Source organism: Tasmannia lanceolata, unplaced genomic scaffold (genome assembly GCF_043159265.1).
Source record: "Tasmannia lanceolata isolate RefF3 unplaced genomic scaffold, GAP_Taslan_0.1 ptg000004l, whole genome shotgun sequence".
NCBI lineage: Eukaryota > Viridiplantae > Streptophyta > Magnoliopsida > Canellales > Winteraceae > Tasmannia > Tasmannia lanceolata.
Genome location: NW_027518681.1, coordinates 5,154,082 through 5,224,898, shown reverse-complemented (window position 1 = coordinate 5,224,898; position 70,817 = coordinate 5,154,082). Strand labels below are relative to the sequence as shown.

Genomic DNA, 70,817 nt, shown 5'->3' with positions numbered 1-70,817 from the left:
ATTCTAGCAAAAAGAAGTAAATGAAGGTTGGCTTTGTCAATAGAAAATAGAGAGTTAATGGCTTTGGAAAGTGGCAATGAGTATGGAAAAGTGGAGACATGATTGCTTAGGAAAGTGGTGGTGGAATTAGAGTTTCTAAATAGAGTTTGAATTTGAAATAGGAGGCAAGTGGGAAGTTTTAAGAAAAGATGGAGCAAACATATGTGACTCATGTGCAAGCTAGGTCAAACAAAACTATAGAAAGAGTAAAAGTAACAAAGCAAAACTCTATTTCTTTAGTCCCACATCGGTTGGGAGAAAAGTTGGAGGTGATTGAAGAGGCCATAAAAAAGTCTCCCCTCCTCTTGTTTTCTACACAAGACCTCAAGTGAGTAAGGCATGGCCTACAAGGCTAGCCTAGGGTAATATATATATATATATATATATATATATATATATATAAGATAAGATAAGAACCGTTGGGAACCAACGGTCTAAAACAAGTTTAAATTTTTGGTCCAAGTTTAAATTTTTTGTCCAACGGTCACTTCTACTGTTGGAAAGGCGTGCCTTACCTTAAGAAACTCTTGGGGTGTCTCATGTCTTTTATAATATTATAACAGACGACAAAGACCAGTGGGGAAAAATAACTTCTGTTCTTCCCTGAATTAACAGTCCCCTCTATTATGTTTTCTACAATTTCTGTTTTTTCTCAAGGGCATACTGGTTGCTTTGAATTTGGGGTGCAGCCCTTATTCTTAGTGTAGACATTGTATCCTCGGGACATATTTCATGGTAGCCACCTGCATAAGTGGGGAAATTAAAGTCTTTAAGAGAAAGCCTTTTGCATGCCTTGCCTACTTTATCTTCTTTCTTTTTATTGCTTATTATTTGATTCTTCCAAATCTGTTTCTTCATTCTAAATTTTGCCATCACAACCCACAAGCAAACCACTAAGGTTCCGGCCCACAGATGCTAGGCCTATCCAGGGAGGAGTCAGCATGTCACGGGGCCAACTCCTCCTAAGAAGTTTGGCCAACCAACCCTCTCAACCATGAGTGCCCACCAAAAGTTCTATTGTAGACTACCCCTGAAGAATTCACTAGACATTGATGGCTCAAAATGCTAACTGCGTCCCCGTGACATGGAGTGTTCTTTGAAGACTGGGTTGCCCTCAACTGTTTTCCCATGACACTAGGGTTGCAACTTTAGTCGGGTGCGGGTCGGGTTTTCCGGAACCCACCCTACTTATGAAATTATACTGGGTCGGGTAGAGTTTTTCTTTATGAGAAAACCCAAGATTGATAAATCTGATTTTATTGGAGATAGTTTTTCACGTTACAAACGTGACCGGCACCTTAATGAAAGCAAATATGTCAATATATTAAAAATAGCACTACTAGGTAAACGGGATTCCGTTCTTGGAAAAAAAAGAGGGCATTCCTCACTAACTAAATAGAAAATTAACCTGCTAAAATACTACTAGATAAGAAGAACAAAGCCTTGTAGAAGATAAGACTACCCCAGAGACCTTCAAACTTTCAATACTAAGTGATACAACAAAATATCTAAAAAATCTAACAAACAAACGAACGAGTGGCCGACCGCCAAGTACCGTTTGGGCGCACCACCATGTTATTTGATCCGACATGTTTTCAATTAAAAGGCCAATAAAAAGACTCCTAAAATAAGAGTCCAATCAAGAAGATTACATTACGTAGTCAACTTGAGTTTTACAAACTATTTATTGGTTTGAAAGAGAGGAGGGACTTTCCTCTTTCCGTCATTTCATATTTATTTTGATAGCAGTAAGTACTGGCAGCACTTAAACTTCAATTCGTGTCCATCAACATCATTACTGAAAAGAAAAACCTGTGTTACATGAATGAAGTGCTTATAAATACTCCATCTCAACACTACTTGTCTCATAATCACAACTCAGTTAAGATAAGCTCTTCATCTACTCTTCCCTGTAGGCCCCAGCTTCTTGTTCCTCTTCGCAGCATCTTAGAAAAATTTAAACATGGCCAATCACCTTACAACCGTTTCAAGCACTCCAACATTGAAGCTGACTATCACCCGGCGATCAGCAAATTACCAACAAAGCTTCGCAGATTATGATTTCATCCAATCACTAAAGAGTGACTATAAGGTGATCAATGGAATTCGTAATGTTTTACCCATAGTTTCAAAATCCCGGCCCCAGCATCATTAATTAATTATTAACTCGTTCAAGTTGGCTCCTTTTTACCTTGGCTGTGTTCTTGTTCTCCTCCTCAATTTGTTCTATAAATTCAATCAAATTAAACTGCTTTTGACTCTCTCGAGTACTCGACTGTATAAACCAAGTACTCAGGCCACATTAATTGGTTACTCAGCCGCATCACGCCAAGTCAACTAAACTTTGCTTTGGCTGCGTTTTGAGTTGTATCTGTGTTTTGAAACATTGATTTTCCCATCTTTAGCAATGTGGATTGTACTAACTTGTTGGGTGTTTGTAGGGTGAGATGTACGAGAGGCACTTCAAAAAGCAATAAGTACACACCGACCCTTGATGAGTATCTTAACAATGGGGTGATTTCGATAGCAGGATCGGTCATACAAGGACATGCTTATTTTTCACTGAAACCAAAGATAACTAAGGAAGCACTAGATTGCATAGAAAGCTATCCAAATGTTGTACGTTGGACCGCGATGATTGTTCGTCTTTGGGATGATTTGGGGACTTCGACGGTACATCTTACTTAGCAATCTTGTTTCCTCTACCATCCTAACTTCTGGATGTTACACTACTTGTCTAAAATCATTGGCTTCATTGTGTGTACATATATATTTGTTTTCTTTTTCCAGGCGAAGCTACAGAGAGGTGATGTTCCCAAATCTATTCAATGTTACATGTATGAAACAGGCGCTTCAGAGGCAGTTGCTCACGAACATATAAGAGGCTTAATTAGTGATACATGGAAGAAGATGAATAAAGATTCAATCTGTTGTTCTCTATTTCCTGAACCTTTTCTCCGTTCCACATTGGGTGGGGCACAGATTGCCCAACACTATTACATAGACAGTGATGGATTTGGTGATCCAAACAACCAAACCAAGGAGCGAATCATGCTATTGTTGGTTGAACCCATTTCGAATCATGTTATTGTTGGTTGAACCCATTTAGGTTAAGGAATAATATACCCAATTTCGGTTCTCAGGATGTATTCAAATGTATCCATTTATATAAGGAGGTATGGACATAAGATTAGTATGTAGTCATGTTAGCCCCTTCCATTGGGGTTGATTATAAATAAAATTTATTTAAAAGAGGTGCTTTTCAGTTATTTGATATCAAAATTTCTCTCCAAATATTGCCAAAATATGTATCCCATACAATTTTCAGATTGAGGGGAAGAAAAAGCTCTTTGTAATGTTTCATTTTCTCCTTATCTGAAAAGGTCCTTTTTATGATAACTTTACCAACACGAAATGAAAGTTAATTTTTTGACTCGAATAAAGCTAATTTTTGGGACATCACCTTAGCCTTGGCTTTTTCACATGGTTTATGGAGCATGGCTCCTTCACATTCCATATTGGAGTTTTTCTCCAAAGTTGTGGTATGAATTTTTCAAACCCCCATGAGATGATTTAGTCGCTCCTTGTGAGATCGCCATCTTTTGTTACTACTCGAAGTCCTGCATCACAAACTCACCTTGTCTTTTTACTATGCGATTTTCTCTGACTAGCTCATACTTTCCAAGATTTTATGAAAAGCCATTTCACGACTAACCTTTGAGGGTTACTTTTTAACAGATTTTGCTTATTCATTTAATTCATTTGTGGTGGTTGTTCTCTCTTCTGCAAAAGTGAGCCACAAAATAGGTTTCCATGAAATTGCCTAGCAAATCTCTCTCTAGAGAGCAATGCTTTTAGAAATTAATTATAACAACCCTAAAACAATCTAATAAAATTTTTATTTCGAACAACACTACTATATATAAAGAGAGAAAGTCCATTCCATGTTCATTTGAGGATAGTTGACCCATACTTTTTTTGACCTGATCCTTCACCGATACAATCCCAACTTTTCCGACGTCTTCCATTTTTTTTTGGGTCGATTCTTCTTTTTCCTTCTCCTGTCTCATCTTTTCTTCCTCTTCTTCTTCCTCTTTTTCTTCCTCAGACTATTCATTTTCTTCTTCTTTCTCCTCATCTTCTTCTTCCTCTTCCTTCCCTCCCGAGTTGCAGTGATGGTCGTCGGCGGTGGTGAAAATGAAAAACATAAAAACTAAGAGAAGAGAAAGGCTTTGTGGTCTTTTTCATCATACGATGCCACTCTTCTGTGCAAACAATATACACGGCCATCCCTTGATATTTTAGAAACGTAACACAATTCTACATAAATTGCCCAAAAAAGTAGGTAATTTTACCAAACTTTTACATAAATTTCCTTCCAGGGAACCCCTCCTCTTTTAACGTCCATTAAACCTCACCTTGACCCTCGACTCTCCCTTTTCTTTTGACCTTGACCCTCAACTCTCTTTTCTTGTGATATTTTATTTGTTTACCTCCATGACTTGAAAACATCAAAAACTCTTCCCCCGCCTCTCCCTTTTCTTTTGATTGTTTTGGCAGTTTCGCTCCCATGCACCCAAAATCCAACCGTTCCCCACAACACCAACACCAAGATATTGGCAGGGCTGGAGAGGTTGGAGTCACTTGAATTGAATGGGCCACTTGGCAATGCAGATCGTCAACTTAGGGCGGAATTATTGGTGGAACTTGAGGGGATTATTCGAAGGGAGGAGATATCTTGGAAACTGAAATCGCGCGCAACCTGGTTGAAAGCGGGAGATAAAAATTATAAGTTCTTTCACCGGATGGCAAATGCTCGGAGAAGGATCAATTCTATTAATTGTTTGATGGTTAATGGGATCCTCTTGGAGGAGAAAAGTAACATTTCCAAAGCCATTCTGGATCTCTACAGAAATCTATATTCTTCCTCTTGTAACTGGAGACCGAAGTTGGGGGTTTATCTTTTGATAGAATAAGCGAAAGCGCTCGTGAGTGGCTGGAAAAGGAATTTACCCTAGAAGAAATTGAATTGGGTTTACACTCATTGAAGAAGGATAAGGCTCCGGGGCCGTACGGATTTCCGATGGGACTCTACATTCGCTATTGGGAGCTGATAAAACAGGACGTTTGGCGGTTTTTCAACGAATTCCATCAAAGTGGCGTCTTGAACAAAGAGGTAAACACGACTTTCATTACTCTTATTATGAAGAAAGAGGGGGCAATCGAGTTAAAAGATTTCAGACCTATCAGTCTTGTTCATAGCCTATATAAACTTCTGGCTAAAGTACTAGCTCGGAGACTTCGTACAATGATGGATCAAGTAATATCAAAGTTTCAAGGGGCGTTTGTGAACAAGAGACAGATATTGGATGGGGTCCTTATTGCCAACGAGGTTCTTGATTCTATGAAAAGAAAGGGTGAAAGCGGGATATATAGCAAGAATTGCCTTGGAAAAAACCTACGATCATGTTGAGTGCGGGGTGCTTAATTACGTGCTAGAAAAAACGGGGTTTGGCTCAAAATGGATTTCTTGGATAAACTCGTGTGTTTCAACAACTTCTTTCTCTATTTTGGTAAATGGTTCCCCCTGCGGTTTCTTTAGGAGTTCTCGTGGCCTTCGGCAAGGTGACCCACTGTCTCCCTATCTCTTTATAGTGGTGGTTGAAGCTCTGAGCAAGCTATTCTTGGAGGTTGAAAGAAAAGGATTACTAATGGGTCTTACGGCAAGCAATGGTTCCTCTCCTATTTCTCATTTACAATTCGCTGACGACACGTTGGTGCTTTTAAGGGAGGGGCAGCAGTTTATGGCCAATTTAAAGAGGCTATTCTGGTGGTTTGAAATGGCTACAGGTCTAAAATTCAATCTATCAAAGAGCGTTATTACTGGAATAAATATGACACCTGAGACAGCGATGGAGCATGCAAATATTCTGGGATACGCTGCAAGTTCATTCCCTATAACTTATTTGGGGCTGCCTTTGGGGTTTGGAGTTCCAAGAGCTGGAATGTGGGATCCTGTCATTCAAAGAATTGAGAGAAAACTGGCAACTTGGAAGAAGAAGTGCTTATCGTTTGGAGGGAGAATCATGCTTATTAAAGCAGCTTTGGCTAACATGCCGGTTTACTACATGTCCATGTTTAAAATCTCGGCAAAGGTGGCGGCTCGGATAGAAAAATTACAACGTAACTTCCTTTGGGAAGGATCTAAGGAGGGGAACAACCGATTGAAACATCTGCTAAAGTGGGAATCAATTTGTCACTCCAAAAAGAAGGGGGGCCTCGGGATTGGAAAGATAAGATTACGCAATAAATCGCTAATGGGAAAATGGTTATGGAGATTTGGAACCGAGAATGATGCTTTGTGGCATGCTATAATTGGGGACAAATATGGAAGAGGAGGTGGTGACTGGGCATGTGGGGCACCATCGGGGCGAAAAGGGTCGGGAACTTGGCGTTCTATACATTCGGTGTGGGATCATTTTAGTAAGCTCATCAGATTCAAGGTGGGAGTTGGTGACTCTGTGCGGTTTTGGTGTGATTTATGGCTTGGGGAATCGTGCTTGTGTGATTCATTTTCCACCCTATATAGTACTGCTTCAGATCGTAATGCCAAGATATCGGACTACTTAATTCAAAATACTGAGACAGACGGGATTTTCTGGGATATTCGGAGGAGAAGAAATCTTAAGGAGAATGAGATCGATAGCTTCTCGAGTCTTCTAGACTCGCTGAATTCTATTTACCTGTCTGCTTATGTGAAGGATGCCTGGATCTGGATCCCGAATTCTGAAGGTGTTTTTTCTGTGAAATCGTTTTTTGAGAAATTGGATGAGGATACTTCCCATCATAATCGCTGGTGGAATTGTTGGAGATCATACATTCCACCTCGTGTTGCAGCTTTTGCATGGGCAGTATCACATCTGTATTAACGCTTGCGACAGATTACAGGCAAAGAATGTCCATCTTGCCAGCTGGTGCATCTTGTGTCAAAAGAATGTGGAGACCTTGGACCATGTGCGATTATTATGCCCATTCTCTTCATCTGTGTGGATGGATATAATGAGATTTTGTGGAATGTCTTGGGCAACATTGAATAGCATATCAGAAACTTTGAAGAGTTGGGGAGGCGCATTCAAGGGATGTATAGGAGAATCGTTATGGTATTCTATATCCTATGCCGTGATTTGGTTCATCTGGTTGGAACGGAACAATAGAATCTTTAATGGTAAATCTAGGGCAGCTCCTCATATCTCCCTCACCATTAAGATTGCCATTATTCAGTGGGCGAAATGCAAAGGGGTTCTCCCTTATTCGGTTGATCAGACCTTACGGAAACCTCAAATTGTTTTCCGTGAAAGAAAAGTGTCAAAAACTATTGGCCCACGGTGGATCGCACCTCCTGACGGATTTTATAAGTTAAATTTTGATGGAAGCTCATTGGGAAATCCAGGCCCGGGTGGAATCGGGGGCGCACTCCGTGACGCAAATGGGGTAGTCATCATGACTTACTCAGGGCCGGTTGGGTTGTGTGATGCAAATGAGGCTGAGGCAAAATCATTACTCTTCTAGCTGAGATGGTATAAGTCTTACAATATGGGTCCTCTGATGGTAGAAGGGGACTCCACAAATGTTATTGCGTGGGCTGGGGGCAGACGTGCTGGGCCATGGAGACTAGCAAGCACTGTGGAAGAGATTATAGACCTTATTCGAGATATCCGCCCATCATTAACGCATAGGAGACGAACATCAAATTCAATGGCGGACGTCTTAGCAAAGGCAGGTGCAATCCGATCAGACACTAAAATATCTTTTAACGATATCACGGGGATTACATAAGATTATAGTCTCCCTTTTTTTGTACATTCATAAGAACAGCTTGTCCTGTGTCATTTTGTAAATTTTTACAGATGAAATGAAATAGTTACTTTCTTCTCAAAAAAAAATAAAATCAAACCCCTAGTCATCAATCAATGCAATGTGTGCAGTTGGAGACCAGAGGGGGGCAAAAAACAAGGAAAACCCCAAAAGAGAAAAAAAGGGCTAAAAAGCAAAAATCCACCCCACGATTTTCTTTTTAACGGGATTTGAAATAATGGACGTGTGGCCCGTTTTGTTTACAACGTACACAGTGCCTTGCTGTATTGCATGTGCCGTTATGGCTCCATCTCTTCTCTCCACTGCCCTCTACTAATATCACTGCCCTCTACTAATATCTAAACATAAAGACAGAAGGAGAAAGAGTCTTTTCCCCTCATAAAACCCAACAAAAACCCCTTCATAAGAGCAAAGACAAAAGTGGGTCTGTGATTTCTTAAACCCTTTTCTTCTTCTTACTGTTATTTTTCTTTTCTTCAAGCTCAACTATTTGAGAAGAAGAGAGAAAACCCATTTCAGTTCATCTCTTATCTTTCCCTTAAGAGGAGCTAAAAGGAGCTTATTGGAAAGAATGCTGGGAATGGAAGAGGAGCCTTTGGAATGCAGTAGTGGGTGTGAATCTGGTTGGACAATGTACCTAGACCAGTCATTTGGAAAACCCAGTTCTCTTTCTGCAAAGGAAACTGATTTTCAAGGCTTTGTTGAAGAAAATAGTGGTGGTTTTGGTGAAGGAAATAAAGGAGAAGAGGAAGAGGAAGAGGAGGATGATTTATCCATGGTTTCTGATGCTTCTTCTGGCCCTCCACACTTACCAAAAGATGACTTTTTTAATGAGAGTATATGCTTCTGTTCTAACTGTTCAACTAAATTGGCCAAGAAGCGTGATAAGAAGAGAAGGCTTCAAACAAAAAAACAACATCACCCATCATATCTGGATGACACTGCTAGTTCTAATGTTTTCAGCTTCCCCAAGGCAAGTGAAACAATATTTTTTTTCTTAAAAAGACAAGTAGAGAAGTACAAAGCTTTCTGCATATCAGCATATCACTTTTCTTTTCTCCCTTTTTTCCATTGCTATTGATAGACCTCTTTTCTTTCCTCTTTAACATTTTTAACAGAGAAGTTTCACTCTCACCAATAAGCAAGCTTCTATGGAGGATATTTTAGACTTCTCAATAGGCTTCTCTGCAACTCATTTGAAGGTATTTTTCTTGGATTTTGTTTTCTCTCTTCTACCCCCCTTCTATGTCCTGTTGAGATTAATCTGTTCGTTATCCATGTTATCTTACAGGGAAAATCTGCTTTGCAGAAGCAGCACAATTTTTTTCAAAAATCTCTTCCTGGGAAGCCAACATCAGAAAAACCAGTTGAGTAATTTGAGCCTCTGATTACTAAAAAAATGCAAAGGGTTCTTCTTTTTTTTTTTATCAAGACTCCTTTATTTTCCCTTCTCTTTTCTAGGTTTGCAGGGAAGAAAACAAGAACAAGATATGGTGACATTTTCTTCTATCTAATGCTTGTTCTCAGATAGGGACTAAACGTATGTAAGAGAGTCCATATCTCAAAGGGATCTTGGGCTTTTTTCTTGCCTGTCAATGCAATGGAAGCAAATGATCAAATAAACATTTTTTGTTGAATTCTGCTCTTATGAATGGTTTTGACAAAAGAGGCTTTGTGGGTTTTGTAGAATGCCTAATGAAACTTCTTCACAGAACCCATGTAGGATTGCATGTGTATCAAATTATCAATGAGATTTTTCATCAGATAACATATAGAACCTATAATTTTTTTTGGGCGTCGTTATCAATAACAGGGTGTCAAAGTCTTCAGTGTCTTCTCTATTGATTTGCAAGCAAAGGTCATAATTGTTTCCATGAGATGATATCATCAAAATCATTGAGTGTTGTGAGATGAGGCAGAACATTTCTACTGTTGAGGTTGCCAGTTGGGTAAAATCAGATTAGGGTGTAGAAGTCTCAATCGACTGAGATTTTTTCTTGCTGATGCTATATAGCATTAATGAAGAAAATTCCTCTGATTTTATGATTGCCCAAGATGCCCCTTTCTGCAGTTTCTTACTGGGTCTTTTTCACCTTTATTTTTTCTTGGGAAAAATACAGTTACACCCCCTCAACTTTCTGACATTTTCAACTCTAACCCTGACTTTTAAAAGTCACCAACTACACCCCACAAGTTTCAATATGTATAAGGTAGACCCTCTCTTTTGAAACACTATCAATGCTAATAAAGACCCAATACCCACCTCCAAACCCCATACCCGAATCCAAACACTACCAAAAACATAAGGGGCCCACATTGTTTGGATGATCCAAAGCATTCATTTGATGGGCCCTGACATAGATAGGGTGTGCTAAAAAAATCAGCTCCATAGCATCACCCTAACCCTTTGACCTGTGGACAAACCGGCAATTGAAGGGGTTTACCTAATACAAATTGAAACCTCATGGGATGTAGTTGGTGACTTTTAAAAGTCAGGATTATAGTTGTCAGAAAGTTGAGGGGGTGTATTTGTATTTTTCCCTTTTTTCTTTTCTTGACCCAAAAATATGTGGGGCATGTTTGGCAATCGTGAAAAAACTATTCCATGAAACATTAGTGGAGCCAGTTTTGACTTGTGAGAAATGTGGGGAGAGGGAGAGATTTAAAGTTGTGTATTTGTTTTCACTGTTTTTTAGGGTTTTGTCATGCTCTTTCCACCTGTGTCCTCTCAAGTTTTTCCATGTAATATTCACAATTGTACACATGAATATTCAATGAAATAATTTTTCATGGTTGCCAAATATGCTCTTGATGTGTTAAGGAAATCTGAAACTATGTGTTTCCACCATTTTCTTCAAAACTTATAGTACATTTGACTTGGGTTCTAGAAACGAAAAGAGACCCATGTTGTGAGACTTTAGACAAGGTTCTTGGCACCACTATACTTTATTTTTAGTAAAAATTTAACTTAGGTTTAGCTTAGTCAATTGGTTAGTGAATGAGAAAGTTAATGGGTTTGTGTAGTCACATCAAAACAAGTGTACAGGAAATGCCATAGTTAATGTGGAATATCTGAAGGTCTTTTAAGCCTCAGATCTTCCTGACCCAAAACAACGTGCCAATTTAATACTCATATAATCTTACACCTCAAAATGAAACCCCATTTATTTAATCATTTATGTTATTTATTCTTTTGCTTCCTTCAAGACTGTCTGGTTGAAGCCCCATTGGATTTGCTGTCCTACCCATATTTTTTTATTTAATTCCAGTCAATTCCTTGTTTGCTGAATTGAGTCTTACAAAGTTACAATGAAAGAAGAAATGAGAAGCATTTGGGAATTTGGGATTTATAAATAGCTTATGTTTGTTCTTCAATTATGCTAAGACCTCTACAGAATCTCACCCAAAGTTCAGAAAAATAAAAAACAATAGAACAGTACTTTGAGTTTTAACAAATAATATAAGTCCTGCCTTGCTCCATTCCATCATGTTGGATGAGAATCTAAAAGGTATGGAATCAACATCTTTGCTTCCAATAGCCCAAGCCCTTGAATTCTTCTAAAAAATAAAGGTGGGAGGGGTTTGCTTCTATTCTTTCCTCCCCATCTTTTTGTGTATTCCTAATTTGGTTTGTTCCCACTTACCTCGACATCATAGTCTGCTCCCATATCTAGAAATGGGCCTTTTGGCCCTTATCTTCTCTTTCATTTCCTTCTCTTTGACTATGATAATTTATATACTAATCAACAATAAAGTGTAATTTGCATATCCTTCGAACCCGTGAGCATACACATGCACATGTGGGCGTGTGACATCAAGTTCAAGGTGTGACCTTGATAGAATTGTGAGAATTTCTTGGCATGGCCATTAAAGGGAAATGATATCCCCCCCCCCCCCTCCCTATGGTTTCTGTGAAAATGATTCATTGCTTGAGGATATAAAGTTTTTCTTTGCCTTTAAAACTTAACGAATAACGTTAAAGGGGGGATTTTATCGGGGGGATACTATTCCTCCCATTAAAATGCTGCAACAATTGTTTGGGGCAAAGTTTTATAACTGTAGTCTTGGAGGAAAAGGCATTTCCCCTTTGTTTAAATTGAACATGTAAGTTTAAGAGTCTTTGAATGGGAGATGATATCTGCACTCCCTGTTTTAATGTAGGCAAACCTCTCTGTTTTAAACTTCTTTGATTGGCTTTGCAAATTGAAGCAAATCAAAGAGAGAAAAAAAAAACCATGTAAGTCTATTTTAAAAAAACACTTTAGTTCATTAGAACTTGCTAAAAATGAATGGATGTGGAAGGGCTTATAAGGACTTGGGCACCCTCCCCTTAACAGCTAGCTTTTCTGAGTGAGTTCTACCTGAGTCACAACAAGTGGTATCAGTACCGGGCCATTATAACCCTTGTGTACCCTCGAGGATGGGGAAAACCTTTTGGGGAAGATCTCGTAGTTCGCACCAAGGTTTTAAATTTTTGCCGAAATCCGAAATTTCAGATTTCAGTCAGGACCGAGTCCAAAATATTCCGAAACTGAAATTGCCAAAATTTACCAAATTTTGGTCGAGATTTTGGAATTTTCGGCAAAGTTTTAGATAAAATATTAAATTTTTATTACTTTACAAAATTTTGGCCAAAATTATAGAAATTTCAGCACAAAAAAGTGAAAAACCGACATTTCGAGCGCTTCTACCGAATTTGGGATGAAATTTCGGTTTTGTTGAGGGGGGAGATTGTTGGGGTTTCCATGCAAAAGCAAAGATCCCAGATCGTAAAAGTGAATGGATGTGGATGGGCTTATAAGGACTCACGCACCCTCCCCTTAACGGCTAGCTTTTAAGGGTGAGTTGAACCTGGGTCCCAACAATATCCATATGATATGAGCAAATAAGAGGATAATGGTAGAACCAAGCAAATCATGAGAGATTCAGATTATGTTCATTTTTAAACAATGCCTAAGCCTAAATCTAAGAAATTTTTTAGCAAAGTACACTAAATTGAATATGAGAACTATATTCCATTTATTTCTCACCCAAGAATGAAAAGAAAAAGAGATAATCATGGAATTTTAAGAGGCGGTAGAGATTAATTGTTCCACTGGTAATAAATCTCATGTTAGTTGTTCTTTTGAAGCCATTCGAGAATACCCTTCTCGGATTCAGACAGCTCTCCTTCCTTCCCCTTGAGAGACCCTTCCACAAATCCAAAGTAATCCTTGTAGTTTCGCTTATAATAACTATCAAGCCTCTTTAAAAAATGCAGACAAAAAAGAATAAAGAAAACATGGTTAGTCATTTTTATCTTTGGTTTTTAATAAAAAGAAATGTAAGAAAAATCATTCACATGTCTACCTCTTTGTCATTTTTTATTTTGTTCTCACCAGACCTCTTTAGATATTCTGATAATTTCCAGGAAAAAAAGAAGAAGTAGTAGTTAGTTTAATGAAAAGCAAAGTTATTCAATTCATTTTTGCTAAATCCGTAATTTGTTAAACTTGATTGAAATTTAAGATCATCATGTAGAAGTTTTTTAGTGCAAGGACTATCTAGGGCCTCCGGGGGGCCAACAAATGAATGGTTTAGATCATTGAAAAATGTGGGCCCCAAAAAATGAATGATGGTTTTGATCATCCAAACATGTGGGGCCCACTGTAATTTTTGCTGCTAAAAAATGAAGGGGGGGTCAATGATACCAAAACAAGAAGTTGCAAACAAGTAAGCAGCTACCATGTGTATGGTTTATGGTTATGCAGCCAAAATACTTAGAAAAATTGCAGAAAATAATTACTTTGAAGGAGAGCCAGTTTTGAGTCATTGGCTTCGGGAATTTCCACTGCTGATGCTGCTAAGAAGAAGGAAGAAAGGAGGGCTCTTCTTTTGAATTCCTTCTCCCAAATCGAGTTGATAATCAATGATCTTCTTCTTCCATGAACAGCTTGAATAGATGATGAAATCCAAAGCTTCTGAGTCTTTGTAACAGAAACCAGAGCTATCCCCATGGCTGATGGATGGTCTCTCTCTCTCTCTCTCTCTCTCTCTCTCTCAAGCAAAAGTGACCACTGGTTTCAAGGAATTTGGATGAGACAATTGATTTTCACAGGTCAAACTTTATTTATTTCCATTTTCTGGGTATTAAATTACAGAAACCCCCTTCTATCAAAGGGAATTGACACATCAGCTTTGAAATATTTGCATAAAAAATCCAAGTCATTATTAAAAAAATACGAACGGAAAAAGGATTTGCTAGGGACCATCGCAAAAAGGCATTTCGCAGATGGCTATTGCATGTGAGAACAGCTTCGTCTGACGAATTAAATTAATAAGACAAAATCTGATGAAAACCAAATCCATTTAAGTATCCATCCCAAATGGTTTTTTGATTACCCATTCCCAACCTTCGGTATTTCGTCACTGTTTAAAGTCATTAGCTACGGATAGTTTCGGTTGCTAATTGGTTTTAGTCCAATAATCAGTTTTGGACTCAAAATCTAAAACAAACAAGGGCTTAGGATTGTGGTGAGAAGCTTGAGGTTCCCTAGGTCAATTTAGAAAGTCACAAAGCTCATCACAAATAAATTTCAAGTAGAGAGATCATCTCTCCAAAAGCAAGGATAAATGTTTCCTTAAATTTGAAGACACATAATACCAATTTGATCAAGGGAAGATGACTATGAAACCAAGGATAAATCTTTCCATCAACTGCAGTCAATGTTTTTTATGTTATTAAGGCTCCGTTTCTTTCGATGTGAAAATGGATGTAAAATTTGTTTTATGCTATGAAAATGAGGATATAAAAAAATTCAAGTCCATTTTTACATCGAATGAAACAGAGCCTAATATTCTGAATATTGTTCTTAATTAAAACATATAAAGATCATATTGATCTTGTTGGCGGCCAAAACCTACCGCCAATCTACCACCGGCAAACACAAGGAAATACCCAAGATCTTGCACTAACAAGATGGAGAAAATATATGCTAACAAACCACAACCACAAAATGGTGCAACTCACATGCAACCACAAGAAGACAAGATAATATCTGGTTCGCCACAATAGGCTACTCCACGGACAGGGCAACAAAAATCCACTATTTAGAACCAATAGTACAATGTTACATCCACCTGTAAAATCCCTCTCTCCAACTTTCTACATAGCCACAAAATAACCTCCAAGTCTCTACACCGAGTACATGAAAAAACCCTCATTCGAGAAGTCGTTGGAAAATCCTCCAACACAATGCTTGTGCTACAATAGACAAAATCCAATGGAGAAGAAGATGGAAGAAGAATACACCTCGAGTAAACAAGAAGATAAGGAAAACCCTTTTTGCTTCACTACAGAAAGCCTTCCAAGAGCCCAAAAGAAAACCCCTCTTTTTGCCATAAACCTTCTCTTCAAGAAAAACATTACTTTTGCTTCACCACAAAAGCCCTCCTAAAGCCCCAAAAGAAAAGCTCTCTTGCCTTGCCCTAGCTCTCTCCTCAAGAAGAAGTACCTTGCTTTTGCTTTACCATAAAAACCCTCGTAGGGCCCCCAAGAGAAAAGCCCTCTTGTCTTGCCCTACCATTTTCTCCTCTCCTCTCTACATTTTATGTTCTTCTTTAAACCCCCTCTTTCATATGCAAACCATATATATAGAGAGAAAACACATCCCACTTAAAAGGGCTAAGTGGAACCCACTCCAAGAATGAAATAGGACCGGTGATTTTGTATCACCAACTCAATAGATCCTATGATGTTTGTTCCACAATTATGAGATCTAAAGAAAATCAAATATAGACCAAACATATGAATAAAAGCCCAACACAGATTCAAGGGACTCTGTACAGGTTAATTGAAAGATTGTGAGTCCAGAGAATAAACTTTCTTCCCTTCATTTTTGTGATGGATATGCGTCATATGAAACCATATTCAGCTACTGTAATGGTGTTTGATTCAGAGAAAAAGACCACGTATGGTTTTAGAGTAAGATATAAGTAAAGCTTATAAATTGCATATTTTCATTTTCCAGGCAATTATCATCCAAAGAGTTGAGAAACTCTTCCAGTAAATTTTTTTTCTTCCCAACTTGGTAAATCAAACAGTAAAAAATGCTTCGAAAATGCGGGAAAGGCAAAAAAAAAATTACAAGGATTTTCCTTGCAGAGTTTCTTTCCCAAAAAACCAAACAGGCCCAAAAGGAAATGGAATCAAACAACAAATAGTAACTGTAAAAGTTCTTCTATTAGGTACAGTAACAGGGGGATATCCATAGGACCAACCCCAAAATAAACCATCCAAAGCAGTAACAAGTTCTACAGCCTCTTACAATGGAGACAGAGCCTACATCGACTTACTCGAGTAAGCCCTTGTGCTTACACCAAGCAATTGCACCTATGTAAAGAAATATACAGCCTGTGGCACCACCACCAACTGTCCACAAGAACTCAGGCATACCATGTTTCTGCTCTTCGAACAAGTCGATATGGATGTTCATACCAAATATACCAGCCACCACCACGAATGCGCTCAACACAAGAGTTGCTGTTGTCAACATGACACCCATCTGTAGAAGATGATTCTGTTTGTCATCCAGCATAATATTGATGTAATCCTCTGTGTCGTCTACGTACTCCCTCAGCTTCGAGCGCCACCAAACAAGAAATCGTGCATGTAAGAACAAGAAAAAAGTGCATCTAAGAAGAAATATTTTCGACCCAGTTGGTTGAAATTTCGTTTTTCACCCTTATTTACAAAATTTCTACATAATGTCAAAAGATTTCTGCTGAAATTTTAAAAAATTCCACCAAAATGGCCATAATTTCCACCAAAATTACCAAAATGTTCACCGAAATTTTATACATTTCATTGGAAATTAAAAATAAAAATTTTATCTAGGTTGGAAAATGCAGGAAAGGCAGAAAATTTTCTGCTAGAATTTCTTTCCCAACAAACCAAACACACCCAAAAGGGAATTTATCAGACAACAAATAGTAACTGTAAAAGCTTTTATACAACGTACAGTAATAGGGGGGTATCCACAGGAACAACAAGCCCAAAGAAAACCATTCGAACTGACAACATCCACAGCAGTAACAAGTTCTAAAGCCTCTCACAATTTAGACAGAGCCTACATCGACTTACTCAAGTAAGCGCTTGTGCTTACACCAAACAATTGCAACTATGTAAAGAAATATACTGCCAGTGGCACCACCACCAACTGTCCACAAGAACTCTGGCATACCATATTTAGTGGGGTCAAACAAGTCGATACTGATGTTCATACCAAATATACCAGCCACAACCACGAATGCACTCAAGACAAGGGTTGCCATTGTCAACATGACACCCATCTGTAGAAGATGATTCTGTTTGTCATCCAGCATGATATTGATGTAATCCTCTGTGTCGTCTACGTACTCCCTCAGCTTCAAGTACCACCAATCAAGAAATAGTACATGTAAGAACAAGGAAAAAGTGCATCCAAGAAGCAATTTTTTCGAAACAGTTCGAATTTATTATTAAAAGAACAAAGCTAAAATGCAGCAGAGATTTCCCCAGATATAAAGAACCAGTATTCATTTCCCCTCGTTTGAATCGCAACTCTCAATCGGTCTAGAAAACACAAACATCACCCCATGACACCCCCCCCTCACCCCCTTCCCTCACCTTGGGCCTAGTTGCCCAAAGAGGAGTTGTCGAAGTTTAGCTTTACAGTATTATTGGTTAGTGAGACCCACTTTGGGCGTCACTTCTCCTTATGAACATTGTCCATGATGATTGTAGGGAACTTACGAACCAAATCAAAAGTATGGTACCCTCTAAATTCCTTTCCCCCACTTGCCCGAGAAATGACCATCCACTTGATTTCACGCATTAGACCACTAAAAATCTTCTTCTTCTTTTTTATGGGTATCTAACAATCTTCTTTGTCGTCAAATAACTGCAAAAGGGATCCTGCTCCACATAATCAACCTTTCTCACCAATATGTTTGCAATTCCAAGAAACAATACTTTCACTTGAAAATATCAAAAGTGCTAAAGTTTCCATGAGCCACTCTCCACCCAAAACATTGAACCTTGGGAGACACAAAAAAATCTTAGACCAATTACTAGAGAGATTTGGACCGAGAAATGGTTGCACTATTCCAACCTGTATCGAAACCTTCAAAGAGGCATGCCTCACCGCTCTACCAAGGAGAGTACTCAATTTCTTCGAAGAGAAAAAGACCATTTATGGTTGTAAAGATACAAGTAAAGCCTAGAAAGCACGGGTACTCTCCCGGGCCTCCCGTACCCGTACCCGACACGTATTGGGTGCGGGTACGTTCGGGTACGCCCTGGGTACGTCCCGGGTACGTACCCCCATAATTAGAAAAATAAAAACCCCTTTTCTTGTAGCGGGTGCGTGTCGGGTGCGTTAGGGGTGCGCACCCACGCGTACCCGACACGTCCTGCTTCTCCTACTGGTTTGTAAACCCTTCCTGCTTCCTCTCTCTCCTTCCCTGCACTTAGTATTTACATGTAAACCATTTAAGTAAATGTCTTTACTATTTTATTGTCCATTTACTTAAATGTCTTTACTATTTTATTGTCCATTTACTTAAGATTTACATGTAAATAACGGAATAACCCCCATTTGGATTTATTAAAAATAGTTTCAAGACCCAAATCTAAAAGGAAAAAAAATCAACTCTCCTGTTCTAGTACAAAATTCGCAGAATAAGGGTCGGGTCAAAATTTTAACATTCTTAACTTCCAAACGGTGGGGTATTTTTCAAATTTTAAAAATTCATAAAATCTATCATGTCCAAACATTATTAAATCCCAAAAGTCCGGTAAAAAAAATCTCATAATTTGGTCTCTAAAAATTATTTATCTTGTCAGGCACTGGTCAACACACTGGCGACAGACTTTTTTTCAAATGAATGATGTATTGATGCCTCATGTTATGAAATATGAAACTTAATCACTTATGAAATGAAGAGTAATATTAGAATTTTCCATTTTGGTGATGTTCTTGTTATTTGATTGCTCTCCAATTATTATTTTTTTAATTTTTATAAATATATAATAAAATATTAAAATATATTATTATATTCGGCGTACCCGAACGTACCCGCACCCGATTTTTTTGAAAAATCACGTACCCACGTACCCGTGTCGTGTCGTACCCGCACCCCGTACCCGTACCCGTGCTTCATAGAGTAAAGCTGATCAATTGCACATTTTCATTTTCCAGGCAATTATCATCCAGAGAGTTGAGAAACTCTTACAGTAGTTTTCTTTCTTACTAATTTGGTAAACCAAAAAGGTTAAAAAATGCTTGGAAAATGGGGGAAAGGCAGAAAATTTTACCAGGAAAATTTTCTGCTAGAATTTCTTTCCCAACAAACCAAACACGCCCAAAGGGTGCGTTTGGATACCAGGAATCAAGAATGGGTATGGAAATCAATTCCATTCCTATTCCATGGTAAAGGGAATGTGGATTCCAATTCTTGTGTTTGGTTACCCATTAACGAAGCATTTTCAGAAGAAAAAAATAACAGGTTTAGGTTCTCACGTATGAGACGAAGCATTTCCCATGGGGAGAGAGAGAGAGAGAGAGAGAGAGAGAGAGAGAGAGAGAGAGAGAGAGAGAGAGAGAGAGAGAGAGATTTTCTCCCTAAAATCATGGAGATTTTTTCTCCCTAATTTTGTCAACAAAATGAGACAAAGCATTTCGCATAGAGAGAAGAGAGTGAGCGAGAGAGAGAAAGAGATTTTCTACCTTAAATCATGGAGAGGGACAGAGAGAGAGAGAGATTTTCTCCCTTAAATCATGGAGGAGAGAGAGAGAGAGAGAGAGAGAGAGAGAGAGAGAGAGAGAGAGAGATTTTCTCCCTCAAATCATGGAGCTTTTTTCTCCCTAATTTTGTCAACAAAATTGAGTCTTTTTTGTGTAGGGAATCAGAATACCACCTACCTAGGGCGGTATCAAAATCCACCCAAGATTCCACCTAAAATTCCAGTTGGGCATTCCCTTTGCACCGAGTAAAATCACCCAAACGCAAGAATCGTGGGGATAGAATCAAACACCGATTCTTTAATTCGGATTCCATCAATCCAAACGCACCCAAAAGGGAATGGATCAGACAACAAATAGTAACTGTAAAAGCTTTTATACAACGTACAGTAATAGGGGGATATCCATAGGAACGACAAGCCCAAAATAAACCATTCGAACTGACAACATCCACAGCAGTAACAAGTTCTAAAGCCTCTCACAATTTAGACAGAGCCTACATCGACTTACTCAAGTAAGCGCTTGTGCTTATACCAAGCAATTGCAACTATGTAAAGAAATATACTGCCAGTGGCACCACCACCAACTGTCCACAAGAACTCTGGCATAAAATTTTTAGTGGGGTCGAACAACTCGATACCGATGTTCATACCAAATATACCAGTCACAACCACGAATGCACTCAAGACAAGGGTTGCCGTTGTCAACATGACACCCATCTGTAGAAGATGATTCTGTTTGTCATCCAGCATGATATTGATGTAATCCTCTGTGTCGTCTACGTACTCCCTTAGCTTCAAGAACCACCAATCAAGAAATAGTACATGTAAGAACAAGGAAAAAGTGCATCCAAGAAGCAATTTTTTCGAAACAGTTCGAATTTATTGTTAAAAGAACAAAGTTAAAATGCAGCAGAGATTTCCCCAGATATAAAGAACCAGTATTCATTTCCCCTCGTTGGAATCGCAACTCTCAATCGGTCTAGAAAACACAAACATCACCCCATGACACCCCCTCAACTTGGGCCTAGTTGCCCAAAGAGGTGTTGTCGAAGTTTAGCTTTACAGTATTATTGGTTAGTGAGCCACTTTGGGCGTTACTTCTCCTTATGAACATTGTCCTTGATGATTGTAGGGCACTTACGAACAGAATCAAAAGTATAGTACCCTCTAAATTCCTTTCTCCCACTTGCCCAAGAAATGACCATTCACTTGATTTCACGCATTAGACCACTAATAATCTTCTTTGTCGTCAAATAACTGCAAAAGGGATCCTGCTCCACAGAATCAACCTTTCTCACCAATATGTTTGCAATTCCAACACTACAAAAGAGTGATGAAGGATTGAAGGAAGACCTACGTCATGTCAAATCAACTAAGGATGTGACTCTAAACTACTCTAGGGACCTTGAAATGGGTGAAGAAGTGATTACAATTTTTCTCATCAACTTCACAAAGAATTCTATTTACCAAGAAACAACACTTTCACTTGAAGTGCTAAACTTTCCATGCGCCACTGTCCACCAAAAACATTGAACCTGGGGAGGGACATCCACCAACAAAATCCTATAACAATTACTATAGACTTTTTTTTTATCAGTAATTACTATAGACTTGGACCGAGAAATGGTTGCACTATTCCAACCTGTATTGAAACCTTCGACTGGTCTACAAAGGAGAGTACACAAAGCAGCCCCCCCCCCCCCCAACCACCACCACCACCACGACCCACCATTGCACGCAATGCGGAGAGAGAGAGAGAGAGAGAGAGAGAGAGTCCAATAAATCTTGTCTTAGACCCCTAAAACTCTTGAAAAAAGTCCAATAACTCTTCCATTAATAATAGGGAAATGATATCAGCCAAACCTTGTTTTGATATTTTTTTTCCACCACTAATGCATCTTGTCTTTTAGTATTTAGTCATTTACAGAGGTCACAAGGTTATTACAGATCCCCAAAAGCTCTCACAAGTCAATTAAGAAAGAAAAAACAAGATGGGTCCGTGCAATTATTAAAACATGATTGTGCTGATATCATTTTCCTTAACAATAATGGGAAAATGTGGAGAAAAGGTGCATCCCATGATCCAATACCTCCCCCAATTCCCAAACCACATCCCCCCCAATAAATAGTGAACAAAATCCCACACTACTGTGTTTTACACTTTATCCATATCCACTTTAAAAATACAGCTGGGGCTCTATTATAATCTCTTAATGCTCAGATCAGAAACTAGCATGTTCTTATGTTAATAATTTATACTCTTATATCTAACACATAGTATATAAATCAGGTGATATAAAATATAAGAGTATACATTCTTAAGAAACATTGTTTAAAGTACATACTGATGAACAATAATTCTGTTCAAAGTACTTATTGTAGCAAAGTACATATTGTATGCAGGTACATAGGAAATGTTATTCAGTCTCTTTGGGTCTGTTTGGTTGCACAGCATAAGCTCAGAGAGTAGTGGAATAAGTAGTCAACAAGGAGAGAAGCAGTGGGATTTGCCTGGAACTTACATCGGAGAATAGTGCTAAGCAGTGTTTGGTTGTCAACCTCGTAGAGTAGTAGTAGGGGTGTCATTACCAATATATAAAGAGAGAGAGGAGAGACAGAGAGAGAGAAAGCATCATTCACATTATTAGGGGGGGGGGGGGGGGGGGGGCACAGATGACACATCAACAGACATGCAATGATTAACTAGGACACACCCTTGGGAGTCTCCAGGGATTTCAATGTGTTAGTAGTATCCTATCTTTCATGAGAGAAGAAAAGAAGAGAAGTGAGAGAGCTGTGTTGCCCTCTCCCACACAAAAAGGATATATATAGAATTTGTATTCCCTCAACAAAAGCCCTTGATTTTGAAAGATGGCATCCCCTATGAGCTTGCAAATTCCAATGGCCATGATGTAGGCAATAATTTTATTAAGGCCACCCACTAAGCTAACGGGTTGATAGTCCCTTATCTCTCAAGCGCCATCTTTTTTGGGACTAAGCAAATTGCCAAACAACCCTCAAAGAAATCTTTGAACGTCCTCCGTAATTCACTTCTAAACTATTCAAAAATAAATATATAAATATATATGTATATAAATGTATATGTGTGTGTGAGTGAGAGAGAGAGAGAGAGAGAGAGAGAGAGAGAGAGAGAGAGAGAGAGAGTAGGGTTACACAAAAATAACAAGAATACCCCCTAAGTGGGTATGTAGTACATGAGCACTCTTAACAACCACCCTCAAGCTAGAATGTATATATCATACATTCCCAGCTTGTTACATAAGTCAGTCAACCTTGCTCTACTTAGAGATTTGGTGAACATGTCTCATATCTTATCATTTGACCTTGTGAAAACGGTGCATATCTCCCCATTTTAAATCCTCTAACGGATAAAGTGTTAGTCTACCTCAATGTGCTATGTCCTCTCATGGAAGACTGGATTCAATGTTATATGAACGGCTGCCTTGTTGTCACAATGTAATGAAGCGGGTGATGAGTAAGGCGACCCAATCTCAGACATAAATGATTTCAACCACATTAACTCGCATCCTGTATAGGCCATGGCTCTATATTCTGCCTCTGCACTCGACCTGGCTACTACATCCTGCTTCTTACTCTTGTCACAGGGGATGCTGCCCAATCTGTATCTAAATACCCCTCAATCCTCATGTGACGATGCTTTCTGAAGAACAGTCCTTTACCAGGAGCTTTCTTCAGATATCTCACAATATGGGTGACTGCTAACTAGCGAGTTGTGTGTGGCATGCTCATGAACTGATTGACAACACTGACGGCGAATGAGATGTCTGGATAAGTCACAATGAGGTAGATCAGGTTTTCAACTAGGCATCAATATCCACCCGGATCCTCTAGCAACTCCCCCCTGATCAGGAGATAGCTTCACATTTGGATCCATATGTGTCTCAGCTAGCTTCATTCCAAGAAGGCCAGTCTCTTCCAATATATCCAATGCATACCTTCTTTGGGACAGAGATAGTCCCCCACGTGAATAAGCTACCTCTATCCAAGCGTCCAAGGTCTTTGGTTCAAAACTCTTTCTGAAGGAAATCCTTCAGTCTCTTTGCACGGTGGCTCCCATTGATGATGATATTATCTACATAAACAAGTAGAAAGATACGACCATCCTTAGACAGTGAACCGAATACATAATGGTCAACAGCACACTGTGTCATACCGAATCGCACCACTGCCTCACTGAATATCCCAAACTATGTGCTAGGAGACTGCTTAAGGCCATACGTGGCCTTAACCAACCAACAGACGGTATGCCTCATCTCCCCCTGAGCAACATACCTAGGAGGGTGCTCCATATAAACTTCTTCTTGCAAATCACCACACAAGAAGGCATTCTTGACATCCAACTGGAAAACAGGCCTGGACATATTGACTGCAAGAGAAATAAAAACTGACTGATAAAATTTTAGCCACAAGGGAGAATTTATCTCTGTAATCAATACCATACATCTGTGTGTACCCCTATGCAACCAATCGTGCCTTCAATCTGTCGACTATCCCATCGGGTAGGTATTTGATTGTAAACACCCATTTACAGCCCACAGCCTGAGCACAGGGAGGAAGAGTAACCAACTGCCAATTGTGATTGGACTAAAGAGCACCCATCTCTGCATACATCCCAGCTCGCCAACTAGGATGAGCTAAGGCCTCTACAACAAAACGAGGGACAGTAACAGAGGATACAAAAGACAGAAATGAATGGTAAATGGGGGATATAAGAGCATAAGAAACGGCATCAGAAATAGAATGAATAGCAGAATGAGAACGAGTACGTGATGATATGGGAGCATCATCAGGTACAAAAGAAGAAATAGTTACCTCAGGATCATATGTGGGTCCAGCTGGCAGTGGAGGAGGTGGCGCGCATGAGGTGCTAGATGCACATGTGGGACGAACAACCTAGCGAGGACCACGGTAATAAACTTTCACCTCAGGGGGTGAAGAAGGTATGGGAGGAACTGGTAGCGGCAGCGGAAGTGGAGGGTCAGGGAAGGTGTAGCAACGGACCCAGTAAAGTAGGGGGTATCCTCAAAGATGAGGGATCTACTAACCTTTAGCTCTGATACCATGTTAGTGGTGTCCTATCTTCCATGGGAAAAGAAAAGAAGAGAAGGGATGGAGGAAGAGAAGTGAGAGAGATGTGTGTAAGTAAGTAGGGTTACACAAAAATGACAAGAATACCCCTTAAGTAGGTATGTAATACATGAACACTCTTAACACAATGCTATATTGGTAACCAAACAAGGAGTTTTGCTAGCTTGACACCTAAATGCCAAGCAAAGCCCTAAGCCAACCCGGATATTGTGCAACCAAACACATAGTAGAATTCGTTGTGGTGGTTGCAACAACCAAAAACTGTGACATGAAAGTGGCACCAAAGGCAGATGTTAGTAGAGCAAGAGCACTAGACTCTCGCCTAGGAGTGGCAGTAAAAGGTCATCGGTTTTTTCTTGTCAGATAGACAGGTATATAACCTAGTCCACCGGAAATGTGGGCAGGACAAAGACAAAGAGTTGGACAAAGGAACTGCCACATGGCTGGGGGTAGGGGGATGGACAACACCTGTATGATAATTAATAATCTCTAATTCTTTATATAAAATGTGGCTATCAATAGTTATTAGAGGCCCAGCTGTAATTCCTGAGGTACAATTGCTTTTCGAAGAATTGAGACCTTCACTTGCGATTAAAATCCCATCAAGAATTTGTATTCCCTCCACAAAAGCCCTTGATTTTGAAAGATGGCATCCCCTATGAGCTTGCAAATTCCAATGGCCATGACGTAGGCAATAATTTTATTAAGGCTGCCGACTAAGCTAATGGATTGATAGTCCCTTATCTCCCAAGCGCCATCTTTTTTGGGAATAAGCAAATTGCCAAACAACCCTCTCTCAAAGAAATTTTTGAACATCCTCCCTAATTCAATTCTAATCATTTCCCAATTCTCTTGAAAGAAACCAATAGATAACACACACACAACTCTCCGCCGACTCAGGGCCTAGTCCCTATCCATCCCAAAAAGCATCTCCTATCTCCACCTCCTCAAATAGTCTTTCAAGCCACTCAACACTCTTCGCCGAAAAGTATATCAATATTTTTTTTTTGAAAATTGACAAATATAATCATACCAGCAAATTTACAATGGGGACCAGTAGTCCCACCAGATTTACATAGTATGAATTGCCCAGGAGCATTCTCCTTGCCCCAAAGGAAACCCATTACCCCTTACATTACCCAATAACCTTAATTGTATTGAATCCAACAAAAAATGCCATATTGTGAGGCCTACCCAGTCAAGATCATGACCTGTCACGTCACACAGACTTCTCCACTACATTCTGAACTCGATTTTCAAAAATCCCGCACAAAGGCCCATAGCTATCGTGCACCTTCACCGTGCACGATAGCCAACCATCCAACAACATCGTCAGATCTCCGGCGACCTCCATCCCGTACCACCACCAATCACCACGGGCACCAGCTCCAGTCCCACCTCCATCTCCTCCACAAAAATCATCTCTGCCGAGGGAGTCTCAGCCCCCACCATCGTCATCAAGAATCCGGCAACCTCTGTTGCCACTGGCCACCATGCCCGTCCTGAAGCCACCACCCACGATCTTGATTACGATGACCACAACCTCCTACAGCCAAACCCAGCAACCCTATTGCTAACCCGGCAACCCACAGCCTCCCAAATCCTCCACGACCTCCAAATCTGATAATCCACAGCCTCCATGCCCTCGCTCCGCCTATATCCGGCCTTACCCGGCTCCGGATGCAGCAACCCACGGCCTCCGACAACCTCTGTGGTTTTCCTTGGCTCCAAATCCAGCTTCACGACCTCCACGGCCCCAGATCTAGCCACCACGAAAGAGCCATACTCCAGATCTGGCCTACACGGCTCATTTTTATCAACCATGGGAGAGACGAGAGAGAGAGAGAGGGCAAGACTCAAAAGATACATAGGAAAAAAGGGAGACGAGAGAGAGCCAGCAATGGGGAAAGACAAGAAAGAAAGGGCGAGGCTCAAAAGATACAGAAGAAGAGAGGGAGACGAGAGGGTGGGAGACACGCAAGAGAGAGAGGGAGACGAGCGAGAGAGAGAGAGAGAGAGACAGAGAGAGAGGGAAACAAGAGAGAGAGGGAGAGGGAGAGGGGGAGAGAGAGGGGGGGGGATGAGAGAAAGAGACCGCCTCCCTCCCTAGGCTACCATCGACCTAGGGAGGGAGCATTTGAAAGCCCCTTTTTTGTTGCCTTTTTTTTCACCCAGAGCGTACCCTTTTTCCTCCTCTCCCTTGAGGTTATCAAAACCCTTGAGGTTAGGTCTACTCCTCTCCCAAGTATAAGGTTCTTATAATAACCTACAATGACTTCATCAACCCCCTCTTTTCCACAAAGTTCCCATTATCTCTAAGAGAGCTAACAAGGTCCTTCCAGTGTTTTCCATCGTATGCAAAAAAAGTGATGTTCATATCCTACTCCTTTAGCCACAGTGTTTGTGTATCTTTGTTATTTCTTCTCTTGGCATTCGATGACATCAGCTTCATCACACACCTCTTCTTTCCCTTCCTTTGCCCCTTTGTTCGTCTCATTATCCCTCTACCTTCAATTCCATCATTAACTGAACCTTCCTTCCACACTAGGGGCACAACTCCAACCTGATTTTATGGTTAAAGCTCAAACACGAATTCCCAAAATGCAACCTGAGTTGCAACCCTATTTCAAACTGTGTGTGCCACTTGTATGGGTAGTTCAACGGCCATCGACAATAAGTGCATCCCCCCACCCCGCAAAAAAAAAAGCTTCTTACACACCTATTCTCTCCTTCACCATGGGTCCCAATCATCCCTCTCTGATAATGTGCCACATCATTTCCCTTGCAACGGGAATACCACCACCTTCAACCTCTTGCCCTCCCTCGTCACAACTCATTAGGTCCGGGCATTCAACTCCGAACCTTCTCAATAATTGATTCACTGGCACCCCATTTTTATTCCTCTGTAACATCCACCACATGAGTTTTCCCATGCACCAATAGCTCTATGGGTGCAGGCAGCCTCACCGTTGCCCTAGCTTAGACCCTGATCATAGAAAATTCCAGGAATCTCACCTTCTCTGTCCTCCCATCCACCTCCAACATAGTTTCAATGCATTCCACTATGTCCCCGAAGGCCTCTTTCTCCGTGGCGTGAAGGGGAAGATCATAAACCCTTAGCCAAACAGTGCGGAAGCTGATCCTCTTAGACATACTCCATCTAGACATGGATAGGAATGAGGAATCATGCTCCAAGTCAACCTCCCCCATAGCTCTAGCCGCTTCTTCCGCCTGATTCAAGTACAAAAGGATTTGGTGCCAACCCATATGAGTAAATAGATGGCCACCCCCTCATCATCCATCTATTAGTAGCCCACATCACCGCCAAGTTCATCGCCCATGAGGTTTAACCATACTGGCAGACCAACCAGCAAAGTATCTGCTCCTCACTTTGGAAGCGGTGCCATCTACCACCACCTTTACTTTACCGCTCATTGACATTAAAAATTGGATGAAACTATAGTAATCATAATACCATTTAGCGATTGCTTTTATGAAGTTCTCAACTAGAGTTCCGACAATATATAAATAGAAAAGGGAAAACCAATAAAATTATCACCAATGCAAGAAATTGCAAACATTTTAGGAAGCAATCATGTTATGAATTGGCGTATAGATTTATTAAACAGATCCCATTAGTTCTTTGATCATAGACAAGGAGCTTGTTTATCGTAACTGTAAAATTAATGCACTACCAAAATGCTATATTAGGAAGAGAGAGAAATGGCAAATGAAATCGGTTAAAACAGAAGAAAATTTCAGCTTCCTATGGCAATACAGTTTCACTATTCCAAACATCGAGGCTTTAAGTGTTTCCTAATACAGCCACTCTAATCTAGAAAAAACACTAAGATGGAGCAACGAAATACAAGGACATAGTCAAATATAAGAAACCTGAAAGAAATTATAAAAGGAGTTAAAGGCTGCATACCGTGGAGAGCTTGTTCAATGTGCCATCAATCTGCACAAAGTATGCCTCCAATAGCATTTCAAGTTCCTCCACATCAAGATGTTTGCTGCCGCTGTGTGTGCTACTTGTATGGGTATCAATATTTGGAAGAACACTTTCATAATTATTGGGACCATCGTTTGCCTCCAAGGAAATTTCAGCAGGAATCCTGAAAATTACGCAACAAACTCAGTCTGAAATTGCAAATAAATTACCCACAGATTGAAATGGACAACCATCACCAAAACATTAGATAAAGTACCTTTCATCATCCATATCAGATTGAAGAACACCATCATCCATGCCTTCTCGGTCATTCAAAGAAAGAGAAGACCCATCAAGGCGTTGTTGCATCAGCTTATCTGTCAAATACATCTCGGCCATGTCTTCATCATCATCCAGAAGGTGTTCAAGTTCATCCCTTACCTGGAAAATCAACATTGGTCAATCACTAATGGCAAACACGGTGAAAGAATCAGAAGAACAAACAGAAGATAGATTTTCTACATCAATGAAATGGCAAAAGACTAGCCAGGCATTCCGAAGTTACTTGACACAAAATTAAAATCATTGGAAGTGTTATGAAGGCAACTAAAATCAATAGCTCTTTTGAACAACAAATTGGAAAAAAATGGCACTTGATGAAAGAAAAAAGGAAGGGGATGGTACTTTTATGAATTATGGTGATTTCTACTTGAATTGTATAGAAATACTTTTATGAATTATGGTGATTTCTACTTGAACCTTATAGAATATTTAGTTTTAGTTGGGTTCTAGAAATCATTATCTAGGAAATAGATAAGAATGCTTGAAGTTTGTAAAGTTTTTATCATGAATTGAGAAGGTTTAAACTTTAAATTAAAGCAGGACTACTCTCTCTCTCTCTCTCTCTCTCTCTCTCTCTCTATATATATATATATATATATATATATATATATATATATATATATTTAAATGAGGACTAGTCTATAATTATAAACAGTTTACGACAGAAACATTGTTTTTAGAGATTTAGGTTAGCTTTCAAGAAAGTGTTGTCTGCACTAAGAGATTTAGCTGGTTTTAATGGCTGTTCTGTAGGTGAAGAGGACAATAACGATAAAGGGTGTTCCTCTCTATGAAGTATTTTGGAGGTGAAAATAGTGCAATGGCAAAAGACTAGCCAAGCATTCCGAAGTTACTTGGTGCAAAATCAAAATCATCAGAAGTGTTATGGATGCAGCTAAAATCAATAGCTCTTTTGAACCAATATTTGGGGAAAAAAATGGCACTTGATGAAAGAAAAAAAAAAGGTGATAGTACTTTAATGAATTATGGTGATTTCTACTTGAATCATATAGAAATACTTTTATGAAGTATGATGATTTCTAATGGAACCTTATAGAATATTTTAGTTTTAGTTGGGTTCTAGAAATCCTTCTTTTCGACATAGGTAAGAATGTTTGAACTTTGTAGAGTTTTTATCCTGAATTGAGAAGCTTTAAATTAAAGTAGGACTAGTCTATAATTAGAAACAGTTCCTGATAGAAATGTTGTTTTTAGAGATTTAGGTTAGTTTTCCAGAAAGTGTTTTTTGCACTTAGAGATTTAGCTGGTTTTTATGGCTGCTCTGTAGGTGCAGATGACAATAATGCTAAAGGGTGCTCCTATCTATGAAGTGTTTTGGAGGTGAAAAGATTGCATCTATAATTATACATGTTGGAAAACACAGGCTTAAGGAAATTATTGATAAATCACAAGTTTTAGCTTATGCTTTCATTTTTGTTACGTTTCTCATTGGAATTAGCACCATACATTATTGAGCTGTCCATCGTTTGTTTATTCTCTTGTGAGATTGCAAATTTGTGTGGTTAGTTTATGTTTATTTTCTACATAATATTTGCGATGAAAACAATTCAACTTCTAGACTAAATTTCCATTGCTAGAGGAAAGGTTCAATACTATAGAGAGTGGTGATGAAAATTATGAAGAATTGCTGAAGGCATTGATGATCTGGAGCATGATAAGAATTTGGAAGAGTATGTGAATTATTCAAAATTTTATGAAGAATCAAATTTTAATAAATATTACAGTCAATGGGAGGGTCTTCTTTAAAAAACTTTGACTCAGTTTAAGATGAAGACAATGAAGAATCTGTGGAGGAAAACAAAAATTATGGGGAGCTGATAAATGCGCCCCTTTAAATTCTGCAGACACCCTTATTAGTACCCTCGCACCTGCTAAAGTAGGTAGCCGGTAATGTGAAGTTAGAACTTTTATAAATGACCAAAATACCCATTGAAACAGCAGCTCTCTCTCTCTCTCTCTCTCTCTCTCTCTCTCTCTCTCTCTCTCTCACATTTTTGAAATTCAGGTCCCTACTTCTCTTTGAAACCCAAATGATTTTGATCTAATTTCAATTGGGTTTTGAATGGCTAGGTTAGGTTTTCCTATTCCCTCATGATTTTACAATTGTAACACTATGAAAGTTATGCTCGTTGATGATCGATCATATCAGAGAGTAGAGGGATTGATTTTTCTTATTTTAGTCTCATATTACTGTTTCCGTTTGCAAGGGCCTCTCGGAATGATTCCCAGGGGTTCACTATGTTCAGTTAGCATATGTGTAACAAGTTGCGGGAAAAAGTTCATTATCAATGAGGAGTTTATCTCATAAAAAATTTCCCTGCAATTACAAGGAAAGATCTGATTTCATTCTTCCTGTTCACTTGGATCTGATGAGGATGGTCATTTGGAGACTTAAGGGGCACATTTGGTATTCAAACGAACGGATCATGAGGCAGTCTCCCTCTTCTTCAGTGGGGTGCTTTTGTCCAACTAATAGCCTCATCTGGAACTGGTTATCTGCCCAAGAACTCTTTCTTGGTTAAGACCCTCTTTCTTCAATAACTCTTTTAAAATAAAGCTTCTGTGAAGACAATTTCTCCATATAAAGAACAAAGGGGAAAAAACAAGAAGAGAGGAGGGAGGGACCTTGGGCGTTGGATTTGGCCGGGAGCGCTCGTGGGGCGATGAATTTTGCTTGTTCTGAGGGAGTGGTTAGGGGTAATGGCGACTGACAAAGAGAGAGATGGGATATGGGCTGATGGGTATTTTGGTCATTTTATAAAATTCTTACTTGATCATGTAACTGCTACCTACTTTAGCAGGTGGGAAGCTCTCAAAACGGGTGTCTGCAGAATTAAAAGGGGTGCATTTATCATTTCCCAGATTATGTTGATGATTAAAGAGTCTCGCCATTAATTTTGTGGGTTAAATTCAGCATCAAGAGTTTTGGGCTGCATAAAGCAGAATTTTGAACTGACTTCTCAATGAAAATAGGGCCTTTGAATGCTATGGTCCTGTAAACATTCATTCAAAAAAATGATTTGCACTTTCGGAAAAATCCATGAAGAGAAAACTCTTCAGTACATACATGTACGATTTGTGAAGAAAGGTTATGAGCTATACATAATACTTCATTCAGGTTTACACAATTTCTTTGCTCAAAACTAGAAGACGACCCTATATTTCAGTTGAATTTTAGGAATATTTTAATTCAGTTTCAGAAGATATGGTAGTCTTTGTACCCTTGAAAATCAATGCTCCTTTGTACTCAGGTAATAGATTTTGACATAGTTTTATACAAGATGAATGAATGTTTGTCCGGTTTATTGTTATACGAAGTTCAGTGATGTTTACAAGGATATATGGTATTGATGTAAGGGTATACAGTCTCTCCAGTTAGGATTGAGATTGTTTGATCTCTTCTGATAGGATTTGGGATTGCGAGGTCTCTCTCATTCATTGATGTTTACAAGGATACATGGTACTGATGTTTACAAGGGTATACAGTCTCTCCAGTTAGGATTGAGATTGTTTGATCTCTTCTGATAGGAATTGGGATTGCAGGTTCTCTCTCAAAAAATTTAGGGGTTGTTTGGATACTTGGATTTTAGAATCCAGGTTTTAATTTGAAAGCGGTGTAAAATTCATATATTAAGTAAGAAACCTCTCCCCATCCTGGAGGATGAAACCTAGATTTTAAGTAAGAGATCCAGGTTTTAGAAATCTCTCCCCCATCCTGAGATTTCTAAAACCTGGAAATGGGACGATCTCCTCTCTCGCTCGACGGAAAGAAGGGCAAGAAATAAGGATCTCTACATACAAAATAAGGATTGCAAGTTCCCTCACTTACTGGATTGCGGTTCTGTCCCTTCTGAACGAAGTATGGAATCAGATGTTATGCGTTTGTCCATAACATTATGTGAAGTGAAGATTAGCTTCCTGTGATGCTCACTTCGAGTCTGCCATTACTGCCACTACCGACCGAGAGAACTCTACAGGGATGTGACGCACCTCCGACGAGCTTCCCAGAGGCCTTTCATAAAGAGTGACTTTGAAAGCTCGGCCCAGCACCGATCCCTGTACAGCGTCAACCTTTATTTTATTTTCTTTTTTTCTTTTTTTTTAATGGTATCCACAAGATGCATCTATCGATCTCCATATCCAATCACAAGGAGAGGGCAAAAAGCCGCAACTTTCACACATCTTGGCCACGTCACCTCCAACAAACAGCAACACGTTCTGTCTAAAAAGACCACCTCACCCAACCAAGCACCCATCTTAGAGGTCTCCCAAGACTAAGCATGAAGAGGTACACCTCTGATCTCCCACCAGATCGAGTTTGGGTTCACAGATGTTCCAGAGAACTTATTCCATCTTGATAAGGTCTCGAACGGGCATCCCTACATAGCAACAAGTACATATGCTCTTTGTTCGGGATCTTCGCATTCCTATGCAATAATCAGTGCTTCTAATGTGCTAACCAGTGAGATCTTTGTTTGGTCAGGTACCCCAGCATTAGCAAACCATAATTCTGGGGCATCTAAGTCGGTTCTTCAGGTCTTAAGCAATCCCTCCCCTAAATAAGGCGCCACAGCCCCGATATCCTACCCAGGCACTACCTCGCTAAATGATCTTCTCCCAAAGCCTGCATCACTGCTACGGACCTCCACTTTCGATTTCAAACAATTCCCGTTGTCGGAACAACCAAGACTTGGTGTGCAGGCTGATCTAGACTGTTGTCCTTCACTCCTCACTACCATTGACCTCTTTTCTTGCGGAGTTCAAGTATTTCCCGCAGTTCCTGCAAGCAATTTGCCTCTTAAAGTTTTGAAACTAGCACCTACAGAAAATCCAATCTCCCAAGGCTTTGTTCCCCTTGTCCTCTACAGCTTTCAGAAATCTATAATGCTTCCAGCTTCTAATTCATCCCACGGTTCATCTCTGTATTCTTTGGCTCCTCTATGTCCTACTCTGCTATGAAAGATCTCACCTACGATCGGAGTCTTCCCCTTTCCTCTCCTTGTTGCATAGCAAGCATCTTGGAGCCCTATCTTTGTCTCCTCTAGATCTTTCCCGATGTTGAAGTCTCTCTCTAGATAGAGCCATTCTCTCTAAACAGTCTTAAGCGTGTTCCAATAATCAAAATATAATCAACTTTCCTCGTAAGTTATTTCCGTGCTACCATCTATTTACCCCGAAAGAGGCGAAATGGCATACACTCAAGGAGGTAGTAATCAAATTACGCCGTTTCATGTTAAAATGACCAGAGTCCTCCTGTCATGGAAAATGACCTTATATACCGTATCATGTTAAAATGACCAGAGTCCTCCTGTCATGGAAAATGACCTTATATACCCTTATGACATAAATATGATCAAAATACCTCCATTCAGGATAAAATGACTAGAATATTCTCGAGTCATGGAAAATGACTAGAATACCCTTGTGTCATGGAAAATGACTAGAATACCCCTATAACATAAAAAAGATTAAAATTCGCCGTATCGGGTAAAATGAACATAATGCCCCTGCATCATGGAAATGGCTGAAATACCCCTATATGACCAGAATACCTCTGCATCATGGAAATGACCGAAATGCCCCTATATAGGGTGAAAATGACCAAAATACCTCTGAGTCATTGAAAATGACTAAAATATTGACATGAAACGACGAACATACCCACTATATAGGGTAAAAATGACTAGAATACCCCCCGAGTCATGGAAAATGACTAAATACCCCAATATCAGGTAAAAATGAACACAATACTCTGAAGTCATAAAAATGACTAAAATACCCCTATACCATAAAACATGATCAAAATATGTCATATCAGGTAAAAATAACCATGATACCTCTGCATAATGGAAAATGACCAAAATACCTAGGGTGAAAATGACCAAAATACCTGTCATAGAAAATGACTAAACTACCCTCTATGATATAAAAATGATCAAAATACCCCAATCCAGGGTAAAATAACTAGAATACCCCGGAGTCATGAAAATGACTAAAATACCCTCATGACAAAAATGATCAAAATACGACGTATGGGGTAAAAATGACCAGAATACCCCCGAGTCATGGAAAACGGCTAACATACCACTATCCAATGGGTGAAAATGACCAAAATACCACTAAGTCATGTGATATGATTAAAATACCCTTATGACATTTACCCTCTACAATATGTGGTCCTGGAACGCTAGAAATAATATTACCCCCTTCGTATTTACATGGTAAGTAGATTACATCGAAATGATTTACCCTGAAATGGATTACTCCCTTGTATTTACCCTCACTGGAACAGACCCTTAGTCTCTCTACTTCCTATTCAAAATTGAAGAGCTTCTTTGTTTTTGTTGATATCAAATTTTAAAGTTCAATCGATTATTTAAATTTTACTATTATCATTATGAGGATCATCTTGAACGGATATGATCTTAAATCTAACAGTCGAATTGAGTTCATCTCAACCATCAAATTTATAAATTGAATTGATCTCAAGATCCAACGGTTAGATTTGATTGATTTCATTGTGGATTGTTATGCTTAACCTAGATTTGAGATTTAAGAGTAGATCAAAGGCTAACTCTGACACTAATTTTAGAAAAGTTTGCTAAAACCCTAGATCGGCTAGATTAGAGTGACTTTCACATGCCCGAAAGACTAGAGAACATTTTCCCTCTTGTTCTGTATCATAGATCCATGGGAAACAAAATAAGGAAAAGAGCCCAAAATCCTCTTTCCAACTTTTTTGGCCCTTACGGAAAAAAGAAATTGCACAGTTTTTTATAGAATCTATATCGGCAAAGGAGTTAAACTAAAGCCGTCATTATCCAAATCTCTATCACTTACAGTAAAATCTTTCAATTAAACAAATTAAAACACCTAATTTATGATTGGGAGTATGTAAGGATTATTCAGAGAAATTTGGATGAGTGGTGCCTCCTCCAAGCTTTTTGAAATTAAATTTGATGGAAGTAGTAAATCTTTAAGGGCAGTGATATATTCGCCCCTTTTCTTCCTTGGGACAGACCTCTCTAGTGTATTTATGACTACCCTTTTACGCTGCAAGGGGCTGGCCCAAGGAAGAAAAAGAAGCGAATAAATCATTTCCCAATAACTGATGAAAATGGTAAGAATAAGAAAGAAAGTTTCGGAGGTCTAATCCTAGACTAGTGAGGAGCTATTATTTTATTTTATTTTGGTTTAAAACTTAAATAGTCTAGTTGGAAACTCGCTAGCAATTGAGCAGAAGTTAGAGACGATTGGTGGCCATGAAATTCTTGGCAATTTTTTTTTTCAGGTTTAATGAAGTTTGTTGATGGTCATCAATGTTAGAATTGTACTTATCATGTGTATCATATGGATGTATAGTGGACTACCCTTCATTAAGGGTAGTTCAATTTTTAAGTTATCATGTGTATGTTAAACAACATACCCATTCTATTGTTCTTAATGACGGAAAATTCTTGGAAGCTTTGTAGTTTGGTGGAAGCTCCCTTCCACAGAAGATCGCTTCGAAACCTTAGTTCTTGCTTCCAAAATTTTGAGGAAGTGCGATTCCAATATGCTTCTTTTAATTAAGAGTGTGCTTCCTTTTCTTTTTTTCCTGAATGGTGAAAAGATTTCATTAAAGGAGGGAAAAGACCAAGGAGATCAGAAACATAAAAGTAACAATGAAGAGACAAGAAAAAGAAAATACAAATGCAAGCCACACAAAAATACTAAATCAGGCATAAAGTCAAATTGTTCCAAGCTCTACTTGGAGACCCCCTCTAGCTAATTTGTCCGCCTCACCATTAGCAGACCGCCTAACATGAATGAAGGAAATAGATGCAACTCCAATTCTATCTTAGATTTCATCAAATAAAGCGGCAAATCTCCATGGTACACAATGTAATCCCCTCAACTACCTTATCACATGATGTCGCCCAAAGGAGGGGAAAAGAGAAGAAGCATAGGAAGAGAAGAAGAAGAGAAAGGGAAGAGATTAGAAGAGAAAGAGAGAAGACAGAAGAGAAGAAATTAGAGGGGAGAAATAATAGAAGAAGAGAAAAGAAGAAGGGGGATAAGGGAGAATCTTTGTTCTCAATTCATTTATTCATCATCAAAATCTGAAAACCCTAACACATGAGGGCCTTATATAGGCCACAAAAATAACTTGGAAATAAAATAACATGGAAAAATAAAGCCCTAAAAACTAAAACATGCAAATAAAAATCCTAGAAACTAAATGACATGGAAATAAAAATCCTAAAAGTTATAATTGGCAAAATATGCCACTTATTGGGCCTACAATACGCCATTCTCCCCTCATTGAAAAGAACCGCCTCGAGTTATAGTCCGCCCGAATCAAATATGTAAATAACCCACTCTCGCAGTAGGAGTATAAGGTCGTCAAAGACACATCTAATATAAGCCATCAGAAGCGGTCCATCGGGGTAAGTACGATGGACTAGAAACATATAAACCCGGCCGAGGCCAATCATAGACTGTAAATGGTCACTCGTGGTAACCGCATAAAAGATCCCGGCCGTGTCAAATGTAAAATCCCAGTGTTTGAAAATGCAAATGCGGGTGAAAACGCGATAGAAGAAAATCCTAATTGACACAGCACGACACAATCGAGTACTCAGTTGACATGGTCATAAATCGGGAGAGTCAGAGGAGTTTTATTGACTCTGTCATAGTTTTAAAACTCCCCCGCATCATCGTGGAGTCCCCCGAGTTGACACCCTTTATCCTTGGCAGCATTCCGTGTTTTGCCCTACTGTGTCAATAAAAACTCCTTTGACTCTCCCGAGTTATAACAGCATCAACTGAGTACATAGCCGCATCAACCAAGTGCTCGACCATGTCATGCCTAGTCAACTCGGATATTCTTCGATTGCATTTTGAACCGCATCTGCATTTTGAAACAACTCTATAGTGCAAAATATAGAACGCGGCCAAGGGAAAAGGGAGTCGACTCGGGGGAGTTCACAATGACATGGGGGAGTTTTAAAACTATGGTCTTGCATTTATCATGTTCTCCACAGTTTTGAAAATCAAATCCAGTAGGCTCTCAGATGTTCAGATAATTTGCAGCCTCGTAACACCGCTGTTCGTCGATGACTCCTCACCACTCTAGCAACATCTCAGAGCACAACGCAACTCTTGCTAATTGTCGTCGTCGTCGTCCCCACTATCTTTGCCGCCAACACAGACGTCGTCATCAAAGCCCTCGCTGCCGTTGCTTTCTTCCAATCATCTTTGTCATCATCCTCATTGCCCCAAGTCCTGAAATCCAGCATGACCACGGTCGCTTGAACCCCAATTCATGGAAAATACAAGATTCCTTCCGTTTCCTACTTCATGGCAGGCTTTTGGTTCCAAGTTGCGGTTTCATGCATCAAAGTTGCCACAACTACTCAGTTTTATGCTATAATAAATGGGGTTGTCTTCAAGTCTAAAGAAAGAGGGTTTCATGCAATTGTATCCAAAATAATGACACCCACATTCCAACTCTCTCTCTCTCTCTCTCTCTCTCTCTCTCTCTCTCTCTCTCTCTCGTTTTTTTTTTAAGGGCTCTCTTTTGTCGTTACTCATAGATCTACCCAAAATTGATAATTACACTCCTTTGAAATCAAAAGAAACCGCATTTCCTTGATACCTAGAGTCGTCGCTCTTTTCTTAGAGTTGTTGATATTTTCCACCACAATCTTTGGCCACTACTTGTCGCCTCTCTACATCTTATTTTTCAAAAACTTTCTTTTTTCTCTCTAGTTAAATTTCTATTTTTTAATTTTGATCTATATCAGTTGGGGTGCCTCACTTGAGGTGTGAGCCTGAAACAGTTAATCTACATAGTTGAGGTGTCTCGGTTTCTTCAGGCACATGCCTGAGAGGTTAATTCAAGATTCAATGTGGAATGGTACTCAAAAGTGACCATCGGGGCTCACATTTGCCTACTAAGGCTTGGTCCATATTAACCACTTTGAGGAACAGTATCCGAAACCGAACTATGAAGACTCGCCCATGGAGGCTCGAGTTACATCTAGCCCATTGAGGCTCTTCGCTACTTATCTTGCAAGCGACATTCGCTTCGGCAACCAGCATCATTGAACATATTCAGCGGACATTCAACAACAAGCCTCAGTCACTATCAGAAGAAATTCATTATCACCTTTGACAGTGTGCATCGATTGGTGAATTTTAATTACATTTTTTGTTGAGGATATATATATATATATATATATATATATATATATATATATATATATATATATATAGAGAGAGAGAGAGAGAGAGAGAGAGAGAGAAAACTGTTGGTGAGCGCACCATTTTTTTGGTGCGCTTAAGTTGTTATAACGCCTCCCATTCGTGCGCCTAAGCAGGACCCAGCGGGACCCAAACATTTAAACGAATGGGAGGTGTTATAACAACTAGACCTGGCAAACGCGACCCATGCCCGCGGGTCGACCCGACCCACCCGCAAATTTGCGGGCACGGGTCTGAGTTTTAGTGACCTGTCAAAACTAACCCGCGGGTGACCCAACCCGCAAAAACACGGGTCGGGTCGGGTCAACCCGCGGGCACCCGCTTTTTTAAGCGCGGTTATTTTGTTATGCTAATCTAGTTAGATGGCTTTTTTTTCTAATGCCAAAGATGGTGATTTTGTCATGCTAATCTATTTTTTAAGGGTTTGATGCCTGAATAGGTTATGGCTAGCACCATAGGTTGATCCCAACCCTCCGATTTGAATGTTAGAGGGTTGATCACTTGATCCTAACCCTCTATAGATCGGAGGGTTAGGATCAACCTATTGAAATGATTTTTAGGGCAACACCTATTTAGCCTGTGGGCCATCTAATGGACGGTTTGGATCATCCCACGGTGCCGGCCATACCGCCCTCATCAAAATCCAGTGATAACATTTCCCAAAATAAGCAACTGTTTGAATTTGTGGGTGACCGCGGGTTGACCAGGCCCACCCGCGGGCCGCGCGGGTCACCTAAATTCTGACCCGCAAAAATGCGGGTCATTTCCTCACCTGACCCGTGTGACCCGCACCCGCATCACCCGCGGGTTGACCCGGCCCGACCCACCCGTTTGCCAGGTCTAATAACAACTTAAGCGCACCAAAAAAATGGTGAGCTTAAGCGCACCAACAGTTTTCTCATATATATCAGGTCTAATAACAACTTAAGCGCACCAAAAAAATGGTGAGCTTAAGCACACCAACAGTTTTCTCATATATATATATATATATTGAATGGTTTTGTTGGGGATATATTATTATAATCAAAACTGTGTCGATTTCCAATCCACATACGTTTGATGGGACATGTTAGAATATATCATGCAAACAGTTTTTTAGTCAAGGTAGTTATGTATTTTGAACTTTAAGCATCGGTAGTTTTAGGTATTTAAGCATAGGTTCTTCATGTAAACCACCTGTAAAAGTCTATAAATATAATGAAATGGCACCCAAGATAGCATTGGGTTTTCTCCATATTTTTCTACCATTTTCATATTCTTTCAAAAAACAGACCTAATATAAAATACATTTAATTCGGAACTCCCCACGGCTCAGAAACGCCCAGGCAGTTTCATGTAATCAATATAATCAAAATTCAAAAAATAAAAGGATTAAGTGAATCAACCTTTTGAACGCGTCCAGTTATCGCAACCAAACGGCTCTTGATCTGACGGACACGTTCCAAATTGAGAGTGCTAATCTTCGAAGTCAACTTATCCAATGCCGGGTGCGCTTCTTGCTCTAATGTGCTCGCCTAATTTCAAATTACGAAACACAAACAAATCATCAACACCATAAGCCAAAAACAAATACCCATTCAAAAATTCAAAGCCACAAAGACACAGAGATCATCTTACCTCACTCTCTAAACAACTGCAAGCAGCCTCGAGACACGCTTCCAACGCAATAAACTCGAACGGTAGAACCTTCGGCCCAATCGGATTCGGTCCAAGTAGATTCTCAAACCCAGTTCTACTACCATCTCCCTTATTTTTCTCATCCAATTCCTGCAACCGTGGATCCTCAGAATCATCATACGCCATCGACCAGTCCGCATTCCCACCTATGATCCTACCTTCCTTTACAACAAATACAAGAAATTTTTCAAACAAACACAACAAAATTGAGGATAAAAGAGCAAAAAAATAAACAGAAGAGTTAGACCTAAAAAAATAATGAGAAAAATTAGACCTAACAAACTGAAGAGAAGAGTTAGACCAAAAACTCTGTTTGGATTGGAAAGGAAAAATATTTCTAAATTGTTCTTCTTTTTTACACATGAAATAAGATACAAGATAACTACAAAAAAAAAAAAAACCTAGTCAATTTTCACTGAGATGGATCTTCAATTCATGATAATAACCCTCTAAATTAACCATAATCATATCATTTTCATCTAAATCTTGAAAAGAAAAGAAAAAATTCTGTTAGAATTGTTTTTCTAGGGCATAAAAAAATCAAGAGAAGAGTTAGACCTGGTTGGTAGTGGAGGTGGAAGTGGCTTGGTGAAGGCGAAGGAGGCGGCGTTGAAGCTCTTCAACAAAAGGAGTAACAGAAGGATCTTTTGAATTCAGAAGAAGCACTTCTTGGGCAGTGATAATCGCTTTTATATGCTCCAAATTAATCACAATCGCTTTTTCTCTACCAAGAACGGTAGAAGGGTAAGAGAGGAGAGGGTCCAAGATCCGTAAATCCCGGGCCGGGAGTCCTGTCCGTTTCATGATTGAATGTTTTCCGGCTTCGATTATCTGGGCGTGGCCTGAAGCGTCTAGGAGGAGCCAGGCTCGGACCCCGGTGCCCTTTTTTCGGGTCCCACCGGGTCGGACTCCGTCCATTTCGTCTTCGATTGGTGTTACTACTAGTTTTGAAGGTGGACGAGGTCCCCTCATTAGGGTTTTGGGGTTTGAAATTGAAAGAGGACGAATCGGAATTTTTTTTTTTACTTTGTTTTCTCTTTTCTGGGTGTTGGGGGCGGGGGGAAGATGATTCCTCTGAAATAGTCGGAAGTTTTTTCCGGTGGTTTTGACTTTGGTGATGACGTGTGTGGCACGTTTACACACGTGCCAAAACTTGCGTAAGAAATTATATAATTTAATGACAAGGAATGCTAGAGTCAAGGGAGCCCTTGCAAAAATGAGATGAAAGGGCTACCCCATTGGCTGCACGTGACTCCTCGTATTTAGTATTCGTTGACTTGTTCATTTTAGAGTGATGTGCAGCCAATGGGAATCCTTTCATCTCATTTTTGCAAGGGCTCCGTTGAGTCTAGCATTTATGTTTGATGATACGAGGAAGAAAGAGACGGATTTGAATAAAGTAAAATTTTGGGATATCATCTGTGAAGAGAGCCTTGACGCAACAGTAAGGTTGATCCATTGTGACCGAAGTTTTTTATCCAAAACCATGGCATGGTTCTTGCAAACCCCCACGAGTTGATTAGGTCACTCCTTGTGTGATCTTCATTTTGTATTGTTGCTTGACGGTCATTCGTCAAAAATAAACTTGTGAATACAAGTGATCATCTAGTAGGGTTTCCTGCTTCCTTTTATTTTGGAGTGATGTAATGACGATAATAAAATAGCAATTATGTGTCCAAAGGCGTTTCGGTCATTTTGTTGACCTAGCTTGCACATGAGTCACATATGTTTGCTCCATCTTTTCTTAAATCTTCCCACTTGCCTCCTACTTCAAATTCAAACTCTATTTAGAAACTCTAATTCCACGCCACTTTCGTAAGCAATTATGTCTCCACTTTTCCATACCCATTGCCACTTTCCAAAGCCATTAACTCTCTATTTTCTATTGACAAAGGCAACCTTCATTTACTTCTTTTTGCTAGAATTTTTGTAGAGATTCTGAACTAGAGAGACCTCCATTGAAGCTCTATTGTGTGCAAGCTTGAAGCAAAGTTCCAATTTGCCGCTTCTTCTCTATGTTTTGAAGGCTTCTTTTTATTATTCTTATTTTGTATTCTATTTCTTCTAGCATACGCATTGAAGTACATCTTGTTGGTGATTGTTCTTTTTTTATGTCAGTTGTGGATCTGGGGCTAATGTAAAATTTGATTTCACTGCTTGAGAAGTGGATATTCCGGTGTTTCAAAATCGTAAATCGTCATTAAAAAAAGGCTTAAGATAATTAGCAGCTATTAGTTGACAAAAGCTGAACTTTCTATTGAATTGGCCACCTCTTCTTCTTCGGCCCTACAAGAGTTGAAGGATTGAAAGGTCTCTTTGGGGGCAATTGTGTCAATTTTGACCGTATAGGTTGGAAAAGAATTCCTTAGTGGCATTTAGTATGAAAGTAAATTGTATTGTGTCATTAACGATGTATTTCGGCAATATTTGGAGAGAAATAATAATATCAAATAACAGAAAAGCACACCTTTTTTTTTTTGAAGAAATTAACAGAGTTTATTCCAGAAGAAAAGAGATTACAACAGGGATGAGAAGTCCGCAAAAAGGCGACATCAGCCCACAATACAAAAAAACACCGCAAAAAGGCAATATTTGGAGAGAAATTATAATACCAAAATAACAGAAAAGCACCATTTTTGTGTTAACTTTATTTGCAGTAAATCCCAATGGGAAGGATTTACATGATTGCATACAAATCTGATGTCCACACACTCTTTAACAGATAACAATACATTTGGGCATATATTGATAACCACTAGTGTCAAACTAACACCAATCCCCATCAACTACCAAAACCGAAATGGATGGGGTCAACCAACAATAACATGATTTGCTCCTTGGTTTGGTTTTTTGGATCACCAAATCCATCGCCCTCTTGGTAACAGTGATGGGAAATCCGTGCCCCGCCCAATACGGCACTGATAAAAGGTTCATGAAACAGAGAACAAGAGATTGAATCTTTATTCATCTTCTTCCATGTATCACTAATCAAGCCTCTGATATGTTCGCGAGCAACTGCCTCTGAAGCACCAGTTTCATACATGTAACACTGAATAGATTTGGGAACATCACCTCTCTCCAGCTCCGCCTGAAAAAATACATACATATGTATACACAATGAAGCCAATGAGTTTAGACAAGTAATGTAACATCCAGTATGGTTGAGGAAACAAGATTGCTAAGTAAAATGTACCGTAGAAGTCGCCAAATCGTCCCAAAGTCGAACAATCATCGATGCCCAATGAACGACATTTGGATTGTTTTCTATGCAATCTAGTGCTTCCTTAGTTATCTTTGGTTTCAGTGAAAAATAAGCATGTCCTAGTATGACGGATCCGGCCATCGAAATCACCCCATTGTTAAGATACTCGTCAAGGGTTAGTGTGTACTTATTGTTGTACCATTTTGCCTCCACGAGGTATGCTTTACATAAATCTGCCCACTAAATTACACAAAAACACTCACTAGATAAGTTGAACGTATGTAACACCTCCAAGAATGAGAATGAAATTAGTTTTCACACCACTAAATGAAGAAAATTAATGCAATACCATTTTTTTTAGATACTGGGTGATTTCCCATCCCTGCTCTTTTAGGGTGTCATATGCATTTCATTGACAGCCATAAAACATATCTTCATGTAATCTGGTAGCTGTTCCATCGCGTTAACATCCCATCTAAAAAAAATCATCACCATAAAAGGATAATCTTACATGAGAAAATCTCTTGGACTCAAAAGACCAAAGTGACAAGTACATCAGATAAGAGCAATGTAATTCCATTGGGACGTACCTAGGGGTGGCAATGGTTCGGTTTCGGTTCGGTTTGACCCCCAAACCGAACCGAACCAAAATTTGAGTCGGTTTGGTTTTACCAAACCGAAACCGAATTTTCTGTTTGGTTTTACCAAACAGAAACCGAATTTTCGGTTCGGTTTCGGATCGGTTCCGCCAATTTTGCCACCCCTTACTCATAATCATTGGAAATATTCGGTTTCGGTTCGGTTTGATCCCCAAACCGAACCAAACCAAAATTTGAATCGGTTTGGTTTAACCAAACAGAAACCGAATTTTTGGTTCGGTTTCGGCTCGGTTCCAGTTCGGTTCGGCCAATTTTGCCACCCCTAGACGTACCTTACACACCCACACAAATTCCTATTCAACCTCCATCCCTTGCTTTGATAGTGACACCCCTCTATAAAAAGTGGACGAAGAAAGTTGTGCCACTATTTAAACAAGGGAGTGGAGATATTATTTCCCTCTATAAATTCTCTCTCTCACTATTTAAACAAGCGAGTGGAGATATTCTCTCTCTCTCTCTCTCTCTCTCTCTCTCTCTCTCTCTCTCTATATATATATATATATATATATATATATATATATATATATATATATGGATTTGCTAGGGACCATTGCAGAAGGTATTTTGCGGACCGGCTGTTGCATGAGAGACCAGCCACAAAGGCTCACTTTTTGTCTTCTTCATTTAATTCAACCTATGTGGTTGTTCTCTCATGCAACAGCCGGTCCGTGACATGCCTTCTGCGATGATTCCTAGCAAATATCTTATATATAGGGAAAAATGTTTCCACTCGATCATGTAGATACTTTATCTACTTAGTCGGCCAAAAATACAGTGAGGGCCCACATTGTTTGGATGATGCAAACCATTCATCTGATGGGCCCTGACAAGGATTGGGCGTGCCCAAAAAATCAGCTAATAGATAGACAAATAGAGATGTTTCAGTTGAAACTTTTATTCTCTTACTTGGACATTGCTTTAACGTTTGTCTGGTATATGGCTTGCACCATGTTGTAATCACGCTTAGCCATCTCAAATAACAAGGGACTCATGTCCTCTTTCTACGGTATATTTCTTCTATGTACCACCTAGCCTCTAACTTTGGCACCCTCCAATGCAATGGAAGCTTCAAGGCATGCTCTACTTGTCTTGCCAGCTTTTGCTCTATGCTCTTCCCTTTGAGAGCATCCGTGAGATGCATGGTCGTGAAAGTTCTGGCCTCATCCTTCACAATTTCTCCTTCAAAAGCAAGGTGTGATGCTTGATACAAGCTCAACATACCTTTCGTATCCTCACAAAGTGATGCCATGAAATCACCCTTATCATCCTTGAAGCCATTGAAAACATCTGTCTCTCACAAATTAACACTGCAAAGGTCAGAGATCCATAACAAGTTTACAGGCAACATTGTGTGGATATTTTTTGGGAATTCGAGTTGAGCTTTTACCATAAAACCGTGTCGGGTTCGGGTTGATTCCAATTCATTTTTTAGCAATAGCCCAACCCTACCCGACCCAAGTTGCAACCATGGAGAGCATATTCACCTTGTGAGACCTCAAACCCATGTTGTCTAAGTAGCCTAAACCGAAGAGCCGTAGCATAGAGATCATCTCCCATGTTGTAGTCATTTATGGATATTATCCTCAATGCTTCCTGGATCTCCTTTTTGAAGTGATACCCAACCCCTAAGCATTGGAGAATATCGATCAGGTTCAGTCGATCTACACTTTGGTCTACTTTTACGAGCAAACACCTCACATCTTCCTTGAGCTTTTTGAAGTGCCTCTCGTACATCTCACCCTACAAACACCCAACAAGTTAGTACAATCCACATTGCTAAAGATGGGAAAATCAATGTTTCAAAACACAGATACAATTCAAAACGCAGCCAAAGCAAACTTTAGTTGACTTGGCGTGATGCGGCTGAGTAACCAATTAATGTGGCCTGAGTACTTGGTTGATACAGTCGAGTACTCGAGAGAGTCAAAAGCAGTTTAATTTGATTGAATTTATAGAACAAATTGAGGACTAGAACAAGAACACAGCCAAGGTAAAAAGGAGCCAACTTGGACAAGTTAATAATTAATTAATGATGTTGGGGCCGGGATTTTGAAACTATGGGTAAAACATTACGAATTCCATTGATCACCCTATAGTCACTCTTTAGTGATTGGATGAAATCATAATCTGCGAAGCTTTGTTGGTAATTTGCTGATCGCCGGGTGATAGTCAGCTTCAATGTTTGAGTGCTTGAAACGGTTGTAAGGTGATTGGCCATGTTGAAATTTTTCTAAGATGCTGCGAAGAGGAACAGGAAGATGGGGCGGACAGGGAAGAGGAGATGAGGAGCTTATCTTAACTAAGGTGTGATTATGAGACAAGTAGTGATGAGATGGAGTATTTATAAGTTGGGGTGTCAATTGATCCAGACAGTCCGATGGACCATCCGAATCCAAACTTTAATGAACGGGATATAAGCATACCAAGAGGGTCCATGGGCATATTTCGGATTCCCAATCATATGATCCGAAAACTTTTGGATCGGATCCAGGCATGCTGCGAAAGTCCTTAGGGACAGTCACGATCCGAAATCATCTTACAGAAATACCCTCAAAATCATTACAACATCAATGTTAAGTGGGGGTATTCTCGTCAAAATAGTCATATTCTTTTAGTAGTTACCGGTTTCCATCTTTATTGAACGGAATCTCCTTTTCGAAATAAATCTCCTCTTCCTTCCCGTGTAAGTATCCCCTCCCCATTTGTGGAACGAACTTCTCATCTTCCTATCGTCCAAAATCATCTTACAGAAATACCCTCAAAATCATTGCAACATCAATGTTAAGTGGGGGTATTCTCGTCAAAATAGTCATATTATTTTAGTAGTTACCGGTTTCCATCTTTACTGAATGAAATCTCCTTTTCGAAATAAATTTCCTCTTCCTTCCCGTGTAAGTATCCCTTCCCCATTTGTGGAACGAACATCTCATCTTCCTATTGGTAACCATAACCCATCTACTCCATTGACATTAATTAATGTCCTGTCCCTAGTCATTGCTCTCACCCTCGCTATCGCTAGTCATTGTTTTCACTCTCGCCATCACAGCACCCTTGCCTTCCCAGCATCCGAGTAGTATGCACGAAAAACTCCTGCTAAGTTTTTGGTTTCTATTATCTTCTTAGAATATTGGATAGTGGATACATATTTTTCCCTGTTTTTAGTCACTTCTTTGAAGTCGATCACTGCTTTTCTTTATGGTGGACTGACATTCTAATTCCTTTTAAAAAAAATTAATTGTGTACTAAGCTTAGTATGACATAATAGGACACTCCGATGGACAGTCCGATTTAAAATGGATCGTGCTCGTGACGTGGAAAGTAGGATCTGAAGAACAATCCGAATCCGATCCGACTGATAAGGAATTTGAATGGATCGTGACCGTGACATAGGTGGATCCGATCCGAAGTGGATCCGTTGACACCCCTATTTATAAGCACTTCACTCATGTAACACATGGTTTTTCTTTTCAGTAATGATGTTGATTGACACGAATTGAAGTTTAAGTGCTGCCAGTGCTTACTACTATCAAAATAAATATGAAATGACGGGTTGCCGGTACTTACTACTATCAAAATAAATATGAAATGACGGAAAGAGGAAAGTCCCTCCTCTCTTTCAAAACAATAAAGAGTTTGTAAAACTCAAGTTGGCTACGTAATCTAATCTTCTTGATTGGACTCTTATTTTAGGAGTCTTTTTATTGGCCTTTTAATTGAAAACATGTCGGATCAAATAACATGGTGGTGCGCCCATACGGTACTTGACGGTCGGCCACTCGTTCGTTTGTTTGTTAGATTTTTTAGATATTTTGTTGTATCACTTAGTATTGAAAGTTTGAAGGTCTCTGGGGTAGTCTTATCTTCTACAAGGCTTTGTTCTTCTTATCTAGTAGTTTTTTAACAGGTTGATTTTCTATTTAGTTAGTGAGGAATGCCCTTTTTTTTCCAAGAACGGAATCCCGATTTCCTAGTAGTGCTATTTTTAATATATTGACATATTTGCTTTCATTAAGGTGGCGGTCACGTTTGTAACGTGAAAAACTATCTCCATTAAAATCAGATTTATCAATCTTGGGTTTTCTCATAAAAAAACTCTACCCGACGCAGTATAATTTCCTAAGTAGGGTGGGTTCCGGAAAACCCTACCCGCACCCGACTCAAGTTGCAACCCTAGTGTCATGGGGAAATAGTTGAGGGCAACCCAGTCTTCGAAGAGCACTCCATGTCACGGGGACGCAGTTAGCATTTTGGGCCATCAATGTCTAGTGAATTCTTCAGGGGTAGTCTATAATAGAACTTTTGGTGGGCACTCCTGGTTGAGAGGGTTGGTTGGCCAAACTTCTTAGGAGGAGTTGGCCCCGTGACATGCTCACTCCTCCTTGGATAAGCCTAGCATGTGTGGGTCGGAACCTTAGTGGTTTGCTTGTGGGTTGTGATGGTAAAATTTGGAATGAAGAAACAGATTTGGAAGAATCAAATAATAAGTAATAAAAAGAAAGAAGATAAAGTAGGCAAGGCATGCAAAAGGCTTTCTCTTAAAGACTTTAATTTCCCCACTTATGCAGGTGGCTACCATGAAATAAGTCCCGAGGATACAATGTCTACACTAAGAATAAGGGCTGCACCCCAAATTTAAAGCAACCAGTATGCAGAAATTGTAGAAAACAGAATAGAGGGGATTGTTATTGCAGGGAAGAACTGAAGTTATTTTTCCCCACTGGTCTTTGTCGTCTTTTATAATATTATAAAAGACATGAGACACCCCAAGAGTTTCTTACGGTAAGGCACGCCTTCCCAACGGTAGAAGTGACCGTTGGACCAAAAGTTTAAACTTGTTTTAGACCGTTGGGATTTGACCGTTGGTTCCCAACGATTCTTATCTTATATATATATATATATATATATATATATATATATATATTACCCTAGGCTAGCCTTGTAGGCCATGCCTTGAGGGCCTCACTCGATTCTTATCTTATATATATATATATATATATATATTACCCTAGGCTAGCCTTGTAGGCCATGCCTTGAGGGCCTCACTCACATGAGGTCTTTCGTAGAAAGCAAGAGGAGGGGAGACTTTTTAATAGCCTCTTCAATCACCTCCAACTTTTCTCCCAACCGATGTGGGACTAAAGAAATAGAGTTTTGCTTTGTTACTTTTACTCTTTCTATAGTTTTGTTTGACCTAGCTTGCACATGAGTCACATATGTTTGCTCCATCTTTTCTTAAAACTTCCCACTTGCCTCCTATTTCAAATTCAAACTCTATTTAGAAACTCTAATTCCACCACCACTTTCCTAAGCAATTATGTCTCCACTTTTCCATACCCATTGCCACTTTCCAAAGCCATTAACTCTCTATTTTCTAGGGAGACAGCCAACCTTCATTTACTTCTTTTTGCTAGAATTTTTTGTAGAGATTCTCAACTAGAGAGATCTCCATTGAAGCTCTATTGTGTGCAAGCTTGAAGCAAAGTTCCAACTTGCCCCATTTTCTCCATGTTTTGAAGGCTTCTTTTTATTATTCTTATTTTGTATTCTAGTTCTTCTAGCATACGCATTGAAGTACATCTTGTTGGTGATTGTTCTTTTTCTATTTCAGTTGTGGATCTGGAGCTAATGTAAAATTTGATTTCACTGCTTGAGAGGTGGATATTCCGGTGTTTCAAAATCGTAAATCGTCATTAAAAAAGGGCTTAAGATAATTAGCAGCTATTAGTTGACAAAAGCTGAACTTTCTATTGAATTGGCCACCTCTTCTTCTGCGGCCTTACAAGAGTTGAAGGATTGAAAGGTCTCTTTGGGGGGCAATTGTGTCAATTTTGACCGTATAGGTTGGAAAAGAATTCCTTAGTGGCATTTAGTATGAAAGTAAATTGTATTGTGTCATTAACAATGTATTTCGGCAATATTTGGAGAGAAATTATAATATCAAATAACAGAAAAGCACCCTTCTTTTTTTTTGAAGAAAGTAACAGAATTTATTCCAGAAGAAAAGAGATTACAACAGGGATGAGAAGTCCCCGCAAAAAGGCGACATCAGCCCACAATACAAAAAAACACCGCAAAAAGGCAATATTTGGAGAGAAATTATACTACCAAAATAACAGAAAAGCACCCCTTTTGTGTTAACTTGATTTGCAGTAAATCCCAATGGGACAGATTTACATGATTACATACAAATCTCATGTCCACACACTCTTTAACAGATAACAATACAGTTGGGCATATATTCAAACTAATACCAATCCCATCAACTACCAAAACCAAATTGGGTATATTATTCCTTAACCGAAATGGATGGGGTCAACCAACAAAAACATGATTTGCTCCTTGGTTTGGTTTTTTGGATCACCAAATCCATCGCCCTCTTGGTAACAGTGATGGGAAATTCGTGCCCCGCCCAATACGGCACTGATAAAAGGTTCAGGAAACAGAGAACAAGAGATTGAATCTTTATTCATCTTCTTCCATGTATCACTAATCAAGCCTCTGATATGTTCGCGAGCAACTGCCTCTGAAGCACCGGTTTCATACATGTAACACTGAATAGATTTGGGAACATCACCTCTCTCCAGCTCCGCCTGAAAAAATACATATGTATACACATTGAAGCCAACGAGTTTAGACAACTAGTGTAACATCCAGTATGGTAGAGGAAACAAGATTGCTAACTAAAATGTACCGTAGAAGTTGCCAAATCGTCCCAAAGTCGAACAATCATCGATGCCCAATGAACGACATTTGGATTGTTTTCTATGCAATCTAGTGCTTCCTTAGTTATCTTTGGTTTCAGTGAAAAATAAGCATGTCCTAGTATGACGGATCCGGCTATCGAAATCACCCCATTGTTAAGATACTCGTCAAGGGTTGGTGTGTACTTATTGTTGTACCATTTTGCCTCCACGAGGTCTGCTTTACATAAATCTGCCCACTAAATTACACAAAAACACTCACTAGATAAGTTGAACGTATGAAAATTTCTGTAACACCTCCAAGAATGAGAATGAAATTAGTTTTTACATCCCTAAATGAAGAAAATTAATGCAATACCATTTTTTTTAGATACTGGGTGATTTCCCATCCCTGTTCTTTTAGGGTGTCATATGCCATTTCATTGACAGTGTTGAAGAGAGCTAAAAAACATATCTTCATGTAATCTGGAAGCTGTTCCATCGCGTTAACATCCCATCTAAGAAAAATAATCACCATAAAAGGATGATCTTGCATGAGGAAATCTCTTGGACTCAAAAGTCCCAAGTGAAATGGCTAAGGGAAGGAGACAAAAATACAACATATTTTCATAAGAACTAAGACAAGTATTGAAAAACTTTCTACTAGAAAAAAGGCAAAATATTGAAATACAAACCTATCTACAACATCAGTAAAAAGCTCTAATTCTCCCAAGGTTCCATATAGATCGTAGATATCATCAATGGATGTTACTAGTTGAATCACTTTTGTATTCACTTCTCTGGAGTACCCAGACTCAGGTTCGGAGAAAATTCCAATAGACCATAAAAAGCTCTCCGTCAAACGGTCTCTAGCAAAGCTCAGGTTGTTACCAAGACCCAATTTCCTCCACCACCTAAGCCATGATAAGTACATCAGATAAGAGCAATGTAATTCCATTGGGACGTACCTAGGGGTGGCAATGGTTCGGTTTGACCCCCAAACCGAACCGAACCGAACCAAAATTTGAATCGGTTTGGTTTTACCAAACCGAAACCGAATTTTCGGTTTGGTTTTACCAAACAGAAACCGAATTTTCGGTTCGGTTTCGGTTGGGTTCCACCAATTTTGCCACCCCTTACTCATAATCATTGGAAATATTCGGTTTCGGTTCGGTTTGATCCCCAAACCGAACCCAACCATAATTTGAATCGGTTTGGTTTAACCAAACCGAAACTGAATTTTTGGTTCGATTTCGGCTCGGTTCCGGTTCGGTTCGGCCAATTTTGCCACCCCTAGACGTACCTTACACACCCACACAAATTCCTAATCAACCTCCATCCCTTGCTTTGATAGTGACACCCCTCTATAAAAAGTGGACGAAGAAAGTTGTGCCACTATTTAAACAAGGGAGTGGATTTGCTAGGGACCATTGCAGAAGGTATTTTGCGGACCGGCTGTTGCATGAGAGACCAGCCACATAGGCTCACTTTTTGTCTTCTTCATTTAATTCAACATATGTGGTTGTTCTCTCATGCAACAGCCGGTCCGTGACATGCCTTCTGCGATGGTTCCTAGCAAATATCTTATATATAGGGAAAAATGTTTCCACTCGATCATGTAGATACTTTATCTACTTATTCGGCCAAAAATACAGTGAGGGCCCACATTGTTTGGATGATGCAAACCATTCATCTGATGGGCCCTGACAAGGATTGGGCCTGCCCAAAAAATCAGCAAATAGATAGACAAATAGAGATGTTTCAGTTGAAACTATTATTCTCTTACTTGGACATTGCTTTAACGTTTGTCTGGTATATGGCTTGCACCATGTTGTAATCAAGCTTAGCCATCTCAAATAACAAAGGACTCATGTCCTCTTTTCTAAGGTATATTTCTTCTATGTACCACCTAGCCTCTAACTTTGGCACCCTCCAATGCAATGGAAGCTTCAAGGCATGCTCTACTTGTCTTGCCAGCTTTTGCTCTATGCCCTTCCCTTTGAGAGCATCCGTGAGATGCATGGTCGTGAAAGTTCTGGCCTCATCCATCACAATTTCTCCTTCAAAAGCAAGGTGTGATGCTTGATACAAGCTCAACATACCTTTCGTATCCTCACAAAGTGATGCCATGAAATCACCCTTATCATCCTTGAAGCCATTGAAAACATCTGTCTCTCACAAATTAACACTGCAAAGGTCAGAGATCCATAACAAGTTTACAGGCAACATTGTGTGGATAAGTCACTGGTGTAACTTGGGTCAATTTTTTGGGAATTCGGGTTGAGCTTTTACCATAAAACCGTGTCGGGTTCGGGTTTATTCCAATTCATTTTTTAGCAAAAGCCCAACCCTACCCGACCCAAGTTGCAGCCATGGAGAGCATATTCACCTTGTGAGACCTCAAACCCATGTTGTCTAAGTAGCCTAAACCGAAGAGCCGTAGCATAGAGATCATCTCCCATGCTGTAGTCATTTATGGATATTATCCTCAGTGCTTCCTGGATCTCCTTTTTGTAGTGATACCCAACCCCTAAGCATTGGAGAGTATCGATCAGGTTCAGTCGATCTACACTTTGGCCTACTTTTACGAGCAAACACCTCACATCTTCCTTGAGCTTTTTGAAGTGCCTCTCGTACATCTCACCCTACAAACACCCAACAAGTTAGTACAATCCACATTGCTAAAGATGGGAAAATCAATGTTTCAAAACACAGATACAATTCAAAACGCAGCCAAAGCAAACTTTAGTTGACTTGGTGTGATGCGGCTGAGTAACCAATTAATGTGGCCTGAGTACTTTGTTGATACAGTCGAGTACTCGAGAGAGTCAAAAGCAGTTTAATTTGATTGAATTTATAGAACAAATTGAGGACTAGAACAAGAACGCAGCCAAGGTAAAAAGGAGCCAACTTGGACGAGTTAATAATTAATTAATGATTCTGGGGCCGGGATTTTGAAACTATGGGTAAAACATTACGAATTCCATTGATCACCTTATAGTCACTCTTTAGTGATTGGATGAAATCATAATCTGCAAAGCTTTGTTGGTAATTTGCTGATCGCCGGGTGATAGTCAGCTTCAATGTTTGAGTGCTTGAAACGGTTGTAAGGTGATTGGCCATGTTGAAATTTTTCTAAGATGCTGCGAAGAGGAACAAGAAGATGGGGCGGACAGGGAGGAGGAGATGAAGAGCTTATCTTAACTAAGGTGTGATTATGAGACAAGTAGTGATGAGATCGAGTATTTATAAGCAGTACTTCACTCATGTAATACATAGTTTTTCTTTCCAGTATTATAGTTGATTGACACGAAGTTTAGGTGCTCCCGTTCTATCAAAATAAATATGAAATGACGGAAAGAGGAAACTTCCCTTCTCTCTTTTTTTGGTGACGTAGGGTGTCCCCACCCCCTTTGGAAGTAAGACTATTCCCTATAGATGCACGCAATAGCCCGTAAATAACGTGCACTGGGTAAGCTCGGGTGGGATCTCATCACACGTCTCCAGGGAGGAAAGAGGAAACTTCCCTTCTCTCTTTTTTTTTGGTGACGTAGGGTGTCCCCACCCCCTTTGGAAGTAGGACTATTCCCGACAGATGCACGCAATAGCCCATAAATCACGCGCATCGGGTAAGCTCGGGTGGGATCTCATCACACGTCTCCAGGGAGCAAACCCGAGACTTATGCTGAAGAGCCACACCTGTCCGGGCTCCAGTTCTTCCCTTCTCTCTTTCAAAACAGTAAATAGTTTGTCATGCCAATTGTTGGGGTTGCCTTGAATTGTAAAACTCAAGTTGGCTACGTAATGTAATCTTCTTGACTGGACTCTTATTTTAGGAGTCGTTTTATTGGCCTTTTAATTGAAAACATGTGATCAAATAAAAAGGGTACTTGACGGTCGGGCACGGTATGGAAACTCGTTTGTTTGTTTGTTAGATTTTCTAGATATTTACCCATCTTCTACAAGACTTTGTTCTTCTCATGTGGATTTTAAACAATTAAAGATAGACTGATTTGTGAACAAGATCCGGGAAAATGCTGATAGAAATGTTATTCTCACACCCATGGTTTAAAACTTATCACTGACTGTCATCGGTAATTTGGTCTTTTTATAAGGTAACTTTTGTCTTTTCCCATTTATAACATTTTGGTCTTTTTATGAGTTTAAAAAAAGAGGAAGTCTAGACTGAAGGGAGCCCTTGCAAAAAAGAGGTGAAAGGGCTCCCCCATTGGCTGCACATTGTAACACCCGGCCCCAATGCTTGAACTTGTTTTAACTTCTTGAAATGGGTGTCATTACCAAAAATTAAGCTTAGGATTAATTGCTTAGAAATGAGTGTCGTTGCCAAAATGAAGCTTGTGAATTTTCTTTGAAATGGGTGTTAATACCAAATGAACTTAAGATTAATTTTATTGAAAATGGTAAAGGGTGCTATTATCATCAATGGAGTGAAGTCCATTTAAACACCTTTTAAAAGGCTGCTCATTTTGGAAAGCACAATAAGGTTGACCGTATATAACACCTTCACTAAAGTTAAATTTGGCTTTGAATAGAATCTTCCACATGAGTAGGATTTTTTAGGAATCTCTATCTTTTTAAGATTCAATCTTGGTAGGTTTCCTCCTATGGATTTTCAGCTAACAGAAAATAAGGTAGCAAACATTTCAAAAAGGAAAAAGGGAAGGTCAATAATTCCTTGTTTCAAAATATTTCTTGCAACGAAAAGGGCATGTGAGCCACATCGTTTTGGACAGTTCCTATGGGGGGAAATATTGGGTTATCGTATCTTTAGAAAGGAGCTGCTTCATAGGCTAATTGAAGGTCTTTAATTCTCTATTTAATTAGGATTCTATTCTTAATAAAGTAAGACACTAAATGTAATGGTAACTGCCTAATTGATTTGAATTACTTTCTAGGAAAGAGGGTGCCTCTATACATGAACGAAAATCACTAAAATCTTGAGGGAAATCATATAGAAGGTGAGAAGGGTTGTGAGTTTCAAAATGCACAGAAGCCTTATGATATCTACTTCTACCCTAGACTTGCAATGGATTTCTTTTGCCACTTGAAGCTTGCTTCCAAGGTTTAGAAACTGATGAGCCTTACCTTGCAACTCTTGTCTCAAGTAGATTTTTATATTTTTAGCCATTGGAAGCCTCTGCTGCCCTCATTGTGCGGATTCAAGAAATCTGCAAACAACTTATAAAAGTTGCATTTCTTGATAGTTCTATAATAGCATTGGATCTCGCCCATAAACTCCATCCGTTGGTGAATCTCTGCTAATTTAGCAGCCGCAAGTTTCAAACTGGGTACTTCGCTAAAGGAAATTCTTGGAGTAGCGCTTAAGGTAGGTGATCCTACCCTATGTCAATGTATTATCAAATATTTACATTTAGCTAAGTTGAAAGCTTTCTATTACAATTTTTGCATATCTACTCTCACTTGGAACTTGTTTTGGAGAAGATTCTCACTGACCGTTTTTTGAGTATGTCATTCTAAATAGTTGAATGTCATTATGCATGGTATCCTTTAGTCTTGAAATGTTTTCATTCCTATACATAAAAAGCTTTATGAAGAACATGATTTTGAAAACTAGAATTCATGAAGCAACAATTTGAAAGGCACTTTGTTTACGATATGGTTTTCATAGATTGGAATGGGGGGAGTCCCCTATGACTTGAAGCGTTTACAAAATTTAGGGCACGGTATTGCAAACATTAAATTGCTTCTATCTATAATTGTATACAGTCTTGGTATGGAATGGATTCCGCCAGTAAGGTTGATCTCTGGTGGGGATCTAGTGCCCAACCTACCAGTGGGTGAGTACACTGGACGTGATCACGTAGACCGGTCAAATTTTATCTACCCGCAAGGTTGATCTCGGGCGGCCAGTAGGGAGTCCTCTGGCTATTGATATTGTGACATTGCGCTCTTTTGGACCTGTGAGTCCTGCGAACGAGTGTTCGCCTTGGGTTACGCTACTTGCCAATAAGGTTGGAAATTGGCCACAGAGAAAACTGTTAAGTATTTGATTTCTAAATGGAAAACTGCACAACCAAGTGGTTGAAAATATATATTCTTTGTCATTGATTTCAAAGTGGAAAACTGCATAACCGAGTGGTTGGAACCGTTTTTGTAAAAACATGTATTTTTCTTATTTAGCTTATGTAGAAATGATTTTCTTGATTCTTATCAATTTCTGCATTGGCTAAATTTTATGGCATGTTACTTCTTTTCCGCACCAGCATTGTTTTCGTTTTCCTATTAGCTGGCTTGGATTTGGAAAACCGGCTGGGCTGTTAGCTCATTATGTGGTTTAACAATTTTCAGATACAGAGGAGCGACAGGAGACTTGCTGAGATCAAGCACTTGGATTAGAGCTTAGGAAATTTCTTGCTTTCTTTCATTATTCGAGTTAGAGACTTTTGTTATTTTATTAAGGTGACTGTTATCGAATAAGTATTGTTGGATTTAGACTTATGGACCTATATATGTATTTCATTTGAGCTTTAATTGAGTCTAAATTTTCCGCATTTATTAGTTGCTCTGAATGTTGAGAATAGTTGATTGTAAAGGAGCCTTGCATGCTTGTGGGGGGCGACCCTATGGGCGTGCGGCGGCTGTCACGTGCGCCTTACCTCAAATTCTGGGTTCGGGGCGTGACACACATCACCATCATGTTTGACTTTTCAGCCGTTATTAATGCATGATGGTGATGGCCCTTTTACCTCTTTTTTGCAAGGGCTCCCTTCAGTCTAGACTTCCTCTTAAAAAAAAAAATCCACCGAGATTATTTTGGTCAAATTGATGGCATGACCTGATTTACAAAATTCCCTCCAACATGATGTCTGATGACTCTATTTGCAAATGGCAAAACTAGAAGATTCTTTTCGCAAATAAACCAAAGTACAGAACTTCTTTTCAAAAGCCCCTTATTTTTAATAGGAAAACACTTTGAAAACAGGATTCCGTTTAGAGAATAAAAGCTGGAGTGAAATGACCGTTGATTTGATCCTTTTTATGTGTATTTATTGCTTTTATGGGGATTTGAGCTCCCTCCATTTGTATTTTAATGGACATGGCCCAATAATTGATGCCCTTTTTTTCCAAGAATGGAATCCCGTTTTCCTAGTAGTGCTCTTTTTAATATCTATCTATCTATCTATACTAAAGCAGCTAACTTTCCACTGTCATTCGCCTTTTTTCCGGGAAAAGGTTTTCTCCTAGAAAGTCGGTTCTCAACCGCTAACTTTTAATCTCCCGCCTATTTATCATCCCCTACTAATTCGTGGGCTAAAATTTATTCCTTACCAATTCAATTTTGATTTGAGCAAATTTTGCCGCTGATATGCTCCCTATTAGTTCAGCTTTTCCAACTACCTAATGTGAGAGGGAAGAAATCTTCCCACCAACAGTCACCCCCTACTAAATCAGGGCTAAAATTTATCCCATACTAATTCAATTTTGATTTTCAATTTCCTAAAGATTTTGCCGCCAACATTTCATTATCCCCTATTAATTTGGCTTTTCCAATAACATTCAACCATTTCAATAGCGCCTCCTCCGCTGGATGTTCTTAAGAAAAAAAAAGGAGGCAGACGAATTTCCTTGAAGCAACAGGACAATGGTCCATGGGCCTGAGCTTGACCTGAAAAAGGTATTCTGTATTTTCTTTTGAGTTTGCCATTCACCTTTTTTTTTTCTTTCATGCACTATTGTTCTGTATTTTCTTTTGAGTTTGCCATTCACCTTTTTTTTCTTTCATGTATTATTTCTTCCATTTGGATTTTCATTTCTTCGTAGCTTTTATGGGTTTGCATTTGTTTAATAAGAATCCAATGATGGAAGACAGGAAGAATGTCACGCCCTCGAACCGAAGGCACGGCAATTGCCGCGTACCTGCAAAATAAGACCTCACAGGCACGCAAGACTTTCTTACAAAACATTAATATAACACCAAAGATACATTCACAATTTACTTGGGTAGTATTCAGAGCAACTAAAACTTCTAAAACCTTATATACAAACAACCACCAAAATTCTTATTTACAAACTTTAAAACCCCTTATATTACATTAGTTTATCTATAACAACATACTCACATCCCCAAAATGTCAAAAAGATCACATATAACCTAGTCCAGAAAATCCCGCAAGTACATGGTGGATCCCTCACCACGATCAGTCTCAGTGTCTAAAAAAAAAATTATTTATCACATATCAGCTTGAAAGCCGATAAGTAACATAACACAACAAAAACATGGTCTATACGGTTTTGTAAACTAAGAACAAATACAATTATCAAATCATAAACTACAATTTACTAGGTATATATCACAGGATGCAAACTCAATTACTTTGCTATCACAATATCAAAATACTGATCATGCTATCGGAATAGGCAAAAGATGAACATATGCTCATGTAATAGGCATGGTCGTCAACAAACACTGCATTCTCGCAGTCTGATATCTAATACAAGTCGACATGGTCAATTATTTTACCTCCATTGACATAAGAGGGCCAAAGAATTTTTATCTCATTGGCGGGCCTACAAACACGTATCATCCATCATGAGCCAAACCACGAGTGGTATTCACAAATACCGACATCGTGCAATTACATATATACCCAGCAATGCATAGAAAACAATTTACTATTACTAATAGAAACAATTTTATAACATCATGCTAAAACAATGCAAATTTTAATAGTCTTAATATGAAATGCACACACAGAACACGCTAAAGGTGCATCACATCACTTGCCACGGCCTTTCGCTTATGTTTCTGTGACCCGTCACGCTCAACTACACCCCACACAAAACAAAAACATAAAATTTGCAATCTCAGGTTTCACTTAAGTTATCTAAATACACAAATGAATCCCCCTTAATATCCCATCTTCGAAATTCATCCATTGATCATCAATATGCCCAAAGACCATTAACTTTTAGGTATTTGAGCGAAGAAAATAAACAAATAAAAAAAAATATATCAAATAATGCTTACCCGAGGAAAATAGCGGTTTTCCGGTGAAGTGACGTGTGGAGGAAATATGCAGCTAGATTATAGCTAAGAAAATAATTTACTATTACTGATAGAAACAATTTATCACATCATGCTAAAACAATGCAAATTTTTATAGTCTTAATATGAAATGCACATACAGAACACGCTAAAGGTGCATCACATCACTTAATTGCGACGGCCTTTCCCTTCTCTTTTTGTGACCCGTCACGCTCAACTACACCCCACACAAAACAAAAACATAAAATTTACAATCTCAAGTTTCACTTAAGTTATCAAATACACAAATGAATCCCCCTTAATATCCCATCTTAGAAATTCATCCATTGATCATCAATATGCCCAAAGACCATTAACTTTTAGGTATTTGAGTGAAGAAAATAAACAAATCAAAAAAAACATATCAAATAATGCTTACTCGAGGAAAATAGCAGTTTTCCGGTGAAGTGATGTGTGGAGGAAATATGCAGCTAGATTATAGCAAGGAAGGGGTTTTGAAAATATTCGATGCTCAAATCAGGGAGAAAAAGGGATGCAGACATGTTTCTCATAACCCACATAAGAGCAAAACAAACATAATTCTCTGCTTCTTATCTCTATTGGATGGCAACTTTGTAATTTTAACCAACTTTATGACCTTTTTACTAACATCAGGCATAAAATATATTAAAAACAACTCAAGCCTTATCTTTAACTTTCTACAGCCTTCTCTCGCATGTGTTGGTGCATGCGAGAGACAGGTGTAGGGCTGGGTATTACAAAGAGCGTGGAGGAAGAGGGTGGACAAAAGCAAAGGATGATTTGCAAGAGATTGAGAAAAAAGGGGCAGATATGGAGCTGCTTGTCCAGTGAGTTTGTTTGCAGTTTTACAAGATAAAAAAAGGAAGAAAATCCTCATAACCTTTCCTAAAGAAAAGGATGGAGAATGCATAAACCCATGGGGCGATTCAAGTGCACGTGTGAGGAGACCGATGGATTAAGGGGAGAGAGTGTTTTGCACTTGAAGTGAGAGTGTATTTTTTTGAAGAAAGTAACAGAATTTATTCCAGAAGAAAAGAGATTAAAACAAAAAAGGCGACATCAACCCACAATACAAAAAAAACCACAAAAAGGCAATATTTGGGGAGAAATTATAATACCAAAATAACAGAAAAGCACCTCTTTTTTGTTAACTTTATTTGCTGTAAATCCCGATGGGAAGGATTTACATGATTACATACAAATCTTATGTCCACACACTCTTTAACAGATAACAATACATTTAGGCACATATTGATAACCACTAGTGTCAAACTAATACCAAACCCCATCAACTACCAAAACCAAATTGGGCATATTATTCTTTAACCGAAATGGATGGGGTCAACCAACAAAAACATGATTTGCTCCTTGGTTTGGTTTTTTGGATCACCAAATCCATCGCCCTCTTGGTAACACTGATGGGCAATCCGTGCCCCGCCCAATACGGCACTGATAAAAGGTTCAGGAAACAGAGAACAAGAGATTGAATCTTTATTCATCTTCTTCCATGTATCACTAATCAAGCCTCTGATATGTTCCCGAGCAACTGCCTCTGAAGCACCAGTTTCATACATGTAACACTGAATAGATTTGGGAACATCACCTCTCTCCAGTTCCGCCTGAAAAAATACATATGTATACACAATGAAGCCAATGAGTTTAGACAAGTAGTTTAACATCCAGTATGGTAGAGGAAACAAGATTGCCAACTAAAATGTACCGTAGAAGTCGCCAAATCGTCCGAAAGTCGAACAATCATCGATGCCCAACGAACGACATTTGGATTGTTTTCTATGCAATCTAGTGCTTCCTTAGTTATCTTTGGTTTCAGTGAAAAATAAGCATGTCCTAGTATGACGGATCCGGCTATCGAAATCACCCCATTGTTAAGATACTCGTCAAGGGTTGGTGTGTACTTATTGTTGTACCATTTTGCCTCCACGAGGTCTGCTTTACATAAATCTGCCCACTAAATTACACAAAAACACTCACTAGATAAGTTGAACGTATGAAAATATCTGTAACACCTCCAAGAATGAGAATGAAATTAGTTTTTACATCACTAAATGAAGAAAATGAATGCAATACCATTTTTTTTAGATACTGGGTGATTTCCCATCCCTGCTCTTTTAGGGTGTCATATGCCATTTCATTGACAGTGTTGAAGAGAGCCAGAAAACATATCTTCATGTAATCTGGAAGCTGTTCCATCGCGTTAACATCCCATCTAAAAAAAATCATCACCATAAAAGGATCATCTTGCATGAGGAAATCTCTTGGACTCAAAAGTGCCAAGTGAAATGGCTAAGGGAAGGACACAAAAATACGACATATTTTCAGAAGAACTAAGACAAGTATTGAAAAACTTTCTACTAGAAAAAAGGCAAAATATTGAAATACAAACCTATCTACAACATCAGTAAAAAGCTCTAATTCTCCCAAGGTTCCATATAGATCGTAGATATCATCAATGGATGTTACTAGTTGAATCACTTTTGTATTCACTTCTCTGGAGTACCCAGACTCAGGTTCAGAGAAAATTCCAATAGACCATAAAAAGCACTCCGTCAAACGGTCTCTAGCAAAGCTCAGGTTGTTACCAAGACCCAATTTCCTCCACCACCTAAGCCATGATAAGTACATCAGATAAGAGCAATGTAATTCCATTGGGACGTACCTAGGGGTGGCAATGGTTCGGTTTCGGTTTGGTTTGACCCCCAAACCGAACCGAACCAAAATTTGAATCGGTTTGGTTTGGTAACCAAACCGAAACCGAATTTTCGGTTCGGTTCGGTTCCGCCAATTTTGCCACCCGTTACTCATAATCATTGGAAATATTCGGTTTCGGTTCGGTTTGATCCCCAAACCGAACCAAACCAAAATTTGAATCCGTTCGGTTTGGTTTAACCAAACCGAAACCGAATTTTTGGTTCGGTTTCGGCTAGGTTCCAGTTCGGTTTGGCCAATTTTGCCACCCCTAGACGTACCTTACACACCCACACAAATTCCTATTCAACCTCCATCCCTTGCTTTGATAGTGACACCCCTCTATAAAAAGTGGGCGAAGAAAGTTGTGCCACTATTTAAACAAGGGAGTGGAGATATTATTTCCCTCTATAAATTCTCTCTCTCACTATTTAAACAAGGGAGTGGAGATATTATTTCCCTCTATAAATTCTCGCTCTCACTATTTAAACGACGGAGAGTGACACCCCTCTATATATATATAGGGATTTGCTAGGGACCATTGCAGACGGTATTTTGCGGACCGGCTGTTGCATGAGAGACCAGCCACATAGGCTCACTTTTTGTCTTCTTCATTTAATTCAACCTATGTGGTTGTTCTCTCATGCAACAGCCGGTCCGTGAAATGCCTTCTGCGATGGTTCCTAGCAAATATCTTATATATAGGGAAAAATGTTTCCACTCGATCATGTAGACACTTTATCTACTTCGTCGGCCAAAAATACAGTGAGGGCCCACATTGTTTGGATGATGCAAACCATTCATCTGATGGGCCCTGACAAGGATTGGGGCCTGACAAGGATTGGGCGTGCCCAAAAAATCAGATTGACAAATAGAGGTGTTTCAGTTGAAACTATTATTCTCTTACTTGGACATTGCTTTAACGTTCGTCTGGTATATGGCTTGCACCATGTTGTAATCAAGCTTAGCCATCTCAAATAACAAAGGACTCATGTCCTCTTTTCTAAGGTATATTTCTTCTATGTACCACCTAGCCTCTAACTTTGGCACCCTCCAATGCAATGGAAGCTTCAAGGCATGCTCTACTTGTCTTGCCAGCTTTTGCTCTATGCCCTTCCCTTTGAGAGCATCCGTGAGATGCATGGTCGTGAAAGTTCTGGCCTCATCCATCACAATTTCTCCTTCAAAAGCAAGGTGTGATGCTTGATACAAGCTCAACATACCTTTCGTATCCTCACAAAGTGATGCCATGAAATCACCCTTATCATCCTTGAAGCCATTGAAAACATCTGTCTCTCACAAATTAACACTGCAAAGGTCAGAGATCCATAACAAGTTTACAGGCAACATTGTGTGGATAAGTCACTGGGTATAACTTGGGTCAATTTTTTGGGAATTCGGGTTGAGCTTTTACCATAAAAGCGTGTCGGGTTCGGGTTGATTCCAATTCATTTTTTAGCAAAAGCCCAACCCTACCCGACCCAAGTTGCAACCATGGAGAGCATATTCACCTTGTGAGACCTCAAACCCATGTTGTCTAAGTAGCCTAAACCGAAGAGCCGTAGCATAGAGATCATCTCCCATGCTGTAGTCATTTATGGATATTATCCTCAGTGCTTCCTGGATCTCCTTTTTGTAGTGATACCCAACCCCTAAGCATTGGAGAGTATCGATCAGGTTCAGTCGATCTACACTTTGGCCTACTTTTACGAGCAAACACCTCACATCTTCCTTGAGCTTTTTGAAGTGCCTCTCGTACATCTCACCCTACAAACACCCAACAAGTTAGTACAATCCACATTGCTAAAGATGGGAAAATCAATGTTTCAAAACACAGATACAACTCGAAACGCAGCCAAAGCAAAGTTTAGTTGACTTGGCGTGATGCGGCTGAGTAACCAATTAATGTGGCCTGAGTACTTGGTTGATATAGTCGAGTACTCGAGAGAGTCAAAAGCAGTTTAATTTGATTGAATTTATAGAACAAATTGAGGACTAGAACAAGAACACAGCCAAGGTAAAAAGGAGCCAACTTGGACGAGTTAATAATTAATTAATGATTCTGGGTCTGGGATTTTGAAACTATGGGTAAAACATTACGAATTCCATTGATTACCTTATAGTCACTCTTTAGTGATTGGATGAAATCATAATTTGCAAAGCTTTGTTGGTAATTTGCTGATCGCCGGGTAATAGTCAGCTTCAATGTTTGACTGCTTGAAACGGTTGTAAGGTGATTGGCCATGTTGAAATTTTTCTAAGATGCTGCGAAGAGGAACAAGAAGATGGGGCGGACAGGGAAGGGGAGATGAAGAGCTTATCTTAACTAAGGTGTGATTATGAGACAAGTAGTGATGAGATCGAGTCTTTATAAGCACTTCACTGATGTAACACGTGGTTTTTCTTTCCAGTAATGATAGTTGATTGACATGAAGTTTAGGTGCTCCCGTTCTATCAAAATAAATATGAAATGACGGAAAGAGGAAACTTCCCTTCTCTCTTTTTTTTGGTGACGTAGGGTGTCCCCACGCCCTTTGGAAGTAGGACTATTCCCTACAGATGCGCGCAATAGCCCGTAAACCACACGCATCGGGTAAGCTCGGGCGGGATCTTATCACACGTCTCCAGGGAGCAAACGCGAGACTTATGGTGAAGAGCCACACCCGTCCGGGCTCCAGTTCTTCCCTTCTCTCTTTCAAAACAGTAAATAGTTTGTCATGCCAACAAAAAAAAGATTTTTTAGATATTTTGTTGTATCACTTAGTATTGAAAGTTTGAAGGTCTCATGGAGTCATGGGTAGTCTTATCTTCTACAAGATTTTGTTCTTCTTATCTAGTAGTTTTTTAGCAAGTTGATTTTCTATTCAGTTAGTGAGGAATGCTAAACTCACAGGAGTTTATCTTTAGTTATCTGTGCCATTATCAATGCGCTAAATTGATGGAAGATGTATTCTCATGTGGATTTTAAACAATTAAAAATAGACTGATTTGTGAACAAGATCCGGGAAAAGGCTGATAGAAATGTTATTCCCACACCCATGGTTTAAAACTTATCACTGACTGTCATCGGTAATTTGGTCTTTTTATAAGGTAACTTTTGCCTTTTCCCATTTATAACATTTCGGTCTTTTTATGAGTTTAAAAAAAGAAGAAGTCTAGACTGAAGGGAGCCCTTGCAAAAAAGAGATGAAAGGGCTCCCCCATTGGCTGCACATCACCATCATGTTTGACTTTTCAGCCGTTATTAATGCATGATGTGTAGCCAATAGGAGAGCCCTTTCACCTCTTTTTTGCAAGGGCTCCCTTCAGTCTAGAATTCTTCTAAAAAAAATAATCCACCGAGAGTATTTTGGTCAAATTGATGGCAGGACCTGATTTACAAAATTCCCTGGAACATGATGTCTGATGACTCTATTTGCAAATGGTAAAACTAGAAGACTCTTTTCGCAAATAAACCAAAGTACAGGACTTCTTTTCAAAAGCCCCTTATTTTTAATAGGAAAACACTTTGAAAACGGGATTCCATTTAGATAATAAAAGCTGGAGTGAAATGACCGTTGATTTGATCCTTTTTTATGTGTATTTATTGCTTTTATAGGGATTTGAGCTCCCTCCATTTGTATTTTAATGGACATGGCCCAATAATTGATGCCTTTTTTTTCCAAGAACGGAATCCCGTTTTCCTAGTAGTGCTCTTTTTAATATCTATCTATCTAGCTATCTATACTAAGCAGCTAACTTTCCACTGTCATTCGCCTTTTTTCCGGGAAAAGGTTTTCTCCTAGAAAGTCGGTTCTCAACCGCTAACTTTTAATCTCCCACCTATTTATCATCCCCTACTAATTCGTGGGCTAACATTTATCCCTTACCAATTCAATTTTGATTTGAGCAAATTTTGCTGCTGATATGCTCCCTATTAGTTCATCTTTTCCAACTACCTAATGTGAGAGGGAAGAAATCTCCCCACTAACAGTCACTCCCTACTAAATCAGGGCTAAAATTTATCCCATACTAATTCAATTTTGATTTTCAATTTCCTAAAGATTTTGCCCCCAACATGTCATTATCCCCTATTAATTTGGCTTTTCCAATAACATTCAACCATTTCAATAGCGCCTCCTCCGCTGGATGTTCTCAAGAAAGAAAAAAAAGGAGGCAGACGAATTTCCTTGAACCAACAGGACAATGGTCCATGGGCCTGAGCTTGAACTGAAAAAGGTGTTCTGTATTTTCTTTTGAGTTTGCCATTCACCTTTTTTTTTTCTTTCATGTATTATTGTTCTGTATTTTCTTTTGAGTTTGCCATTCAACTTTTTTTTCTTTCATGTATTATTTCTTCCTTTTGGATTTTCATTTCTTCGTAGCTTTTATGGGTTTGCATTTTTTTAATAAGAATCCAATGATGGAAGACAGGAAGAATGTCACGCCCTCGAACCGAAGGCACGACAATCGCCGCTACCTGCAAAATAAAACCTCATAGGCACGCAAAACTTTGTTACAAAACATCAATATAACACCAAAGATACATTCACAATTTACTTGGGTAGTATTCAGAGCAACTAAAACTTCTAAAACCTTATATACAAACAACCACCAAGATTCTTATTTACAAACTTTAAAACCCCTTATATTACATTAGTTTATCTATAACAACATACTCACATCCCCAAAATGTCAAAACGATCACACATAACCTAGTCTAGAAAATCCCGCAAGTACAGGGTGGATCCCTCACCACGATCAGTCTCAGTCTCAGTGTCTGAAAAAAAAATTATTTATCACATATCAGGTTGAAAGCCGGTAAGTAATATAACACAACAAAAACATGGTCTATACGGTTTTGTAAACTAAGAACAAATACAATTATCAAATCATATACTACAATTTACTCGGTATATATCACAGGATGCAAACTCAATTACTTTGCTATCACAATCTCAAAATACTGATCATGCTATCGGAATAGGCAAAAGATGAACATATGCTCATGTAATAGGCATGGTCGTCAACAAACACTGCATTCTCGCAGTCTGATATCTAATAGAAGTCGACATGATCAATTATTTTACCTCCATTGACATAAGAGGGCAAACGAATTTTTATCCCATTGGCGGGCCTACAAACACTTACCATCCATCATGAGCCAAACAACGAGTGGTATTCACAAATACCGACATCGTGCAATTACAGATACACCCAGCAATGCATAGAAAACAATTTACTATTACTGATAGAAACAATTTTATCACATCATGCTAAAACAATGCAAATTTTTATAGTCTTAATATGAAATGCACACACAGAACACGCTAAAGGTGCATCACATCACTTGCCACGGCCTTTCCCTTCTCTTTCTGTGACCCGTCACGCTCAACTACACCCCACACAAAACAAAAACATAAAATTTGCAATCTCAGGTTTCACTTAAGTTATCTAAATACACAAATGAATCCCCCTTAATATCCCATCTTAGAAATTCATCCATTGATCATCAATATGCCCAAAGACCATTAACTTTTAGGTATTTGAGTCAAGAAAATAACAAATCAAAAATATATATCAAATAATGCTTACCCGAGGAAAATAGTGGTTTTCTGGTGAAGTGACGTGTGGACGAAATATGCAGCTAGATTATAGCTAAGAAAACAATTTACTATTACTGATAGAAACAATTTATCACATCATGCTAAAACAATGCAAATTTTTATAGTCTTAATATAAAATGCACATACAGAACGCGCTAAAGGTACATCACATCACTTAATTGCCACGGCCTTTCCCTTCTCTTTTTGTGACCCGTCACGCTCAACTACACCCCACACAAAACAAAAACATAAAATTTACAATCTCAAGTTTCACTTAAGTTATCTAAATACACAAATGAATCCCCCTTAATATCCCATCTTAGAAATTCGAAGTGACGTGTGGAGGAAATATGCAGCTAGATTATAGCTAAGAAAACAATTTACTATTACTGATAGAAACAATTTATCACATCATGCTAAAACAATGTAAATTTTTATAGTCTTAATATGAAATGCACATACAGAACACGCTAAAGGTGCATCACATCAATTAATTGCCACGGCCTTTCCCTTCTCTTTCTGTGACCCGTCACGCTCAACTACACCCCACACAAAACAAAAACATAAAATTTACAATCTCAAGTTTCACTTAAGTTATCTAAATACACAAATGAATCCCCCTTAATATCCCATCTTAGAAATTCATCCATTGATCATCAATATGCCCAAAGACCATTAACTTTTAGGTATTTGAGTTTAGAAAATAAACAAATCAAAAAAATATATCAAATAATGCTTACTCGAGGAAAATAGCAGTTTTCCGGTGAAGTGATGTGTGGAGGAAATATGCAGCTAGATTATAGCAAGGAAGGGGTTTTGAAAATATTCGATGCTCAAATTAGGGAGAAAAGGAGATGCAGACATGTTTCTCATAACCCACATAAGAGCAGAACAAACATAACTCGTTCTCTGCTTCTTATCTCTATTGGATGGCAACTTTGTAATTTTGACCAACTTTATGACCTTTTTTACTAACATCTGGAATAAAAAATATTAAAAACAACTCAAGCCTTATCTTTAACTTTCTACAGCCTTCTCTCGCATGTGTGGTGCATGTGAGAGACAGGTGTAGGGCTGGGTATTACAAAGAGCGTGGAGGAAGAGGGTGGACAAAAGCAAAGGATGATTTGCAAGAGATTGAGAAAAAAGGGGCAGATATGGAGCTGCTTGTCCAGTGAGTTTGTTTGCAGTTTTACAAGATATAAAAAGGACGAAAATCCTCATAACCTTTCCTAAAGAAAAGGATGGAGAATGCATAAACTCATGGGGCGATTCAAGTGCACGTGTGAGGAGACCGATGGATTAAGGGGAGAGAGTGTTTTGCACTTGAAGTGAGACCCAAAGCCTATTTACAGAATAGAACACAACCATCTAGGAGATTCCTAAGTTGCCCATGTCCTGCCATCCAAGTTCCTATATGGTGCACACATTAAACAGTTCCCATATGGTGCACAAATTAAACATTTATTTTGGGTGGTTTAGATGGGATTTGCTAGAACCAGGAGACCTTTACAGAAGGCATTCCGTGGGGTGGCTGTTGCATGAGAGAGCAGCCACCTCAGATGAGTAAATGAATATGACAAAATCTGTTCCCATGTTGTGGGCCTCATTGTTTTGATGGGGTGGCCAACATTTAACTCATTTTTTTATGGGGTAGGCCTCATTGTTTTACACCCACGCTATTCATGGGTGTAAAATGGTGGGACCCACCCCATCCAAAAATGTGATGCAAATTAGTGGGTCCTAACTAAGAATAATTTTAATTTTTTTTTTTTTCAATCTATAAACTAAGTTTGTTGGGGTGGTTCCTGTAGCCTGGGCTCATAAACTAAGTTTATTTTCCTGCAACATGTTTGACACATTTGTAATGAATCATTTACTTTTTGGTCGCCCCATGCATCGCACG

General features: G+C 39.2%; 5 protein-coding genes and 1 pseudogene across 8 annotated transcripts; 1 reads left to right on the top strand and 5 right to left on the bottom strand.

Moving 5' to 3' along the window:
- The first annotated feature begins 8,253 nt into the window (after positions 1-8,253).
- LOC143875755 (protein SOB FIVE-LIKE 5) lies at positions 8,254-9,580 on the top strand. The gene is made up of 4 exons (XM_077377358.1): positions 8,254-8,887; positions 9,033-9,116; positions 9,206-9,280; positions 9,376-9,580. Exons 1-4 carry the CDS (start codon positions 8,486-8,488, stop codon positions 9,409-9,411), a joined length of 597 nt encoding a protein of 198 aa, XP_077233473.1. The 5' UTR covers positions 8,254-8,485; the 3' UTR covers positions 9,412-9,580.
- A 3,329-nt stretch (positions 9,581-12,909) lies between these two features.
- LOC143875754 (photosystem I reaction center subunit N) lies at positions 12,910-14,008 on the bottom strand. The gene is made up of 3 exons (XM_077377357.1): positions 13,700-14,008; positions 13,264-13,310; positions 12,910-13,159 (listed from the first exon to the last, which is right to left on the bottom strand). The coding sequence occupies exons 1-3, from the start codon at positions 13,908-13,910 to the stop codon at positions 13,028-13,030; spliced, it is 390 nt and encodes a 129-aa protein (XP_077233472.1). The 5' UTR covers positions 13,911-14,008; the 3' UTR covers positions 12,910-13,027.
- Positions 14,009-16,082: 2,074 nt separating this feature from the next.
- Positions 16,083-42,118, bottom strand: MGT4 (magnesium transporter 4). Of its 3 annotated transcripts, none has more exons than XM_077377742.1 (6): positions 41,589-42,117; positions 40,971-41,192; positions 40,739-40,867; positions 29,020-29,183; positions 28,740-28,926; positions 16,083-16,532 (listed from the first exon to the last, which is right to left on the bottom strand). In XM_077377742.1, the coding sequence occupies exons 1-6, from the start codon at positions 42,000-42,002 to the stop codon at positions 16,245-16,247; spliced, it is 1,404 nt and encodes a 467-aa protein (XP_077233857.1). In that variant the 5' UTR covers positions 42,003-42,117; the 3' UTR covers positions 16,083-16,244. The 3 variants fall into 3 exon arrangements, with proteins under 3 accessions (XP_077233857.1, XP_077233856.1, XP_077233858.1); XM_077377741.1 differs by lacking the exon at positions 16,083-16,532 and adding an exon at positions 16,886-17,319; XM_077377743.1 differs by lacking the exon at positions 16,083-16,532 and adding an exon at positions 20,086-20,470 and having other exon boundaries at positions 41,589-42,118.
- Positions 42,119-43,710: 1,592 nt separating this feature from the next.
- LOC143875905 (alpha-terpineol synthase, chloroplastic-like) lies at positions 43,711-46,625 on the bottom strand (annotated as a pseudogene). The gene is made up of 5 exons (XR_013250238.1): positions 46,376-46,625; positions 45,798-46,178; positions 44,650-44,707; positions 44,224-44,472; positions 43,711-44,118 (listed from the first exon to the last, which is right to left on the bottom strand). The product of XR_013250238.1 is annotated as an alpha-terpineol synthase, chloroplastic-like (transcript).
- A 4,319-nt stretch (positions 46,626-50,944) lies between these two features.
- Positions 50,945-54,848, bottom strand: LOC143875753 (alpha-terpineol synthase, chloroplastic-like). The gene is made up of 7 exons (XM_077377356.1): positions 54,566-54,848; positions 53,961-54,216; positions 53,358-53,739; positions 52,267-52,485; positions 51,951-52,089; positions 51,583-51,831; positions 50,945-51,481 (listed from the first exon to the last, which is right to left on the bottom strand). The coding sequence occupies exons 1-7, from the start codon at positions 54,692-54,694 to the stop codon at positions 51,185-51,187; spliced, it is 1,671 nt and encodes a 556-aa protein (XP_077233471.1). The 5' UTR covers positions 54,695-54,848; the 3' UTR covers positions 50,945-51,184.
- A 6,887-nt stretch (positions 54,849-61,735) lies between these two features.
- Positions 61,736-65,646, bottom strand: LOC143875752 (alpha-terpineol synthase, chloroplastic-like). The gene is made up of 7 exons (XM_077377355.1): positions 65,443-65,646; positions 64,838-65,093; positions 64,234-64,615; positions 63,025-63,243; positions 62,709-62,847; positions 62,341-62,589; positions 61,736-62,239 (listed from the first exon to the last, which is right to left on the bottom strand). The coding sequence occupies exons 1-7, from the start codon at positions 65,569-65,571 to the stop codon at positions 61,943-61,945; spliced, it is 1,671 nt and encodes a 556-aa protein (XP_077233470.1). The 5' UTR covers positions 65,572-65,646; the 3' UTR covers positions 61,736-61,942.
- Between the last annotated feature and the right edge of the window lie 5,171 nt (positions 65,647-70,817).

Coding starts and splice junctions, on each gene's coding strand:
- LOC143875755 (XM_077377358.1), top strand. CDS start 8,486: ATGCTGGGAATGGAAGAGGAGCCTTTGGAATGCAGTAGTGGGTGTGAA. Junction 8,888..9,032: donor ATGTTTTCAGCTTCCCCAAG/GCAAGTGAAACA, acceptor CATTTTTAACAG/AGAAGTTTCACTCTCACCAA. Junction 9,117..9,205: donor TCTCTGCAACTCATTTGAAG/GTATTTTTCTTG, acceptor GTTATCTTACAG/GGAAAATCTGCTTTGCAGAA.
- LOC143875754 (XM_077377357.1), bottom strand. CDS start 13,910: ATGGGGATAGCTCTGGTTTCTGTTACAAAGACTCAGAAGCTTTGGATT. Junction 13,311..13,699: donor AAAACTGGCTCTCCTTCAAA/GTAATTATTTTC, acceptor GGAAATTATCAG/AATATCTAAAGAGGTCTGGT. Junction 13,160..13,263: donor AAATAAAAAATGACAAAGAG/GTAGACATGTGA, acceptor CATTTTTTAAAG/AGGCTTGATAGTTATTATAA.
- MGT4 (XM_077377743.1), bottom strand. CDS start 42,002: ATGAGGGGACCTCGTCCACCTTCAAAACTAGTAGTAACACCAATCGAA. Junction 40,868..40,970: donor GCAGTTGTTTAGAGAGTGAG/GTAAGATGATCT, acceptor ATTTGAAATTAG/GCGAGCACATTAGAGCAAGA. Junction 20,471..28,739: donor CATTGAACAAGCTCTCCACG/GTATGCAGCCTT, acceptor TGGTTCTTGAAG/CTAAGGGAGTACGTAGACGA.
- LOC143875753 (XM_077377356.1), bottom strand. CDS start 54,694: ATGGCCAATCACCTTACAACCGTTTCAAGCACTCAAACATTGAAGCTG. Junction 54,217..54,565: donor CACTAAAGAGTGACTATAAG/GTGATCAATGGA, acceptor GGGTGTTTGTAG/GGTGAGATGTACGAGAGGCA. Junction 52,090..52,266: donor TTTACTGATGTTGTAGATAG/GTTTGTATTTCA, acceptor TATTTTTCTTAG/ATGGGATGTTAACGCGATGG.
- LOC143875752 (XM_077377355.1), bottom strand. CDS start 65,571: ATGGCCAATCACCTTACAACCGTTTCAAGCAGTCAAACATTGAAGCTG. Junction 64,616..64,837: donor TGGGTTTGAGGTCTCACAAG/GTGAATATGCTC, acceptor TGTGAGAGACAG/ATGTTTTCAATGGCTTCAAG. Junction 63,244..64,233: donor AACGTTAAAGCAATGTCCAA/GTAAGAGAATAA, acceptor ATCATGGCTTAG/GTGGTGGAGGAAATTGGGTC.